Source organism: Hemitrygon akajei, chromosome 16 (assembly GCF_048418815.1).
Source record: "Hemitrygon akajei chromosome 16, sHemAka1.3, whole genome shotgun sequence".
NCBI classification, from domain to species: Eukaryota; Metazoa; Chordata; class Chondrichthyes; order Myliobatiformes; family Dasyatidae; genus Hemitrygon; species Hemitrygon akajei.
The window spans coordinates 70,441,143-70,513,231 of NC_133139.1; the positions used below are offsets into that span (position 1 = coordinate 70,441,143).

Sequence of the window (72,089 nt, forward strand, 5' to 3'; positions counted from 1 at the left end):
GGGGCTTTGGCTCATCGAGACTTCAGATTTTTTCTTTATTTCTTTCTTATTGCACATTTAAAGCAGTGGGGATGCTAAGCAGGGTACTGGAATGCTCTTGTGGGATGTGGGAATGCAGGAAGTCCTCCAATGTCTCAGACGACCAGACCCACAAGAAGTGCGCCCTCTTGTGCCGCAGCTCCTAACAGACCATGTTAAGGAGTTGGAGCTGCAACTACATGAACTCCGGATCATTTGGGAGGCTGAGGGATTGATACGCAGGACATACAGGGAGGCAGTTGCATGCAAGGTGTAGGAAACATCTTGGGTGGCCTTCAGGAGGGGGAAAGGGAATAGACAGCCAGTGCAGAGTATCCCTGTGGACATTCCCTCGACGACAGGTATATCACTTTCGGATACCGTTGGGGTGGATGACCTAGCAGAGAAAAACCATAGCAGTCAGGTCTCTGGCACTGAGTCTGTGCCGCAGAGGGAAGGGGGAGAAGAGGTGAGCTTTATTGATAGGGCATTTGTTGGTTAGGGGAACAGAAAGGAGGTTCTGTGGACGAGAACGAGATTCCTGGATGGTTTGTTGCCCCCCCCCCCCCCCGGTGCCAGAGTTGGGGACATCTTGGATTGACTCCACAGCATTCTTAATTGGGAGGGAGGGCAGTCAGAGGTCATTATCCACATGTTGCGGTGAGGGGGGGGTGGAATTTAAACTAGAGTTGCAAGGGAATGAGAACCAGAGAGCCAGAACAGATAGTGGTGTAACTGGAGAAAGATGTTGTTAGACCTACCGACAAAGTCATGAATCAAAAGGTTGAGCATGGGGGGGACTAATGTTCTGAGCCGCATATACTTCATTGCAAGGAGTATTGTAGGTAAGGAGGGTGAGCTTAGAGCATGGATCAGCAAGTGCAATTATGATGATGTAGCCATTAGTGAGATTTGGTTGCAGGAGGAGGCAGGACTGGAAGCTTTAGATGTGACAGTGTGGGAGGGATTAAAGGGGGAGGTATGGCAGTACGAGTTAGGAAAAATGTCACGGCACTGTTCAATCCTAAGGGCTTCTACAGATATATTGAGAGCAAAAGGATAGCAAGGGACAAAATTGGTCCTCTGGAAGAATGGTAAAATATGCGTGGAACGAGAGAGATAGGGGAGAGTTAAATGGATTTTTTTTGGCATCGGTATTTACTCGGGAGGTGGAGGCAGAGTCGACAGATGAGAGGCAATGCAGCAGCGAGGTCACGGTCCTGTACAGATTACAGCTGTGTGCCGTCTTGAGGCAAATTAGGGTGGATAAATCCTCGGGGCCTGACAGTGTGTTCCATTGGACCATGTGGGAAGCATTGCAGAAATTGCAGGGGACCTAGCAGAGATATTTAAAACCTCCTTAGCCACGGGTGAGGTTGCAGAGGATTCAAGGAGAGCTAATGTTGTTCCACTGTCTCAGAAAGGCTCTAAGAATAAACCTGCCAGTTATAGACTGGTGAGCCCGACATCAATAGTGGGAAGTTACTGGAAGGTATTCCAAGGGACTGGATATATAGGTACTGATTAGGGATACTTTATTGATCCCAAAGGAAATTACAGTGTCACAGTAACATTACAAGGGCACAGATGTACAAATATTAGAAGAGAAGTAAAAAAATAGAAAAAAAGTTACCATAAAAAAAGACATACAAGATTTCTAAGTCAAAGGTTACAAGATTTACAAGGTCACGCTGATAAGATGGTAGTGTAAGATTACCATAATTTTTATACAGTAATGGGTGCATGTTCACACCGTCCAGATAAGAAGTGATAGTAGGTAGTATTGCACAGGGTGTCCGTGATAGCAGGGTGTGGTAAACAGGGCTAAGCGAAGCTTAAGCAGAGCTCTGGTAAACAGAAGTTAAAGACAGTCTAACAGAGAGGGATCATCACTCTCCCTGGCTACAGGTTGACTCATTATAGGGCCTGATGGCCAAGGGTAAGAGTGATGTATCACATTCTTTTGAGCAGCGCAGTTGTCTGTCTGTTGCTAAAAGTGCTCCTCTGTTCAATCAAGGTGGCATGCAGAGGGTGAGAAACCTTGCCCAGAATTGCGAAAGAAGCCAGAAGTGGTTGTCAATGATTGCCTCTCTGACTGGAGGCCTGTGGCCTGCAGGGTGCTGCAGGGATCAGTGCTGGGCCCATTGTTGTTTGTCATCTATATCGATGATCTGGGTGATAATGTGGTATACTGGATCAGCAAATTTGCAAATGGCGCCAACATTGGGGGTGTAGTGGGCAGCAAGGCAGACTATCAAAGCTTGTAACAGGATCTGAACCAGCTGGAAAAATGGCAGATAGAATTTAATGCAGACAAGTCTGAGGTGTTGCACTTTGGCAGGACAAACCTGGGTAGGTCTTATACAGTGAACAGTAAGGCACTGAGGAATGCGGTAGAATAGAGGGATCTGGGAATACAGATCCATAATTCCTTGAAAGTGGTGTCACATGTAGATAGGGTAGTAAAGAAAGCTTTTGGCACATTGGCCTTCATGAATAATATACTGAGGACAGGAGGTGGGATGTTATTGTATAAGAAATTGTATAAGACATTGATGAGGCTTACTTTGGAGTATTTCATACAGTTTTGGTTACCTACCTACAGGAAAGATGTCAATAAGATTAAAGAATGCAGAGAAAATTTACAAAGACATTGCTGGTACTTGAGGTCTGAATTCTAGGTAGAGGTTGAATAATTTAGAACATTATTTCCTGGAACATGGAAGATTGAGGGGAGCTTAGAAAGAGGTATATAAAATTATGAGGGACATAGATAGGGTAAATGCATGCAGGCTTTTTCCACTGAGGTTGAGTGAGGCTGCAACTAGAGGTTATGGGTTAAGGGTGAAAGGTGAAATGTTTAAGGGGAACATGAGGGGGAACATCTTCCCTCAGGGTGGTGCAAGTGTGGAATGAACTGTGAGCACGTGGTAGATGCAAGTTCCATTTCAACATTTGAGAGAAATTTGGATAAGTACATGGATGGGTGGGGTATGGTTTGTGTGCAGATTGATGGGGCTCAGCACAGACTAGATGGGCTGAAGGGCCTGTTTCTGTGCTGTAGTGTTCTATAGCTCTATGACAATGAATGGTAGAGCACTAGGGAGTATAATGGAACAGAGGGACCAAGGGGTCTAAGTGTATTGTTCACTGAAATCGGTATCCCAGGAAAAAAGGATGATGAAGAATCTGTTTAGCATGCTGGGCTTCATCAGTCAGGGCACTGAATATAGGAACTGGGACATCATGCTGCAGTTGTACAAGCCATGTTTAAGGGGAGCATGAGGGGAAAAGTCTTCACTCGGAGTAGTGAGAACGAGGAACAAGCTGCCAGTGCACTTGGAGTACTGTGTACACCTTCCCTGTTATAGGAAAGACAAGGTTAAACTGGAAAGAGTGCAGAAAAGATTTGTCTTGACTATAGGGCTTGAGAGGTTACCCAGGCTTAGGTATTTAATCCTGAGGGTGTAAGAGATAGTAACAGACATTTCCCTGGTGTAGGAGAGTACAACACTAGGGAGCATAGATTTAGGGAGAGAGGAGAAAGATTTAAAAGGGACCAGAGGGGCAACATTTTCACACAGAGGTTGAGTATAGAAACAAGCTGCCAGAGGCTGTGGCTGATACAATAGTACCATTTAGGAAGCACTTGGATAAGTACAAGGAGGGGAGGGACCTGAAGCAAATATAGGAAATTGAAACTAGCTTGGTGGACAGTGGGCACTGTGTTGAATGGCCTGTATTTGTGCTGTATTGCACTATGACTCTTAACAAAACAAGAACATTGTAGGATTAGTACAAGTGAGTGCTTGAAGGTAGTCAAGGGCCTGATGGGCGCCTTGTGTATGTTGCTCTGGATCTCTTGTGATTATGAACTAATAAAATTCATCCAGTTGCTTTAGTGGCCCATTGGTAACTTTCTTAAAATTGTGTCCTGTTGTTCTATTTTGGAGATGGGAGTCACCACCCACTCAGAGGTGAGTTTCAGTAGGGCGACACTGCAGTGGTTTTACAGTGCCAGTGATCACTGATCTTGCTGCTGCCTGCAAGGAGTTTGTATGTTCTCCCCTTGACATTTGGATGCTCCGGGTTCCTCCTACATTGCAAAGACCTATGGGTTAGGGTCAGTGGGTTCTGGGCGTGCTATGATGGCACTAGAAGTGTTACAACACTTGCGGGATGTCCAGCACAATCCTCACTGATTTGATTTTCACTCTATGGTTCAATGTACAAGTGACAAATAAAGCTAATCTGTATCTTTAATCAAAAGGGTGACATGGAGTGAATCAGGGCGATATCCTCCCATTCGTCAATTCATGGAGTTTTATAGCAATCGGTGAAGTTTTTGTTCATTATGGTCACTACTAGCACAGCATTCACGTCAGCGTGTGGGGAGATTTCATTGCTTTTCTGTATCTGTGGGCCAAGCTCACGTTAAAACAGGGCTCTGCTCCTTCAGTATTAGGGATTCATCTCAGCCCCGTTCCTGGCTGGCTGAGGGTTGTGCGATCAGCCTGCTGAAGGACTGTGGCATGACACATAGTCACAGATGTCCGTGAATTATGTCACATTAATGAGCTTCAGCTTTTTGAGGATGCTGGGCTTCAGGGAAAAATTCTGCAGCCGGCTGGAAATTTACGGGAACGTGGCTGCCAGTGCAGAGTAGTTGTCAGGAAGATTGAACTCCTCACCGTGATCTGTTGGACAGGTCATCTTGGTAATAAAATCATAAAGGTCAACACATTTTCTTCCCATTTGAACAAATTTGCTATCTTTGTATTTCCTCTACTGCAGTGATCTTAATGCATGTTGGAGTACAAAAATGAAGCCAGCATTGGTTGGAAGTTTATAAATGTAACAGATTCTGCAGATGCTGGAAATCCAAAGCATACACCACAACATGCTGGAGGAACTCAGGATGAACAATTGACCTTTCAGTCATAGACACTTCCTCAGGAGTCCTCGGAAGGGTCTTGGTCCGACATCTTTATTGCTGTCCATAGATACTGCCTGATCTGCTGGCTTCCTCTAGCATTTTGTGTGTGTTGCATTAGCCAGAGGTTAATTGACCAGTGAGCCTTATCTGGTCTGTGGTCTTTACGCAATTGTCTAACAGGTACTGGATATTGGAGAGTGACCATTGTCGGTAGAGTATCAGCATTGTTGACCAGTTTGAGCTGGCTTGGGGGTTGGCAGTCAATTTTTGTAAAAGAGAAGCCAAAGTAAATTTATTATCAAAGTAGATATATGTCACAATAGACAACCCTGAGATTCATTTTCTAGAAGGCTGACAGTAAATACAAGAAACACAATAGAATCATGAAAGACTGCCTCCAACAAGACCCAGAAAAGTAAGCAATGTGAAAAGTCAAACTACAAATGCAAAAAAAAGAAATAATAATGAATAAATAAGCAATAATTATCGAGATGAGATGAAGAATCTTTGAAAGTGAGATCATATAGGTTGCAGGAACAGTTCAGTGATGGAGCAAGGGAAGTTGAGTAAAATCATCCCCTGTGGTTCAAGAGCCTGCTGGTCGAGGGATAATAAATGTTCATCACCCTGGTGATGAGAGTCTGAGGCTCCTGTACATTCTTCCTGAAGGCAGCAACAGAAAGAGAGCATGGCCTGGGTGGTGGGGGTCCCTGATGATGGATACAGCTTTCCTGCAACAGTGTTACATGTAGTTGTGCTCAATGTTGGAGAGGGCTTTATCTGTGATGGATGGGCCATATCCACAACTTTCTGTTCAAGGGCATTGATGTTTCCATACCAGATCATGATGCAGCCAGTCAGTACAGTCTCCACCACACATCTATAGAAGTTTGACGAGGTTTCAGATGACATGCTGATTCTTTGCAAACTTCTAAGCAGAGGTGCTGCTGTGTTTTCCAACTAATGGCACTTGCGTGCTGGACCAGGACGGATCCTCGGAAATAATAACACTGAGGAATTTAACGTTGCTGGCCCTCTCCACCTCTGATTTCCTGATGAGAACTGGCCCATGGACCGGGTTTCCTCCTCTTGAGGACAATAATCACCTCCTTGGACTTGCTGACATTGAGTGGGAGGTTGTTTTCCCGGCACCACTCGGCCAGATTTTCAATCTCCCTCCTATATACCGATTTGTCAGCACCTTGGATTTCGCCAACACCAGTGGTACCATCAGCAAATTTGAACCATTTGGTTGAACTGATCCTTTGTTCCTTTCTTTATCGGTCGGATCACCTAAAATGTTGGGAAGCCCGTTTGGAGAAGAAGGGTCAGGCATGGGACTTGGCCGGAGCAAATAGCCAAGCTGAAACAGAGGCACCAGTGGAGCTCAGTGGATCAGGCTTATCTATGGAGGGACATGTACATTTGACAGTAATGCAGGAGAAGGTGGACTTTATTATTGTCGCATGCTGAGAAACAAGACAAGCCTTGGTGCATGTGACAATAATATGCCAATACCATGAGAAAGCCCAACGTAGTTCACCTTCTCGTGCAATACTCCAAAAGTGGATTGAGGGCAAGGGTTTATTTCATTTCATGGACTGACATCATCTCCTGTGCAAAAGTTTCACTATTGAGGCAGAACTGGAAAGGACCAGTCACGGTTCCAGGGGGATATGAAGTGAACTGGAAGTGACCATTAACACATTACCGTACATTCCAACACAAGACAATAGCTTTCAATTGTTTGATTGCAAAACAGTTCCTTTGTATGATCAAATTTCTAAACACATTTAGTTCCGGCCCACAGGAGACTTCTAATAGATAACTATAAATAAGGATATGTATGACCTTGCAGGGAAATAATAAGTAGAGTAGGACAAAATATGATAGTATCAAGCAGGAGCTAGGGAGAGTTAATTCGAAACAACTGGTTTTGGGCAAGACCACATGTGATACATGGAAGGTGTTTGAAGAGCAAGAGTACAGGACAGGTATGTTCCAGTAAGAACAAAGGACAAGGTAAGAGAACCTTGGATGTCAAGAGAGACAGTGAACTTAGTCAAGAAGAAAAAGGAAGCATATGTAGGGGTTAGGAAACTAGTCAAATTGAAGAAAAAGTCGTATAGGTTAGTACTCAATTCCCTGGAGTGTAGGAGAATGAGAGGAGATTTGATAGAGGTATACAAAATTATGAGGGGCAAATACATGCAGGCTTCTACCCAAGGTTGGGTGAGACTAGAACTAAAAGTCATGGGTTAAAGGTGGAAGGTAAAATACTTAAGGGGAACATGAGGTGGAATTTCACTCAGAGGTGGTGAGAGTGTGGAATGAGCTGCCTGCAGAACTGGTGGATGTGAATTCAATTTCAATACTTAAGAGAAATTTGGATAAGTATGTGAATGGGAGGTTTTTTGGAGGGCTGTGGCCCAGGTCCATAATAATGGTTACAGTTTGGCATGGATTAGTTGGGCTGAAGGATCTGTTTTGTGCTATGGGGCTCTATGACTCTATAGTATGATTATGACTCTAAAGGAACTCAAGGGAATTAGGAAAGCCAAGAGGGGCCATGAAAAGTTGTTCACAAGCAGGATAAAAAAGAATCATAAGACATTGTATATGTAAATTGAGAGGACAACTAGGACCACTCAAGGACAGGGTGGAACATGTGTTTGGAGGCAGAGGATGTGGGTGAGGTTGCAAATGAATAATTTGCACCTGCGTATGCCAATGAAAAGGGTGTGGATAATAGGGAGATCAGTGTGGAGTGTGTTCATTTGCTAAGGCTTTTCAAGGTAAAGGAGGTGGTGGTACTAGTGGTCACATAAAGAACATCCCCAGGGCCTGAAGGGATATACTACAGGTTACTGAGAGAGACAGGAGAAGATATTGCTTAACCAATTTTTTTTTTTTGTCCTCTCTAGCCACAGTTGAGGTCCTGGAGGACTGGCGAGGAACTAATGTTGTTTCATTAATCAAGAAGTGAAGTAGGGATAATTTTGGAAACTATAGATTGGTATCATGTCAGTGGTAGTAAATTTGCTGGAGAGGATTTACTAGTAATTGGAAAAGCATGGCCTAATTAGTTAGTGTTAGCATGGCTTTCTGCAGGGCAAGTGATATCTTAATAAATTGAGTTTTCCAAGGATGTGAAGAAGGTAGAGCTGTGAATGTTGTCTACATGGATTTTAGTAAAGCATTTAACAAGGTCCCTCGTGAGAGGAGGCTCATGGGATCCATGGTGAATTGGTTGGTTGGATTTAGAGTTTCTTCACCCTGGATGTAAACATTGATAGGCAGCTTAGCCGGTGGTGTAGTGGCATCCATACTGAACTCTGAGGTGAGTGGTCTTGGGTTCGAGCCTGGCTGAGTCCTGAGCTGGGTTGAGCATCAAGCTAGCAACTTGGTCTCATAAAACAGACAAACACTAAAGAAACAGCAAGGTTGCTGCCCAATACACCAGTGAGGCACGGGGGGGGGGGGGGGGGGGGATTTTATTATTGTTATAAACATTGATGGGTGGGTTAGTGAGTTGCAGATGACACAAAGATTGGTGGTATTGCAGCAGAAAAGTACAGATGGATATAGGTCGGTTGTTGATATGGTTGGAAAATGACAGATGGAGTTTAACCCAGCCAAATGTGAAATGTTGCAATATTTTACTTGTATGTTCTTGGAACTCAACAGGTCAGGCAACAATTGTAAGACCATAAGATATAGGAGCAGAAGTAGGCCATTCAGCCCATTGAGTCTGCTCCACCATTCAATCATGGGCTGATCCAATTCTTCCAGTCATCCCCTCCCCTGCCTTCTCCCCATACCCTTTGATGCCCTGGCTAATCAAAAACTTACCTATCTCTGCCTTAAATACACCCAGTGACTTGGCCTCCACAGCTGCTCATGGCAACAAATTCCACACTCTGACTAAAGTAATTTCTCCGCATCTCAGTTCTAAAATGATGTCCTTCAATTCTGAAGTTGTGCCCTCTTGTCCTAGAATCCCCTACCATGGGAAATAACATCGCCATATCTAATCTGTTCAGGCCTTTTAACATTTGGAATGTTTCTATGCAATCCCCCCTCGTTCTCCTGAATTCCAGGGAATACAGCCCTAGAGCTGCCAGACATTCCTCATATGGTAACCCTTCCATCCTGGAATCATTCTCATGAATCTTTGCTGAACCATTCTCCAATGTCAGTATATCCTTTCTAAAATAAGGAGCCCAAAACTGCACACAGTACTCCAAGAGTAGTCTCACGAGTGCCTTATAGAGCCTCAACATCTCTGCTCTTATATTCTATACCTCTAGAAACAAATGCTAACATTGCATTTGCCTTCTTCACCACTGACTCAAGCTGGAGGTTAACCTATAGGGTATCCTGCATAAGGACTCCCAAGTCCCTTTGCATCTCTGCATTTTGAATTGTCTCCCCATCTAAATAATAGTCTGCCTGTTTATTTCTTCCACCAAAGTGCACGACCATACACTTTCCAACATTGTATTTCATTTGCCGCTTCTTTGCCCATTGCCCTAAACTATCCAAGTCTCTCTGCAGGCTCTCTGTTTCCTCAACACTACCCACTCCTCCACCTATCTTTGTATCATTGGCAAATTTAGACACAAATCCATTAATCCCATAGTCTAAATCATTGACATACATTGTAAAAAGTAGCGGTCCCAACACTGACCCCTGTGGAACTCCACTGATAATCGGCAGCTTGCCAGAATAGGATCCCTTTATTCCCATTCTCTGTTTTCTGCCAATCAGCCAATGCTCCACCCATGCTAGTTATCTCGCTAAGCAGCCTCATGTGCGGCACCTTGTCAAAGCCCTTCTGAAAATCCAAGTACACCACATCTACTACATCTCCTTTGTCTATCCTGCTTGTAATTTCCTCAAAGAATTGCAGTTGGTTTGTCAGGCAGGATCTTCCTTTCAGGAAACCATGCTGACTTTGGCCTATCTTGTCATGTGCCTCCAGATACTCTGTAATGTCATCCCTAACAATTGATTCCAACAACTTCCCAACCACTGATGTCAGCTAACTGGTCTATAGTTTCCTTTCTGCTGCCTCCCACCCTTCTCAAATAGCGGACTAACATTTGTAATTTTCCAGTCATCCAGTACAATGCCAGAATCTATCGATTCTTGAAAAATCATTGTTAATGCCTCCGCAATCTCTCCACCTACTTCCTTCAGAACCCAAGGGTGCATTCCATCAGGTCCAGGAGATTTATCCACCCTCAGACCATTAAGCTTCCTGAGCACCTTCTCAGTCGTAATTTTCACTGTACATACTTCACTTCCCTGACACTCCTGATCACCGTGGTCGTCCTCTGTCAGATCACCCCCCCCCCACCTCAGCAGCATCCAAAATGAGATAATGATACTGAGGGGGATGGCCACAGGGGTGCTGTCTACTAACTGAGCTCTTCCCATCCCTTCCCTGACAGTCACCCACTTATCTAACTCCTGCAACCTAGGGCGACTAACTCCCTGTAGCTCCTATTTATCTTCTGCTCACTTTTCCTAATAAACTGTAGGTCACAGCAAAACATACAACAAGCTGGAGGAACTCAGCAGGTCGGACAGCATCCGTGGAAACGGTCATCAAGCTGCAGCTCCAGATCCCTAACACGGTCCCTCAGGAGCTGCATCTCGGTGCACCTAGTACAGATGTGACCATCTAGGAGACTGGAAGATTCCCAGGATACCCACATCTGACACCCAGAGCAAAGTACTAACCCTACAGACATACTCTTTATTCCTCTAAAAGAAAATGGAAAGAAATAAAAAAACGAAATCCACTCACCCACTTACCTCGCTGAAGCCTGATGAGCTGAAGCCCTACCACTCTTCCTCAGATCACTCCATTGATGACCACTCTGCTCGGCAGTGTCTCCCTTTTATGCCTGAACCTTCCCAGCTGTCTAACTCACGACTGGTGCAGCGGTTCCAGCTGCTGATAGGCCACAAACAATGGGCGATCTGTGAGAAATTCCTCTTGGCAAAGCTCTGTTGATGCCCCTGATAGGCCATGTTGTAATTTCAGGTTTCACCAAATTGTCTGTCCATTTTCCGCCACAGATGTTGTGTGACTTGCTGAGTTCCTCTAGCAGTTTGTTATTTGGTTCAAGTCCATTGTTCATAGAGTCGTAGGGAAAAACAGCATGGAACCAGGCTCTTCAGCCAAACTTGCCCATGCCACCTATGATACCCACCAAGCTAGTCCCATTCACCTGCATTTGACCATATCCCCCTCAACAACTTCAATCCTATCTTATCATGCCTTATGGACAGCTTGCATGCTAGAGGTAACAGTAAAAAAAAACATGACCTTGAACTAATTACCCTTACATTAAATGTGCCACCACACGCACTCACACTCGAACTTTTTTTTTCTCACCCTTGTCACTCAGGTTGTAGGAGCTAGGGCTTTTCTCTTTAGAGTGGAGGAGGAAGAGAAGACTTGATAGAAGGGTAGAAAAGGCATAGATAGAGGGAATAGCAACAAATATTTTCCAAGGGCAGAAGTGACAGAAGAGTAAGTAATTTTAAGGTGATTGGAGGAAAGTATGGGGGAATGTCAGAGGTAGGTTTTTTACACAAAGAATTGTGGGTGTGTGGAACACTCTGCCAGGAGTGATGGCACAGTAAGATACATTGGGGGCATTCAAGAAACTTTTAGGCTACATCCGCACTAGGCCAGATAATTTTGAAAACACCAGTTTTGCATAAAAACGATAGGTGTCCACAGCAGGCGTTTTTGAAAACACCGTCATCCACATTAAAACGGGTATTTGGGCGAATCTCCTCCTACTGGGCATGCACAGAACACATCTACAGAAAACAAGCGAAGAGCGAACAGTATACTATTTCTGCTTCCGTGGCGATGTTGTGCTATTTCCATTGGTCAAAAACTAGAGTACCTACAACAAGAGCGAAAGAAAATTTTCAACAATGTCTTCAAGGAATACAAAGAAAGGGGAGTAGTGAGAAACCATATCAAGGTGGGCAGCATTTATGAGCAGTAAAACTGAGTTAACATTTCAAGATGACAACATTATTTTTATATAAAAATTGTGAAGTCTACTTGTCTAAAATTGTTCAGTTCAGTGATGGCTGTAGAATACTCATAGAAGATGCAATGCTGTTCTTTGAGCTTTGCTGGAGCAGGGAAAGGTCAAATGGGACGTAAATGGGTTGGTATCTGCTGCACGTCATGACAGTGGTTTTAAAAAAGCTCTGGCATTACCCCATACACACTACACCGCCCAACCGGCATTTTCAGATTTACACACTCTGGCGAGCGTTTTAGAAAAGCTCCGTTTTCAGGAGAGTAAAACGCCGTTTCAGTGTGGATGGAGGGTCAAAACGAAGAGAAAAATCTTCGGTTATGGATTTATCCGGTCTAGTGTGGGCGTAGCCTTAGACAGGCACATGGATGATAGAAAAATAGGGGGGGCTATGTAGGAGGGAAAGGTTAGATTGATCTTAGAGGAGGTTAAAAGGTGGTCACAACATTGTGGGACGACGGGTCTGTACTGTGCTGAAATGTTTAGTGTTCTCTGTTCTATTTCACCAGATGTACAAGAGCGGAAGGGATTTGTGCGAGAGTTCTGAAGGAGACTCTTTCAAGGTCAGATCCTGCAACTGCTTGAACATGGACAAGGACGACGAGCAAGTGATTAAAAGTGTGATACAGGGGGACAGCACCAAGGTCGGCGTTACCGCAAAGCCCGAATGCAGAGAGAAGCGTAACACCATGAACAAGCTGAAGCTCTCCATCCGCAAGCGCTCCCTCTTTGTAGAAGACATCGATGGCAGTGGAAGTGGGTTCCCGACAACTGATTAGTTCAACCACAGTCGCTAACTTTTATTTTGCATAGTGCTGTTCTTGTTAACAAGATGTCCCCTCCTGTGTTTATGCTGATAAAAAGCTCCAAAGGTATCACTCACTGCTACACTGGCAATTACCCAGCCTTTCCCTAACCCCAGTCATTTTCTTCTGAGCATGTAACCTTGGTCATGGGGAGAAGGCAGGAGAATGGGGTTGAGAGGGTTAATAAATCACATTATGGCATTGTGGACCAGACTTGATGGGCAAAATGTCCTAATTCTGCTCCTAGGTTTTATGTCCATGAGCATCATCAAACATTTTTCTCTTCCAAGCCCAGTGTTATTGTGCAGCAAGAATGACAGTAGAGTAGAATGATTAAATGTGTTTCCTGAGTCGTGTTAGCCACTGTACACGCTGGAGTACAGTGCAGAAGTGATGGACTGGGCCCACTGAAATTAAAACACACGCACACGAAAGCCAGGCTAAAAAGAGAGAGCCCCCACCCCGGGCGTGCGATTCTCAACTGATTCACTGCATAATCAGCCGGTCACTTGCCACGTTCTTACAATCAGCTTACCCACTATTAAGCCAAGAGCCACAAATGAGAGTTCAGTAGAGGTAAAATATCTCCCAGTCCACGTGAAGCCCGTCCCTGTCCCGCGTTTCCTGGGCTATTCTCCCCTCTCTCAGTCTATCCATCTCAGTTACCTAAGCCCATCACCCCTACTGGGGCATGCCGGCAGTCCTCGATCCTGGGCCAGTCCTTCAAGTTGTCCCAGGTGTAGCCCATCTTCTCGGTGACAGCTTCAAGGTCACATTGCCAGGTGATCTTCGGCCTGCCTTTCTTGATCACCCTTGTGGTTTCCACAAACTTGCAGCTTTCACCACACAGCTTCATACATCTTCTAAGTGAAAATAAGTCCTCTCCCAAGGCTAAGGACTTCAGAGCTTCTGTTGGCATTTCTGTAGTGCAGGGTTTTAATGGAATGGGCTTGGGACCATACAAGGAGGAGTTAGTTTGGTCACTAATTAGTTAAAAAAAATTTGAAGGTAACATTCTGAGGGGTACAATGGGAGGCAACACCCTTTCGGCTGGTTGGTCTATCAAGAGATGGTTAGATATTTATTTATTCTCAGCTCCCTCTAGCTAAAACTGTGTTAATCACCATTTACAACATTGCACACAGAAGGGATGGCCTCTTTGAGGAAACAGCCATAATAAACTGAAGTGTGGGATCATTCCACCGAAAAATTGGTTAAGTGGATCATAAAGCCTTCTCCAGTGCTCAAATCATTAACTACTTTCTGTTTTCACTCCAAAGTCCTTTCAATCCAATCAATGTATCTAATTTTCCTTAGCAAGTTCACAGTTTAATCCACAGTGATATCCTGTGGATTAAACGAGCAAGCACCTGAAAGTTATATAACTTCTCCCTAAAAAGTACAACTTCCAGACAGTAATAGTCTCACAGCTATGACCTACATTCATATGTGTGGGTTCAAAGCCATTATTTTGGCAGCGTGTTTAAACAACCTCCTTTAATCTTAGGTTTCAATCCTGCAAAAAACAATTGTCAAGTAAACCTACTGAAATGTATCCTATCCCAAATAGGTTCCATTCTTTACTGTTAAAAATTCCCATGATTTCTGTAGCGAATTCAAATTCAACATTGTACGTCTGTTATCTAGTTCCTTGCCAACCAAATTAAACAGCCAGTTGACATCCAGGTTTGCCTACATTTAAAAAAAAACATAAATCACATCCTCCCCACAAAACTTAAAACAAAATTTATCCACAGTTAATATCAAAAATTCACCTGTAAGCATCATCTTGGCAAAGCCCATCTCTTTTAACTCTAATTAGCAAATTTATTGAACTGGGTGCTTATTTTTGGGTGAAGATCTTCTTAAAACCAACCTACATTATCGCCATGAGCTAGCAGATGTTTGAAAATCCAGCTGAAAACATGTGCAATTCACTTCTAGCTCCTGTAAAGAGGAAAACAGGGGAATTTACCTTGGGCACCTTCTATCGTCATACGACTAAGGTTATAAATACCTTATACAGACTGTACTTCCCACTCCTTGAGGCCTGTTGGGGAATAGAAGAAAACCAAACTGCAATCTCTGCTTGGATAAATGCAAAGATGTAGTTTACATGCTGGTTTTAATAAATTAATCATTATTGCTTTCAAAATTTCTCAACTAAGGAGCTATTTTTTGGCCCATGTCTATTTTTCTTTATGTATAGAATTGTAGACAATAATGCTCCTTATGTAATAGAATTGCATGCAATAACTAAGGAATATTAGTGTAATCTGGTGACAATTTAAAAACAAATTTGAGGAAATTGCGCTGCCACATGGGGGTAAAACGCTATTCATTGTTCAATACTTAGGTTGATGTGGAACACAGTTATTCAACACACTCATGGGGATTTCAATGAAACACAGCACTCACAGAAAAGTCATTTAGTTCTTACAATATTTTCACATTGCTCTGTTGCTCTCATAGTTCAGGGCAAAAATTGATGATTCAGTGATTACCTGTGACTGCAAAGTCTTGGCCCAAGTGAATATTGTTCAGTCAATTCTCAAGTATGAACAATGGCGGTCTACTTAACTGAGCAGAGACAGAAGCTCTCTCAAAGTTCAAAGTAAATTTATTATTGACGTATATTTACGTCACCATATATACTACACTGAGATCCATTTTCTTGCAGGCATTCACAGTAGAACAAAGAAATACAATAGAATCAATGAAAAGCTACGCACAAAGACTGACAACCAATGAGCGAAGGACAAAATGTAAATAAAAATAAATGCACAAATAAATTAAATACTAAGAATGGAAGCCCTTGAAAGTGAGTCCATAAGTTGTGGAATCAGCTCAGTGTTGAGGTGAGTGAGGTTATCCATGTTTGTTCAGAAGTCAGGTGATTGAAAGTTATTGACTGTTCCTGAAAGCTGGTGGTGTGGGACCTAAGGCTCCTGTACCTCCTCCCTGATGGCAGCAGTGGGAAGGGAGCAGGGCCTGGATGGTGGGGGGAGAAGTGAAGGTATCCTTGATGATGGCTGATAGCTGTGCTCCTTGTAGATGTGCTCAGTGGCGCAGGGTTTTTTTTCCTGTGGTAGAGTGGGTTGGATCCACCACCTTTTGTAGGTTTTGTCTCGCCCATACAAATCCAACTTTTTTTAACTGAATCCTTGGATACATTTTGTATGTCACAAATATCCTTTCTGGCATGAGAGCGCTAAAACTGCATTGTAACTATAGCGTTCAGTACAATTGGATTAACCATAAATAGCACATTATTGATATTACAAACAATGAAGGAACACTGCAATAAACAACTTTAGATCTCCCTATTGACATCTAAGTGTTTAATTACTTGAAAATTAAGGCTAAAATAGGTGGCAATTTATTCACTCTCCCTTTTATATATAGTTCCTAATTAGGTATGAGAAATGTGGATGTGAAATGTGCAGGGCACAACAAAAATTATTATCCTCCATTTGATCATCCTTATTCTGTACAGTTAATGTACAAAATACCAATTTTCCCCACAACTTCAACTCCAGACCTAACTCCTGATAGAAGGGGATGGAAGATGAAAGTCATTCTTGTGTTGCAGACATTTCCTTTGGACTAAATTATCAGCATCCTCCTGTTCACACAATATACTAGAATCATGCCCCAATCTAGTACTTTCAAAATTAAAAAAAAGTTTCCTGCAGCCTTGTTTTTTTTTGTATTTTAGACTAAGTAACTGCTGTATTGTCTAGTGATTGTTGGTTATAAAGTCTATTTACTATTTGGGCCACCCATGATGGACTCCGGCCCTATGCAGTGTGCTGTAGACAGGAACGTTAAGAAATAGTTGTCCTTGTATAAATGGATAGTGCACTTTGTTTCTGCTTCTATTGTATTTTATTAACCGGGTATCTGTCCCTATACTACAAATGTTGTGCAATTCTACAGAACTGTTGAGATTTACTAATAAAAACGGGAACCATGGTGATAAAAAATATCTGTGCCACTTTTTTTTGGTGAAATAACCTACATTTCACGAAATCTCTCTACCAATGTAAAAATCTACAAATATACTCACTGGTGACTTTATTAGGTACAGGAGATACCTAATATACAGTAATGGCCACTAGGTATATTTCTTTGTCTTTGGTCTTCAGCCCATCCTCTTCAAGACTATAAAGAATAATTCTTTATTTTTTGTAATAGTTTAACATTTTTGATTCATGTCATGCCAACACACTCAGTGTTGGAAATCCCTAACACACGTAAGTGGTCATAGTGAAAAAAGTTGATCCTTGATAGCGTCTATGAGAAGTGAAACCACACACCCAGTGGCCACTTTATTAGGTACCTCCTGCACCTAACGAAGTGGCCACTGAGTGTATCCTCATGATCTTCTGCTACTGTTGTCCATCCATATTGAGCGTTCAGAGATGCTCTTCTGCGCACCACGTGGTTGTGTTGCTGTCACCCTCCTGTCAGTTTGAACCCGTTTGCTCATTCTTCTCCGACCTCTCTCGCTAACAAGGAATTTTCACCCGTAACTGCTGCTCAGTGGATGTTCTGTTTGTTTTCTCACACCATTCCTATAAACTCTAGACGGTTGTGCATGAAAATCCCACAAGATCATTTTCTGAGATGCTGAAGCCGCCCTGTCTGACACCAACTATCATTCCATGGTTAAAGTCATTAAGATCACATTTCTTCCCCATTCTGAGGTTTGGTCTGAACAACAACTGAACCTCTTGACCATGTCTGCATGCTTTTATGCATTGAGTTGCTGCCACGATTGGTTGATTAGATATTTGCAACATGTGTACCTAATAAAGTGGCCACCTACTGCATCTGCAACTACATATTTGATCATGTTGAGGACAACACACTTTGAATATTTGCTTAAAATATTGCCTCTGCCAAACTGAATAGTACAACTGCAAATGCATTGACAGGGAAAAGAATTAATAACCTATAGAGTACTTCTTGCAGACTTAGTTTACCCATTTGAATCTTTGTACGTGACTGTCCCTAGGATACACTGTGGATGGTTACCTGGGAAATTAAGGAAATCAACACCAAGTCAGTAGGAGGACATCTATCAAAAATCTGTCTCAGCTTTAAACGTGATTAATGACTCAGTATCCACAGCTTTCACAGATTGAAAATGTCAAAGGACACGCAACACACTGAAATAAATTCCTTGGATTATCGGTTTAAACAGTAAGCTGAATGAGTTTGGGTAGGCTTAATCTATTACCTCCCAGAAGTGGGTCAACAGCAGAATAGAGTACAAGCCCAGAGGACACTGTTGTTTCCGAACAGGAAATCAATACTCAGTGAAATTGAAGGTGGTCTCAAGGCTAAGGATTTGGGAAGACTGTCTATCACTGGGAGATTCACTCTGTAAGTAACTGTGGTACTCATAGTCTGTGGTTGGAAAAAAAATTCCGCACTCCACTATCTGGTAAGTAGAATGGCTAACTTACTGATACATTGTTGTTGTAGAATTTATACACGTGCAACTTTAATTTACTTATTTTTATTTAGACATACGGCACGGTTAGAGACCCTTCTGGCCCAATGGGCCCGCGCCACCCAATTACACTCACATGACCATTGACCTGCTAACCCATACATCTTTAGAATGTGGGAGGAAACCAGAGTACTCAGAGGCATCTCATGCAGTCACAGGGAGAGCGTTACAAACTTCTCACAGACAGCAGCAGAATTGAGCCTGGGTCGCCAGCACTGTAACAGTACTATGCTAATGGCATATAAAGCAAGTTTCAGTGATGCTAACCATGATATCACACTGCCACCAAACCCCCATCTAGCTGACAAATGTCCTCGAGAAAAATAAATTTGGCCTGGCCTGTATGGTTCCAGACCCATCAACATGGTTGATTCGTAATCACCAGTTTGCGAACATTCGGGCATAGGCTATACATGTCAGCATTGCTGGTAATGTCTGTACACTCTGAATGAATAAAAGTATCTTCTTTGCCTTTTACACAAAATAAGAAGGTATGGTACATTTTGTGACAAAATTCTCAAAGTATCAGCAAGAACATGTTCTGCCATTCTGCTTTGATTCTGTTGCAAATCAAAAATAAAAAGCATGAAAAGCTGGAAATACTGAAAGGTCATCCAGCATCTGTGGAGAGAAATAAGTTGGCTTATTATTGTCACAAGTATTGAGCTGCAGTGAAAAGCTTTATTTTGCATGCCATCCATTATCGACCACTTCATCACAACAGCGCATTGAGTACAAGGTAAAATATTAACAGAATGCAAAATAAGATGTTTCAGTTTCAGAGGAAGGGCAGTGCAGACAAACAATGACAAGGTCAAGAATACATTGCATCATTCCAGCTGTCTTCTAACAGCCGGAGAGAAGCTGTCCTTCAGCCTGGCTTTTCCATCTTCTGCCTAATGGGACGGGGAGAAGAGAGAATGTCCAGAGAGGGTGGGGCCTTTGAATACGCTGGGTGTTTTTTACCAACGCAGCACCAAGTGTAGACAGAGTCCAGGGGAGGGGAGGTTGGTTTCCGTGCTGAGCAATGTTCACAATTCTGCAGTGTCTTGCAGTCTGATTAACTGATGGCCCAGTTAAATGGAATCCACTGTATATGGTGACAAATGCATACTTTGATAATAAATTCACTTTGACAGCAAAAACACAATGAAAATCAAAGTGCTAAGGGATGGGATGAAAGTGATTGATACAGGTCACTATTACCCAGTTTTCAGTCACGTACACCCACTCACCACCTCAGCAACAGAATGTGCAACTCAGTGCTAGTTTGGTACAAACGGTCCCACCTCTGCAGTTGGTGTGGTTGGAACTCTATCATCAGACCTAACTGATCAGCCTCACTTCCCTGCGACATTGAAATAATTATCACTTACTTGCTTCATCTCAGTCCTGCTCATTTTTCAAATTTGACAGCATCCTTCACTCTCAGCCTGTAACACTGACACCCTAGTTATCTTAGTTAGTCCGCACCGACTTGTTATTCACGTACAATGCAGAACTTGAATTGTAGTGGACTATAATTGACAGAAAAATGATTTACATGCATCATTAAAGTTTTTAAAAAGAAGCATTTCTACGTGGGACGGGGGAGTGATGACAAGGCAAAGAGTAGCTGCAATTGAGTGAAAACATGACTCGGTCATGCTGAGAGCTTTACTATGTGACAAGACATTGCTATAGCGACATTCAAGGTGCAAATCCCACTGGCAATACATTTAAGGTAGTACTATAAATCGCCACTTGCAAATTCTCTCTTCACCATTGCAGACCTGTCAGCACCATGACAGGACAACTGTTAATGAACTGAAATTTGCTGGCATCTGCTCTGTTGCAATTAATTAATCAGTTATTGGGAGTTCAAGATAACTGAGTCCACATGTTATAAAAAGACAATATTTTATTGATATAATTTCTAAATTCTCACAAACAACAGCTGTAAATTATCTTCAGAAGGTCAGATCTCTAGCATTCTAGCACACTGTGATGCAGAGTGCAGTGACAAGCTTACAATTCCTTAGAAAGGCTATTCATTAAAGGAAGTCAGACAGACATTGCCCACATGGGAGAGAGGAAGCTTGGGGTAGTTTGAAACAAGAGTGAAAATTTATTCCAAGCAACACCTGCCTCTCAGTCAGAGGCATAGAGAGAGAAAGTCCCTGGCCAGATTGTTAGAGCACATTACCAAAGGTGATTAGGAGACAGACTGAACCTCAAGAGAGGTCTGTCATAATGCAAAATTGTAAATTCAACGATATAATGCAATATAACACTTGGAACAGATAGGTAAAAGCTCAGCAGCAGCTTGAGGCAGACAAGGCAAATAACTCATTCTAAACTTACTCATGTCAAATTTCAGATACATATAGATCATACAGGGATTAGGATCTACATGAGGCATTCAGTCCAGTCCATTGTATCACTGCTTGCTGACTGACCTGCAGTACCCAATAGAGAGCATTTAAGGAAAAAAAAGCCCAATGCTCCCCTTCCTTCCACTTGCTGTTTCTCCCCCGCACACCAATTGCGTACATGTGCTGTGCATCCGGACCACCCCTCGCCCCCACCACTCAACATAATGGCAAGTTCACAGGTTCACAAGAGAGACCAGCTTCCTCTCAGTGAAGAAACGATGTGACTGAACTTTTGGCTCTTCGGTCTTTTTCTGAAAGTAGGCCAGGACTGAGGGAGTGTCCTTCTTGTTGTCATCCTCCTCCTCATCGTCCCTGCAAAGATAAAACAAGCATCAGGTCAGCAGGCTGGAGAACAGGAAGGAAATGTCAGGAGTTCGTATTCCACTTCCCAACACTGGAGAGTGTCAATAACGAATGAACAGCAGGACTGACCATCACCAACACTCACCTGTAGAATGGGAAGGGTTGGCATGACAGTCTATTAATCAAACATGCTGATAATGCTGACAATGAAACAAAACCTTTCAAGGACTCTACAACTGAGGTACTCAGTAATATTTATTTACTATTTTTTTTTAAAATTTGTATAGATTGCCTATTGTACATCGGTTGTTTGTCAGTCTTCATTGGTGTAGTTTTTCATTGATTCTATTGTATTTCTTTGTCTCACTGTGAATGTCCACAAGGAAATGAATTGCAGGGTAGTATATAGTGACATATACGCATATTGATAATAAAATTACTTTCAACATGAGCTTTGAAAATTTATGAGGTTCGAACAACTGCCTCATCATTCAGAAACAGGAGAAAATCTGCAGATGCTCGAAATCCAAGCAACACGCACAAAATGCTGCAAGAACTTTGCAGGCCGGTTCTGTGGAAGGGTCTTGGCCCAAAATGTCAACTGTTTACTATTTTCCATTGACGCTGCCTGGTTTGCTGAGTTCCTCTGGCATTTTGAGTGTGTTGCCCTCATCATTCAATGGATTTTGAAGACTGAAGAACCTCAATTAGATCAGCTGCATGGGACTGTGCCTACAAGAAGAGATCAGAGACTATATATTCTCTGATGAGCAACTTCACTCCCAAATCCAAGTTCTTCCTCCTGCGCATCAGATGTGTGGTGAAATTCATTCCTCTTTCTTGCTCCAACAACAAGCAAGCTTGACATCATTACAAACAACTCACTCAACTGGCATTCCATTACAAGTCTTAACAAATGACTGCAGTGGTTTACTGCAACAGTTCCCAGTCCCTCAAAACTTGCACTACCTCAGCAGTAGGTGTGCGCAGACTTCATTACTAACCAGCTCCACTCCACCACGTCATCCAACTTGGACTGATATTGTCATCCCTTCATTGTTGCTGGGTTCCTAAATCCTTGATCACAGCACCTACCAACACTGTAAGAGTACCTTCATCACACAATTCATTCACACCATTTCTCTTTCAAGAGTAACTAGGAACAGAGTAATAATCAATCAATCCTGCCAGCAACACCACAGCTCAAACATTTTTTGAAATATAAACAAAATTAAAACTGCACTGCCTGCCAGTATCCTGTGCATACAAAGCTTCATTTTGGCTCAACACAAAGATTGTCCCTTTATCCTCTAGTAATGCAAAATCTGACTGAAGCCTGCAAGACGGAATGGGGAATGCAAAATAAAAAGCACACTGCAAAAATAGCAACCTGCACTTCACATTGAGCTTGAAAGATATTGTTGAGGAAGATTTATCTTGGCTCCGATCTGGCGATACCTGATCCTAACATGAGTGCCAAAGCTGGGACATTTTCATTCCTGAACACTAACATCTTAACCTTGACCTTGTATTGTAGGAAGTGAAGTCCTCCAAATACAACAAAGGACAAAATGAGCACAATAGAATAGAATCCAAATATTCTGTGGTATCCATTACAGAAATAAGGAAAGTAGGCAAAAAAAAGAGCACTGTAAAATCTGAAGAAGAGTAATCACATGTATCTTATACTAATGTCAATATCTGAATGTTTGAAGTCGAGCAGCACTGGCCAGCAGCAGTGGGTCCTATGCAATCATTTGCAACAGCAAACAGCTCAAATCCCTAGAATCAAAAAGGGGGAATTAAAACTATAAACAAGACATTCTGCAGATGCCGGAGGGAACGAAAAATTTGCAGGGGAGAAAAAACTGCTGAAGCATTTAATCAAAACAGACACTTTAACATACATCTTCAACTAGATTGAAAGAACAGAGCAATCGCCAGTGGAGAACTTTAAAATATTGCAAAAGAAAGACAGCAATTTGTGACTGAAATAAGAATAGGCCAATTCCACTAACTGCTACTGCATCACAAGCTGGGCAGTAGGGCAATTCCATTTGGAAGATGGTTAACATCTTAAGACCATTAGACATAGGAGCAGAATTAGGATATTCAAGCTCATCGAGCCTGTTCTGCCATTCAATCAAGGCTGATTTATGATACCTCTCAACCCATTCTTCTGCCTTCTCCCCATAACCTTTGACATGCTTACTAATCAACCTCCGCCTTAAATGTACCGTGTCTTGGTCTCCAAAGCTGTCAGTGGCAATATCTTCCACAGATTTGTCACCCTGTAGCTAGAGAGATACCTTCTCATCCTTGTATCCATGCTATCTGGTCCAATACTCCCTCACTATTGGAAACATCCTCTCCACACTCCCTCTGATTAATCTTTCAATATTCAATAAAATTCCACCTCATTTTTCTAAACTCCAGCGAGTACAGACCCTAAGTTATCAAATTCTCCTCATACATTAATCCTTCGTTCCCAGGATCATTCTCATGAACCTCCTCTGGACCCTCTCCAATGCCAGCACCCTCATCCTTTCTGAGATAAAGCACCCAAAATTGTTGACAATACTCCAAGTGCAGTCTGACCAATGCCTTATAAAGCACTTTAAGGTAAAGGTGCAAAACACACGTAACACTTAGGGCGAAAGAAGGTTCAAATGATCTGCTTTGGTAATTCTAACTGCAAATCCGAAGTTTCAAATTAAATTCGAATCACGTACAAATCTTTTATGATCTGCCCCAACAATAGCTATTCGGTAAAGAATACAAAACACTGGATATGGTGCAACACCTAAATAGATAAATAGATGACGCCATAAAAATGCAGAAGTCACAAAGCATAAATTTTTCAGGAGATACATTTTTAATGTCACTGCTGGAATCTTGTACTTTTTGGACCAATTAACTCAATTCCTAATGCTCTAGGGAGAACTATTAGGAACTAACAGGAAGAAATAGATTCCTTCATAAAGCACTTTCTAAGAGCTCAAAATATCCCAAAGAATTTTAGTCAAAGTTATTTGAGTGTACAGCTACCACTGTTATACTGGGAAATGTGCAACTAAATCATGCACAACACAAATGCCGTAAACAGTTATGGCACTTACAAAATTAATGAACGGCCATCTGTGTTAGGGGAGACAGTGAGATTGACGAGTCCAAGCAGTGAGAGAACTTGTCTTGAAGAGAGCCACAGGATCTTTGGCATCTACTTCAGAAGGCAATTCAATTAATACCTAGCTCAAAAGAGGTTGGCTCTGCACCGAAGAACAACATGATCACATGCTCAACCCTCAACAGAGCGCATTGAACACAACCAGACTGAAATGTGGAAAGTGCTATCACAGCCAAAACATAATGAATACCATCACAGTAAGGTTATTGATGAGCTTTAGTCCTAGTTCCTTTGCCCTCACGATCTACTTTTCTCATCAAGAACAAAACTACAAAAGTAGGTGTTTAAAGCCCTTACATAACTTACAAAATTTACATACAGTAGTGAGGTTATGGGAAAAAATCTCATAAGCAGAGTGTGAATTAACCTTCAGCAGAATTAAGAAAGACAAGGGTAAATAAGCCTCATGAGCTAATACCTTCGACATCTAGTGGAGATGGCACTTGAATATCAATCCTCTGGAAAGATCAGCTAGGATTCAAAGCAACTCAACTAACCTCATAACGTTCAAGCCCAAGTTGCATGGAGGAAGATTACTGCTGAATCCCAGGTGCCCCAACAACTTTATTCCTCTCCAGAGATGCTACCTGACCTGCTGAGTTCCTCCAGCATTTTCTGTTGTTCCTCTGGATTTCTAGCATCTTCAGAATCTCTAATCAACAAAAATGTTTAACATGACTACTAACATAAATTCTGAAAAGTGTGTGGAGTGCAAGTTGAGGCTTCGCTAATGGGTGCAGCAGATTTACATGCTGTAAATCTAAGTGCGTCAACGATAAAGTCAAGGATATTTTCCTTGCTCCCATTAACAGCAGAGCAGGTAGAGGATGATTGATAGCAGGTAGATTAATGATTAGAGTCAGAAATAAATTTGTGAATGGAGGGGGTGGAAGGAAAATCAACTCTGGAATTACTCAAGGAGCTTCCCATTTACTTTAGGGGTGGGGGCAGTGAGAGGTTTTTAATGTTGTAATGTTGTAAAGAATTTTGTAATGGAGATTTTTTCCCCGGAGTGGAAATGGGTGTAATTTTAAGGTGATTGAAGGAAAGTATGGCGGGGGGGAAATGCCAGAAGTGGTGCTTTTCTTTTATACACAGTGCTAGGTGCATGGAACATGCTGCCAGGGGTGATGGTAGAGGGAGATTCATTAGGGACATTTAAGAGAACCTTAAGTAGGCACATTGATGAAAGAAAAATGGAGGGCAATGTAGAAGGGAGGTAACTCTTCACAAGATGCTGAATGAACACAGCAGGTCAGGCAGCACCTATGGAGAGGAATAAACTGGCAATGTCGCAGGCAGAGACCCTTCATAGTGCTCTACCTGAACCGTCAACTGTTTATTCCTCCCCATAGATGTTGCCTGACCTGCTGAGTTCCTCCAGCATTTGCGTGTGATACTCCATGATGTAATGTTCTATGCTATTGCACAGCTTATACTAAACAAAGCTTTGATCTCTTTTCATGTTACAGGAAAGCAGCTGCAGGAGTCACTGCTGTGAAAGTCAAAAACCGAAAGGTTAAGAACAAAGGTGACAGCAGTTGCTTTTTCTCCTGCCACGCTAAAACAAACTGCCTGTTCGGAGCTGGAAAGGGGGACACCAAACATAAACAAAATCAATGCAAATCACTTAGTAAACCCATCAGCTGGAGGATTTCAGTCAAAGCAGACAAGGTGAAAGCAGGGAGAACAGATCATTCATCAAACAGCTGCACCGGCAGTCGGAAGACATCCATCAGATCACTGATTCAGACTCCTGCAGTTCACAGCTTCCCAATGAACAAGTTTAATTTCAACATACTACCCACAAATTAAACTCCTACCCTCTACTGATGAACTCACCCTGTAACATCCCTATCCCTCACCAATCACGTAACAATTAAACATTACAGTCAACTGCAATTCAAACAATACCAAAAATTTAACTGTGCTTTTTGGCACTAATGTCAGCCTTTACACAAGGCATCAGACAGCAGTACTAACAATAGCAATAACCTGCTTGGGAATTTACAAATGAACTATAGAAATGGGGTCAAAAGCTTTAATTTTGTCAATTTACTTCAAAATCTTGATTCAAGTATATAATGTAAGACAGCATTCTAGATAAATGATGAAAGAGAATAACTTGCCTTCCTTTAGCCATGATCAGTTGTGGTCTTATCCAGCTGGTCGAGAAGATATTAAAAGGACTCATAATCACAAACACAAGAGATGCTGCAGATGCTGGAAATTCAGAGCAACAAACACAAAAGGCTGCAGGAACTCAGCAGGTCAGGCAGCATCTATGCAGTGGAATAAACAGCCGATGCTTCAGGCTGAGACCCTTTATCAGGGCTGGAATGGAAGAGGAAGATGCCAGAAAAAGGGTGGGGGCAGGAGGAGGAGGAGTAAGTGATAGGTGAAATCTAAGTGAGGTGGAAGGTGGGTGGGTACAGGCGGGGAGAAGTTGGGTGGGAGGTAACAGGTGGAAAAGGTAAAGGGTTGAAAAAGGAATCTTTTAGAAGACGAGAGTGGACCATGCAGAAAGAGACGGAGAAGGGGAACCACCAGTAAAAGGCACGTAATCAGAAGAGAAGGGATAAGAAGGGAGCCAGAGTAGGGGACAGAAAAGTAGAAATGAGAGGGAGGAGAAATTACTGGAAGTTAGAGAAATCAATGATCATGCCATCAAGTTGGAGGTTACCCAGACGGAATCGGAGCTGCTGCTCCTCCAGTCTAAAAGTGGCATCATGTCAGAATGGGAATGGAAAGTAAAATTAAAATTGGTGATTTTAATCTACAACCACAGGGAATGTCCGCCTTTTGAGCGGACAGAGCAAAAGTGCTGGACTAATGATAATACTTTATGGTCGAACTTATACTGTTGTTATTTGCACTAATTTATTCAAATATAACTAGGTGCTTGAGTGTCACATTGCAGGTGATAACATCTTGTTTATGGAAATAGACATTCTTAACTACACAAGATTGACTCAACTGCAAAATACACTCTTTGCATCAAAAGTGGATCATGGGGTTTGAATACAATTACTAAGACATAGGAGCAGAATTAGGCCATTCAGCCCATCAAGTCTGCTCTGTCATTCTATCATGGCTGATTAATCCTCCCAACACCTTTCTTTTGATTTGTCCCCGTAACCTTTGATGTCCTACTAATTAAGAACATATCAACCTCCACTTTAAATATACCCAATGACTTGGCCTCCACAGTCACCTGTGGCAATGAATTCCACAGGTTCACCACCCTCTAGCTAAAGTTCCATCTTACTTCTGTTCTAAAGGGATGTCCTTCCTTTGTGAAGCTATGACCTTGGGTCCTAGACTCCCTCACTATAAGAAATGTACTCTCCACGTCCACTTTATCTAGGCCTTTCAATATCCCATAGATTTCAATGAGATCCTCCCCCCCAACACTATTCTTCTAAACTCCAGCAAATGCAGGCCCAGAGCCATTAAACGTTCCTCATACATTAATCCTTTCACTTTCAGGATCATCCACATGAACCTCCTCAAGACCTTTATTTTTCTTTCTGAAATACTGTACATGATAAAATTAACAATGTGCAAATTCCACCCTCTAGCATGATAATGTATCTGTACCACTTGACCACACTGTTCATGATTTCTCAGGGAAACAGAGCCATCTGCTGAAATTTTGGAAGCTCTGCAGTTTAGAATAACCTGGAATAAAAATCATTGCTTTAATGTTAAAAACTCCATTAATAATGTAATAGGCAAATGAAATGTTGCAGTGAGATATAAAGCTCTGAAGCCTGACTCCTGGTTTGTTTTCAATTAGTTACAACCACCCAAAGCAAAACTTGGGATAATAAAATCAGGAAAAACCCTACAAAAGCAGGGAATCCAAAACAAAATTAGATAATGCTGGAAATAACTCAGCAGGTAAGGTTGTAAATGTGTTAAGAAAAACAGAGTCAACATTTTCAGTTCACTGGTTCTACATTTTAGTTGTTACATAAGCAGTTTGTAAAGTTGCAGGAAAAGCAGTGGAGAATGTGATAGGGGTAACCACAGGGATAAGCTGTAAATAAGGCTACCTGGCCAATGAGGGAATGGGAGCAGTTAGACCAGTTCTGACTGAAACCCTGACTGTTTCTCTTCCTACAGATGGGACCTATCAGAGTATGTCAGCATTTTCTGAGATACGAAAACTAGTCATGATTTGTCTGGACTAGAGTGCATGGGTGGCGGTGAAGTCAATCAGCAGGAGCACAGCTCAGAGTCCAAATGGCGAATGGTCTTCTTCTTATCATGTCCACAGACAGTCTATACGAATGGTCACTTGGACAAAGTACTAAAAAGTTGACAGAGTCTGCTGGGCTAGTCTAGCAGGTCAAGATGTAAAGAACAGGGCAAAATTAAAACTGACATAAGCTTTGTAATTTTCATGTGGCACAGTAGCATGGCGGCTTGCCCAGCTCTATTACAGCACCAGCGACCCAGGTTTAATTCCCACCGCTGTCTGTAAGGTGCTTGTACATTATTCCCGTACACTGCGTGGGTTTCCCCCATCTGCTCTGGTTTCTTCCCACATTCCAAAGACTTGTGTGTTAGTAGATTAATTGGTCAATATGGGTGCAAATGGGCAGCACAGGCCCATTGGGTCAGGACAAATTGTTACTGTGCCGTATCTCTAAATAAAAAAGTAAAAAGTCATTGGCAAACAAATTGCTTGAAAAATCAGGATAAGCTATGGTTTTTGGAGGCTGTTGGGGAATTATGGCTTTCATAAATGGGGAATTGTGCACAACAGAAGTATTGACCCTATCCAGTAAAGTGTGCACATGGGCACTTTTGTTATAGAGCCTGCTGTTGTCTTCAGGTAGGCTACTGATTACTGACTTTAGGGCACATTAGCTGAGAGGGCCATAAAGGAAGGAGAGGGAGCAGGGTGGGTAAAGAGTCACAGATATAATCACAGATGAGAAAAAATAGAAAATGTGAAAAGGAGGAAGGACACTGGTGGGCTCAAGCAAAGGTTGAAGTCTGGGGCAGAGTGGCAGATGGAGTAGATTAACTGATGTTTGAAGCTATGATTTAGCTGCTATTCAGTGGCAGGGAGGTACTCAGAGTGTCCATAGGATAAAGACAGGTTGGAAGCACTTGCAAGCAAGGATGACTTGTGAGAAATTTTCAAGGGCTTCACTTGTAAGAAGATCTATGCACATCTCTCATAAACAGCTCTGGTCTTGTAAAGGCCTGATTCTGTTACGATTGCACTGCTCACAGGTTGAACACACACAAATTTTGTACAATTGACATCAAAACATGTTTAGACACGTTCTAGCACAGGTCATGTGTGTACAAGGAATATGTTCAATGTAGTGACTACAAGTACCATAAAAACAGATGAATATTCAATGGATTTTTAAATTAGATTACTTGGTACAGTACTCCAAAATGCACTGAGAAACAAGTGGTATGGATCATTGATGGCTGGGGGATTTAAATATATATGAACTTAAAATCTACTGTTCAAGATTGGTATACAAATCCCACTAGCTCACTTCTCTCAAAGACAGGAATCAGTCTTCCAGTCAGCTTCAACCACAGCAATGTGCTTAACAAGTGTCCTGTAACGTTGCCAAGATACACCATAATAACGCAGTCCTCCACCAACCGGCCCCACCCATGCCAATTCCCCTCCCTAAAAGGGATTATGAAAACGCACTCAAGCTTGAGCCACCACATTGTGGGAGAAACGTCCTTTTTCATTAGCAATAATCAGCAAGATTGATTTTAAAATTTACTCCCAATGTTGTGATTCAGTACGCACGAGGCAATGCTAACAAGGTCTGCTACTTAAACACAAGATATGACCATGGGCTAAAGAGCATCATTCGTTACATACCAGTGGACAGGTACTGCACGGCTATCCAGGATTGTCTGGGCTGTGCTCCAACTAAAACGCACAAACTGAGGATAACCAAAAACAGGGTCTACATGGTTCTCCATCCACTCCTTTGTTTTAGGATCTGTAGAAAACAAAGACAATTCAATTTTCAAAAACAGTAAAACAAAATGTAGGAAGTCCTCAATGGCAGTCAAGTCAAAGTCAAAGTAAATTTACTATGAAAATATGTATATGTCACTCGAGGTGAATTTTCTTGCAGGCATTTACAGGAAAATAAAGAAATATAATAGAATTTTAAAAACTATACACAAAGAATGCAGACAGTCAATGTGCAATAGAAGGCAAATTGTGCAAACTGATTCGTAGAGTCCTTGAAAGTGGGTCTGTAGGTTGTCGAATCAGTTTACAGATGTGGTGAGTGAAGTCATCCACACTGGTTCAGGAGCCTGAGAGTTGGAGTGTTACAACTGTTCCTGAAATGGTGTGGGACCTAAGGCTTCTGTACCTGCTGCTCATAGATAGTAGCAACAAAAAGAGTTCTTGATGATGGATTCTGCTTTTTTTGTGGTAGTACTCCTTACTAATGTGATGAAAGGTGGGGAGGTCTCCAATATAAATCTCTATTACGCAATGTATGATTGATTCAGCATTAATTTGTAACACTGCCCCACGTCCCTTTGCCCCTCATTTAATGTTTAAATGTGTCAGATGACTTATAAATTACTTGGACAGCAAAAATCTCAAGGAGTGACCAGAAGGACACTACACAAAATTACTAAAGGCAGTTATCACAAATAATTAAACATGACAAAAGCTCTGAATAACTTACACTAGGAAAATCTGAGAATTAAATTAAGCCCAACTGTTACTGAACAAATGAACTATATAACCTATCACCTGGATAAAGCTGAAACAGAAGTGCAGACATTAGAAAGAGAAAGATTGTTAATATGGGATATGTTACTTTCCATATACAGCATATATAGAACACCCATTGCACTTCATTATTACAAAGATCCAAATTCCCCCGTCAGTGAGAAACCATAATTTTCAGCACACACAACGATCAGAGCATTCAGTGTTCTGGCCTGGACAGAAAATGCTGTTTATACCTCCAGTGAGAAACCTACACTTGTAGATTAATTCATGTCACACTCAATTTTGTTCTACTGCTCATCACTGAAAGCAACAGATAAAGCTAATCAAGTATTTAATAATGCATTCTACCAGTGGTGAAGAATATGCTTGTCCTGTGTTAGCTTTCCTGTATCACATGAAAAATAAAAAATTCCACTGTGAGACTTAAATCAACTAAATAGGCAAAGTAGCAAATCAATATTGTAGATTTTGCCATTCATACTACAACAATATAATGTGTAGCATCAGGCAGCAATTACTAAGACAGGACCATTGCCCAGAACATAAATATCTACTGCAAATTTATTTTAACAATGGAGGCTCCATAGAGCCACCTGCATAGAAGCATTTGCTGAGCGCTGTCAGTTTGACTCGATTGCCAACATTTGTATTTCTGTCAGGAAACTGTAGGCTTAAGTCCCACCACGTGTATGTACTTTCTTGGCCAGCACTTCAGAGTAACGCCAAGGGAAGACTGCAGTGTTGTGAGAGGCGTCTTTTGATTTAATAAAAGATCCACTTGGCTGGTCACATGCCATTTGTAGAAAAGAAACAAATCCTATTAGCCACCTCTTTAAGAAACAGATTAGAACATAGAATGTTACAGAACAGTACAGGCCTCTTCGACCCACAATGCTGTGCCAAGATCTTCCTCACCCTTCTCTACCACATAGCCCTCTATTTTTCTTTCATCCATGTGCCTATCTAAAAAGTTTCTTAAAAGTCCCTGAGATATCTGCCTCTACTACCACCCCGGCACAGTATTCTACACACCCACCACGCTGAATAAAAATAACTTAAATCTAATGCCCCCCCCATACTTTCCCCCAACCGCCTTGAAATTATGCCTCCTGGTATTAGCCATTTCCACCCTGAGAAAAAGGCTCTGAATGTTCACTCCATCTATGCCTGTACACCTCTATCAAGTCACATCTCATCTTCCTCCGCTCCAAAGAGAAAAGCCCCAGCTCGCTCAACCTATCCTGATAAGACATGCTCTCTAATTCAGGCAACATCCTCATCGATCTCTCCTACATCCTTCTGAAAATGAGGGGACCAGAAACACAATATTCAGTGATCTAACCAGGGTTTTACAGACTACTACATTACCTCAAGGCTCACCAGTTATAAACTTGGTGTCTGTGGAACCTGCTGTGATTTGTTATTTTTATCCACATTGACAATGACCAAATGTTAAAAGCAATTAATTATGATGTTCTTTGGGGCTTCCTGAAGAAGTGACACACATCATGTAATGAAGTCATGATACTAGATATCAGCTAATTTGTAAATATTTGTCCAAAATTCTACTTTCACAGCAAAATTAGTAGAGTGCGAGTGGATTAAATTTGGTTGCACAGCAACAAGGTTTCTTTTTTACAAGCATGAGAAAATCTGCCAATGCTGGAAATGCAAAGCAACACACATGAAGTGCTGGAGAAACTCAACAGGCCAGGCAGCCTCTCTGAAAAAGAGTAAACAGTCGACATTACAGGCCAAGACCTTTCATCTTTCTTTCTAGTCGCTTTTCCATTCCTGACACCAATGTGCTTGCTCCATCCAAATACACCGACAAGAAATTTTCTAGGTGACAATTTCCTGGTCAACATCTGACTATCAATGTTAATGCTAATCAATGCTAATAAAGTGACTAAACATATTAAAAATAAAGATATCATTTAAAACATTTATCATTCTATAAACTTCATGGAATACTCTACATTTTTCAAGACATCAAGGGCAGTATGGTAGCTGAGTGGCTAGCCAGTGATCATTAATGGAGAATGTGTGGAGCAGGTTAAGACCTACAAGTATCTGGGAGTACAGTTAGACGAGAAGCTAGACTGGACTGCCAACACAGATGCCTTGTGCAGGAAGGCAGAGTCGAATGTACTTCCTAAGAAGGTTGGCGTCATTCAATGTCTGTAGTGAGATGCTGAAGATGTTCTATAGGTCAGTTGTGGAGAGCGCCCTCTTCTTTGTGGTGGCGTGTTGGGGAGGAAGCATTAAGAAGAGGGACGCCTCACGTCTTAATAAGCTGGTAAGGAAGGCGGGCTCTGTCGTGGGCAAAGTACTGGAGAGTTTAACATCGGTAGCTGAGCGAAGGGCACTGAGTAGGCTACGGTCAATTATGGATAACTCTGAACATCCTCTACATAGCACCATCCAGAGACAGAGAAGCAGTTTCAGCTACAGGTTACTATCGATGCAATGCTCCTCAGACAGGATGAAGAGGTCAATACTCCCCAATGCCATTAGGCTTTACAATTCTACCACCAGGACTTAAGAACTTTTTAAAGCTATTATTAATGCTTTTTGAGATGGTGATTTAGATGCATATCATATTTTTTTTACTGAGTTAAGTATTGTATGTAATTAGTTTTGCTACAACAAGTGTATGGGACATTGGAAAAAAAGTTGAATTTCCCCATGGGGATGAATAAAGTATCTATCTATCTATCTATCTTTACAACACTAGCGTAATCAGGGTTCAATTCACGCCGCTGTATGTAAAGAGTTTGTACATTCTCCCAATGGCCATGTGGGATTCCTTCTGTTTCCTCCCACATTCTAAAGATATACAGGTTATGGCAACATTTACAGGATGCCCACAGCACATTCACGGACAGTGTTGGCCATCGAAAAACACAACATATTTCACTATATGTTTTCATGTGCATGTGACATGAAAAGGTAATCTTTCTTTCTAAAGCAACGCACACAAACTGCTGGAGGAACTCAGCAGGCCAGGCAGCATCCATGGAAAGGAGTAAATAGTCAATGTCTTGGGCTGAGACTCTTCTCCAGCCCTGATGAAGTTTGAGTCCTGATGAAGGGTCTCGGCCCAAACCATCAGCTGTTTACTCTTTACAGCTGCCGAATTCCTTCGACATTTGTGTGTGCAGCTTTGGATTTCCAGCATCTGCAGATTTTCTCGTGTTCGTAATCTTTCTTTCTAAGATGAGGACAACTCCAAGAGCACAAGCTCACTACCATCTAGGACAAAGGAATCCTTAATGGGAAGTTGCTCATTGGTCTAAATGCTCTTTCTGCTGTGTTATAGCAAAGAGCATTTTCAAAGTGCACTGCAGTTAATGCTTGAGCTACACACTGACAACACTGCCCACAACATTATCGTCAAGAGCAAGATCAAGAGGCAAATGGCAACATTAGTGTCTGTACATTCTTTTCCCAAATAACATATCATTTTGACTTAGAACATATCATTCTTTCCCTCTGGCATCACTGGGTGTAAATCCTACAATTTCGTACTCAACAACACCTCAAAACTACTTCCAGAGGAATTGGTGTGGTTCCAAACAGAAAAATGGGTTGTTGAAACCTTTTTAGGGGCAATTAGAAAAAGGCACAGACTTTGGCTTTACTAACAGACTATGACAAATGTAAAATTTGATTAGTTATTACACATGCTAATACAGACAAGTGCATAGCAACAGATTTTTTTTTATCATCCATCTGTCAAAATTATCACAAACTCCCACAGCCCCCGATGACCTCATGATTTCAGTCTCTGAGGTCGACACGTGAGGACACATAAAGCATCCGGCCCAGACGGGGTACCTGTCTAAGTACTAAAGACCTGTGCTGATCGACTGGCTGGAGTGTTCGCTGAGATCTTTAACATCTTGCTTTGGCAGTCTGAGGCACCTGCCTGCTTCAAGCAGACTTCAATTATACGACTGCCTAAAAAACATGGTAACCTGCCTCAATGACTATTGTCCAGTAGCACTTACATCCACAGTGAAGAAGTGTTATGAGAGGCTGGTGATGAAACATGTCAACGCCTCCCTGAAAAACAACTTGGATCCACTCCAAATTTGCATACCGAAGAACAGGTCCGCAGCACATGTCATCTCATTGGCTCTTCACTCACCCTGGAGCATCTGGACAGCAAAAATGCATACATCAGGATGCTCTTTATTGACTGCAGCTCACTATTCAATACCATCAACTTCTCAAACTAAGCCCTTGGCCTCAATACCTCCTTATGCAATTGGATTTCCTCACTTGCAGGCCCCAGTCAGTTTGGATTGGCAACATCTCTTCCAGAATCTCCACCAGCACAGGCAAACTACAAGTCTATGTGCTTAGCCCCTTGCTGTACTTGATGACTGTGTGGCTAAGCGCAGCTAAAATGCCATATTCAAGTTTGCTGGTGACACCACTGTGGTAGGCAGAATCAAAGGTGGTGATGAATCTCTCACTCAATGTCAGCAAGACTAGGGAACTGATTTTTGACGTCATGAGCAGGAAACAAGAGTTCCATGAGCCAGCCCTCAGAGGATCAGAGGTGGAGAGGGTCAGCAAATTCCTCAGTGTTATTATCTCGGAGGACCTTTCCTGGGCTCAGCATTTAAGTGCAATTACGAAGAAAGCACAGCAGTACCTCTACAACCTTAGGAGTTTGTGGAGATTCCGCATGATTTGAAAAACTCTGACAAACTTCTATAGATGTGTAATGAAGAGGATATTGACTGGTTGCATCACAGCCTGGTATGGAAACACCAATGCCCTTGAATGCGAAGTCCTACAAAAAGTAGTGGACATGGCCCAATCCATCACAGGTAAAGCCCTCGCCACCATAGAACACATCTACACAGAACACTGTTGCAGGAAAACATCATCAGCAACTCCTACTGCCCAGGATATGCTCTCTTTACTTTACTTTATTGTCACCAAACAATTGACACTAGAGCGTACAATCATCAGTGATATTTGATTCTGCACTTTGTGCTCCCTGGAGTACAAATCAAAGTAAACATAATAAAAATTTTAATTATAAATCATAATTAGAAAATAGAAAAGGGAAAGTAAGGTAGTGCAAATCAGGTCCGGATATTTGGAAGGGACGGCCCAGATTCGGGTCAGGATCCGTTCAGCTTCTCACTGCTGCCATCTGAAAGAAGGTTCAGGAGTCTCAGGATTCATAGCACAAGGTTCAGGAACTGTTACTGCCCTTCAACCATCAGCCTCTTGAACCAAAGGTACTAAAGTGGTCCAAGCCAAAAGGAGAGAAGTGTACTTTGAGAGAGAGAAAGTCACGTGACAGAAAAGCAAGCAATCTTTCACTACCTCTTAAATCTCAAAAGCATCCTAAATAATTAATTGCACAGCCAGATAAAATTATCATTCTACTCAAAAGGCAATCAATAAATATATCAACAACAAAACCAACTCAGATCGAGAAGTAAATTGTTTGTTAAATGCGACATGATCAGCTGCTCTCTATCCTTACCATGCCTTGGAAGATCCAGTATGAACTTCCCAAATCAGCCTGGTAATAAGAAACAAACCACTATCCACTCTACTGTACCGCCACCTACTTCTGATTCTCACCATTAGGGTAACCCGAGCCATAATCTGGGCTTATGTCTTCTAGATCTTCAACAAACTTCCATGACTGAATGGCATGGTCCCTTGCAACCTGAAGAGGACATGCAAATTAAAAGGTCAGAATCGACATACAATCTCTTGATGTATAAATTTAAACCCAATCCTACTTTAAAATACATTTTAAATGTCATCATGCATTGAAATGTTTTAAGATATATACAGCAACCTTTAAACATTTGTTTGGCATTAAAATACATAAGAAATGTTATTGTATTTCCTAAACGTAAAAATTAAATGGTGACTTGAACATTATTTTTTCACTTTGAAGAAAACAACCCAATACTGACACCCACTGGTCATACTTTGCCATGCAAAAAGAAAATGCATTATTTTAGACCACAACACCATATGACATAGGAGCAGAATTAGGTCATTCAGCCCATCGAATCTGCTCTTCTATTCCATCATGTTTGAATTATTTTCTCTCTCAACCTCTTTCTCCTGCCTTCTCCCTGCACCCTTTGATACCCTGACTAATAAAGAACCTATCAAACTCAGCTTTAAATATTACCCGATGACTTGGCCTCCATAGCCATTAGATGTCATGAGTTCCACTCCCTTTGGCTAAAGAAATTTCTCATCTCTGTTCTAAAGGGACATCCGTGTATTTTGAGGCTGCACCCTCTGGGCCTACACTCTCCCAATATACAAAACATCCTCTCCAAGTCAACTTTATCTAGGACTTTCAATATTCAGTAACTTTCAATGAGATCCCTCCTAATTCTTTGAAATTCAAGCTTCCTCAGTTCCCCTATAATCCTTCCATGAACTGGCTAAATCTATGCTCCATACTTACTTCAAATGGAAATGAGCCATCCTATTCACATTGAGTCTTTTATCATTTTATATAAGTTATACCATAAGCGCATTAGACATGGTAGCAGAATTAGGCCATTTGGTCCATCAAGTGTGCTCCGTCATTCCATCATGTCTGATTATACCACTCGACCCCATTCTCCTGCCTTCTCCCTGTAACCTTGGACAACCTTACTAATCAAAAACCTAATAACCTTGGCTTTACTTGTACCCAATGAACTGGCCTCCACAGCCACCTGAGGCAATGAATTCTAAAGATTCACCACCAACTGGCTAAAGAAATTCCTCCTCATCTCTGTTCGAAAGGGACTCCTTTGTCCTTCTAAGCTGTGCCCTCTGGTTCTAGATTCCCCCACTGATGAAGGAATTGGGGTGGAGCTTAGGAGGAGTAATGGCACCGAACGGCAACTCCAATGCTTCCATCTTCAGAAACAGCTCTATTTCTATCTTTAATATCTTTATTTTTTCCTTTCAGGGTTCAAGACCCTGACCTGGAGTTACATGCAGGCTTCGGTTCTTTGTGGGAATGCGACCCAGTCTCGGGGTTCCACGACTGGCTGCTATTCGACATGCCAAGGCCTGAGAAGCTCAATCGTGTTCGGAAGCCTAAGATCTCGGGGCTCTGGAGACGGGTGGATCGAGGGTCGGTGTCACAGCAGGAGACTCGTGTGTCGTCGGGGAGGCCAGAAAATCTTTCACTGTAGGCCTGAAGACCCGAGGTCTTTGCGATCTTTGGCCACAGAGCTCAAAAAAAGTGACAAAACTGACTTTCGAGATCGTAAACTAGCAGGTTGTTGTTATGTCTCCCGCTCGCTGTGAAAATGGGGTCATCTCCCTCTCCCCTGCCAGGGAGAGAACCTGTGGGTGTCGAATTCGGATGAAATGCAAAGCTTTTGGGGTAACTTTGGTCTGTGTCTTTGCTATTGCTTAGCACACGCTTGGGCTTGGTTATTGTACCGATGCACATTTATTTTTGCTGGTGGGGCGAGGGGGGATAATTGCTCGCTGCCACTTACGCGTAGGAGGGGGAGCTGGTGGGGACTTTGGGGTTCTCATGTTTAACTGTCGTTCATTCTTTGGGGCACTTCTCTGTTTTTCTGGATGTTTTGCGAAGAAAAAGCATTTCAGGATGAATATTGTATACATTTCTGTGACATTAAACTTAACCTTTGAACATCTCCACATCTACTCTATCTGGGTCTTTCAATATCCGGTAGCTTTTAATGAGATGCATCTCTTCCCCCACCACCCCACCATCTTTTAAATTCCAGCAGATCAGGGCCACAGCCATCAAACACTCCTCATATATTAACCCTTTTCATAATTCTTGTACATCTCCTCTGGATCTGGACCCTCTCCAATGCCAGCATATTGTTTCTTAGAAAAAGCGCCCAAAACTGCTCAAAATTTTCCAAACGTTGTCTGGCCGATGCCTAATAAAGCCTCAGTGTAACATCCTTGCTGTATAATTTTAGTTCCCTGGAAAAGAATGCTAACATTGCACTGCCTTCCTTACCACTGACTCACCCTGCAAGTTAACTTTTAGGAAATCCTACACTAGGACTACCAAGTCCCTATGCAACTCCGACTCGATTGGATGGGATCTGAAAGAAATTGCCACTCCCCAACCAAATGAATTCTTACAGGTTAGTAAAATTTAAGTTTATACAGTATTGTACAGTAATTTTATGTGGATCATACAAACGATGTGTCCAGTCAGTAACTTCTGACCAATGGTTTTCAAATGTCTCAACAATGCTGAGTCACCACTGAACCTACCAATATTTGTAAGCCTGATAAAATCCAAATGGCAGTTAGATTAAAAAATACTTTTGAAATTTTTGGGCACGATTTTTCATGATTAATGTAAATTTAAAAGGAATAAAAGCTGGAATTCATTTTAAAAGCACAGTAAGAAACAAAAAGAAATTTACTTGGGGGAGGTTTTTTTTAAAATATCTTAATACGGAGCAATGATTAGAGCACACTCAGAAAACTAAAATATTGTAATACTAATATACCAAGCATTTACCAGACATGTTATCTTGCACAAATTGAAACTCAATTTTAACTGTTTCAAATGTTCTTATCATTTCACTGGATGTGTAGAGGTAGGGACAAATTGCTTGTCTCCATCTGACTTGGAGAAGGTTGTGATAAGACCTTGAGACACAACATTCAATGTTGCCCAGATTCAAAGGTAAAACACATCTTCAGCACTCACCTTAGCACAAATACTGGCCGCACTGACAATTGGAAACAAGGAATCAGCCTTGGCTCTGACAGTAACCTCAACCTCAGGGAAACGCTCCTTCAGCTTGGCTTCATATTTCTCAGCTGGTCCTACTGTGTCTACATAAACCTAAGAAAAAGCAAAATATATGGGAGCACAGTTAGGTATAATCTATTACATGTGGCACAAGGACACCGCTTTTGAAAAAGTCTAGTAGTTTCTTAAGGAGTTACAGTCAACATTAAAAAATGACAGCACAAGAGAGGGTGCAGATGAAATGTGTAAAGATACTCTCAGAATTGGTGAATTTTAGGAGATGAGATTATTTTCCTTCGAATTGGAGGATGTTCATAAGAATGATTCCAGGTATGAAAGGGTTAATATATGAAGAGCATTTGAAGGCTCTGGGTCTGTACTCGCTGGAGTTTAGAAGAATGAAGGGGATCTCATTGAAAAACCAATCGAATACTGAAAGGCCTAAGTAGAGTTAGCATGGAGAGGATGTTTCCTATAGCGGGAGAGCTTAGGACCAGAGGGCACAGCCTCAGAACAGAAAGACATCCCTTTAGAACAGAGATAAGGAGGGATTATACTTTTTAGACTGAGGAGAATCTGAGGAATTCATTGCCACAGAAAGCTGTAGAGGTCTTGTCATTGGGTATACTTAAAGCGAAGGTTGGTTAGTCAGGGTTTTAGAAGTTATGGGGAGAAGGCAGGATAATGGGGTGGAGAATAATAATAAATCAGCCATGATGGAACGGTGGAGCAGATTCGATGGGTCAAATAACCTAATTCTGCAACCACAAAGTACACTGCAGATCCTGGGGTCAAAGCAACATGTACAATAAGCTGGAGGAACTCAGCAGGTCGGGCAGCATCCATGAAAATGAGCAGTCAACATTTCGGGCCGAGACCCTTCGTCAGGACTGAAGAGGGAAGGGGCAGGGGCCCTATAAAGAAGGTGGGGGGGAGGGTAGGAAGGAGAAGGCTGGTAGGTGCCAGGTGAAAAACCAGTAAGGGGAAAGATCAAGGGGTGGGGGAGGGGAAGCAGGGAGGGGATAGGCAGGAAAGGTGAAGAAGGAATGTAAGGGGAAAGCACCGTGTGTAGTAGAAGAAGGCCGAATCATGAGAGAGGTGATAGGCAGCTGGAGGAGGAGGCAGAATGAAACTGGGATGGGGGAAGGGAGAAGGGAGGGAATTACCGGAAGTTGGAGAATTCAATGGCTGGAGACTACCTAGACAGTATATGAGGTGTTGCTCCTCCAACCTGAGTTTGGCCTCATCATGGCAGTAGAGGAGGCCATGTATGGACATATCCCAATGGGATATTCTGCTTTTTGTCTAACTTGCATAAAAATGATAAAAGACTCAGTGTGAAAAGGAAGGACTCATTTCAATAGATACATTTAATATTATAGAAATGTATACAATATACATCCTGAAATTCTTTCTTTTCTCAAACATCCACAAAAAGGTGCCCCAAAGAATGAATGAGTTAAAGCATTAGAACCCCAAAGCACCCCCCAACTCCTCCCTCCTGCACACAAGCAGCAGCAAGGCAACGATCCTCCCCCACCCACCACCAAAAAGCATCAGAGCCCCCCCCCCCCCCCCACCAAGCACTCAACTGTGCAGCAAAGCATCAATAAAGACACAGGCTTGAGTGCTCAGTGGAGGGCACCAACGTCCATGTGAAATAAGTGGGGGACACAGATTCAGCAAGTTGTCGAAAGGATTATAGGGGAGCCGAGAAAGCTTGGATTTTACTCATCCAAAGAATAGCAAGGACTTTGGGACTTCACCACCCAAACGAGGCTGAAACCATCATCTTTAGATATAGCTAAAGATGGGAAGTGCCAATAACCCAGACTGATCCTTTTCCTGTAGCATGGACGTGAGATTAATTTTGTGTACAAATGATTTTCATCATTAAAAGCATGGATTCTAGTCAAACTTGAATTTGTCTCATGCAAAAAACATAGAAAACCATGTTCTGTTACTATACATACACTCAGTGGCCACTTTATTAGGTATACCTGCTCTAATATATCTATTCAGCAAAAAGTGTGACAGAAACTCAATGCATAATAGCATGCAGACATGGTCAAGAGGTTATTGTTGTTCAGATCAAGCATCAGAATGGAAAAAATATGAGCTAAGTAATTTTGACTGTGGATGATTGCTGGTGCCAGATAGGGTGATTTGAGTATCTGTGAAACCGCTGATTTCCTGGGATTTGCACACACAACAGTCTCTTGATGGCTCTCAATTACAGAGAATGGTGCAAAAAAACAAAAAAAAAAATCCAGTGAGCAGCAGAATGAAAGTGAATTTTAAACAATTTTATAGCAAGAAATGAGTGCTGTATCATGGACTTCCAGTAAAATCACACATGTCAATTCATTTTAATATTTAGTCTAATTGAAGTAATGAATGAGAGTGCTCCAAGGTAATCAATTGCATTGATTCAGAGCCAAATGAACCATCACCTTGTTTGGACAAGAAGCAAAATCTCACCCAGGTTCCAAAATGTAAATGGCAGATTGCTAATGATTTGTCCTGCTCATGGACACTGAGCTGGTCAAACTGCAAGCACAAATGAACCATCAGGCCAGTACAGAAATTCATCAAAAGTTCATTACATAGCATTGGTAATGGAAAGGCCTTAAACAAAAAGATTAAAATAAATCCTTAGCTGCTCTCTTTAAAACTGGCACTGTTGCCATAGTAATTTTTCCACAGTTCTGCAGAGATAAGCGATTACCCCAGTGAAGAATTTGGATACAAATCTTGTCTAGACACTATAAACTTAGCTTTGTAATAATTTAAGATAAAAGGAAATTAAGCCTGCTGAATCTGTACAATATGTTTTTGTGAAGACCATCAGAACAGGATATTGCAAAAAATGAGTCACAGTATGTAGCAACACTAAACAGAGAACTTTGGAACCACGTTGACAGTAACAATAAAAATCATGTTGCCACTATCTAAGGCATCAACTGCAGCTAATTATTGAAAGAAAGGATGATTTCCTTTGTTAGAGATTTCTTGTGAATAGTTGTGAAGTTGTACTGTTTTCTCAATCCCATTTCTTTAAACTCTTATAGTATTTACTTTAGAAAAAGACATGATGTAAAAGTAAAAATAGTAAAATTGCAAGCCAGAAATCTGATAGAAAACTAACAGAAAATGCTTTAAATATTCAGCAGGCTAGACATAAGTGAGGGGATGCCAGAGAGGTAGAGAGGTAATATTTCAGGTTGAAGACCTTTCACAAGATTGTTTCAACCTGGTATTCTAATGTTTTCTTTCTGTTCTTGAAGTGATTAGCAAGAGCAGAAAATAATCACACCAGTAAATAACTTCAAAAATCCCCCCCAAAATCTACTCAATTATATTTGTCACCCTATAGCGAACATCATAAAATTAACATTTATTCAAATTACTAGTTAAAAACAATTTTCCTATTTTGGTAGACACTGCATTACACCTTTCAGGTTACTTAATACCCTTGACTGAATGTACTTGAGCACAAAAAAGCTCAACCTCCATTTTGTAAATAGACATTTAAGTGTATTTTTTAAAAGTCCAGCATCAGGATCCCAAGCATATTACAGGAACCGGCAAAGGTTATTAAATGAAGAGATGATGATCAAACCAATGCTTTGACAGGCAGTTAAAAGACCACATTTCTAAAGTTGGAATCACTAAAACACAATTAGTTAACAGATAACATTTTTACAACAATTCGTAAGTTTTATGGTTTCCATTATAAGGCTTAAACCCACTCCCCGCCCCCACCACCACCACCACCCCCCCCTCCCCCCCCCCGCACAAGACTGTAAAACTAAACTTGAATTCCCTTTTTGGAATATGAACTCAGATCTCCAGCTTTGCTAATCTACTATTTTTGATTACTGCACCATTGATTCCCCACGTAAATTAAAATTGCTTCAGGTAGAAAGTTATCATTTAAAGGTAAGTAAATTGTAAGATTAGTATGGTCGCAACTAGTCTACCAACTCTTTTTGCTACATGCTTGCCAGCTGGGTACTTCCAGAGACACAAAAGAATGCTGATGCTAGAATCTAGAGCAAACAGTCTGCTGGAGGAACTCAGCAGGTCAAGCAGCATATGTAGGAGGAACATAATTGTCGATGTTTCCTTTCCTCCCCCAAGTAATGCTCAACCCACTGAGTTCTTCCGGCAGATTCTTTATTGCTCCAGGGAATTTCCATCAATTTCTGCTTTGTTTGCAATTTTTCATTAATAGTATGACTTGATTTTTTAGCACAGAATTACTCAGTTGTCTGCAGTGAACTTCTCCTTCTCACCTCTTTGACTTGGACACCACTATCCAATGCATACTGGATGAGGCCAATGGCAGCATCATGAGACAAGGTATTCAGGTTGCATTTGGTTCTGTTTTGGAAACAAGAATCATGGTCAGCAAATCACTTTGAAAATGTTATCTCTATATAAATATATCACACACGCACAGTATATATATATATATATATATAAATAAATAAAATACTATATATATGTATTTTCCCCTGAACAAGTAAGTTAAACAAGCATTTTAAAAACTATCCAGCTCTCTTCAGTTTTCATATTTATATTTGTTGTGTTTTTTAATACTTATTGTGATTTTTTTCATGCTGCATCAGATCCGGAGTAACAATCATTTTGTTTTCCTTTCCGCTCATGTACTGAAAAATGACAAACAACCTTGAATCTTGAAATGACTTTAAGCAACTATGTTCTGAGAAACTACCATTTATGGAAAATTCAGTTATTGGGATTAAAGCTGATGTCTTTTTTTTTAAAGTAAGGTAGTGGACCTTCAAAGCTGCAAGGTTTTAGCACATTGAATGCATGTGTTGCTTTTTGAAACCATTAAGTCAATAAATTCCATATATTCTAAATTTACTGCTGCTTTTGACTTAAAAACTTTAAATACACAAAACAGTATACAGATTTACAAGTTCAAAAGTAAAGAGTCCTTGAAAGGGAGTCGAGGTATTGCAGAATCAGTTTAAAGTTGAAGTGAGTGGAGTTATCCATGCTATTTCAGGAACCTGATGGTCGTAGGGTAATAACTGTTTCTGAGCCTGCTGGTGTGGAACCTAAGGCTTCTGTACCTCCTGCCCGAAGGTAGAAGTGAGAAGAGAACATGGCCTGGATGGTGAAGGTCCTTGATGATGGATCCTGCTTTTTTGTGGCAGCACTTTCTTTCTTTTCACGTTTCTAATAAGAAGTAGTCATAGGAAAATGGGATAGCATAGTGGTGCAGCAGTTAGCAGTTACTCCTTTGCTGGGATCTGAGACTGATTACTATTCTGAGTTTTTATGTGTTCTCTCTAGCTCTGTGCGTTTCCTCCAGATGCCCTAAGTTCTTCTAATATCTCAAAGACATGTTGGTTGACTTGTTAACTAGTATTGCAAGAGTAGGTGGGTGGAAAGAGAGTCAGGGAAAAGGTAGTATTGATAATGTCCGAGAGAGACTAGATTACAAGCAAATGTGGAGGAGTGAGCCTGGATAGGCTTAATAGATAAAAGATTGGTCAATGTCTTAAGAAGAATGACCAAAAAAATGACAAAGAAAGCAAAGGCACAACATCATATAGGACACAAAATCACATCTGCTGATGCATTTAAAAGTATACACCCAGTATACACCCAGACACTTATAGGAAGTTGCTTTAAAAAAATACAGAATTCAGTCACTGACCATATACAGGCAGTTGACTCATTGTTCTGCTGTTTCTGACCAAATTAGATTTATTGCATTAATTCCAAAACAATTTTAAAAGAACTGCCTTTAGACATGACTTAGCAGAAGCGTCAAAAGCAGTTGGGCAGAGATCTAAGAAATTGGTACATAAACATTTTCATCAGAGTTGTGGCTTGAGAACAACGGAGGAAAGGCAGGGAACCTCATCGCATCTACAATTACCTGGACATTCACTTGAAGATGTGACCTGCAGGTCTACAGACACAGAACTGAAGGATGGAATATTCAAACAAGATCTTTTTATTTCAATCAACACAGACATATTAGGCTGAATGGCTACCTTCTGCATAATTAACTTTCCACGATTTCTACAGCCAGGTCAAGGACCCTAACCCCGAGAGTTCCTACAGCAATGCCAAGTGGCATGGACACCTAAAACACAAACCACAAGCCTCAGCTACAACATATCACAAATGCAAGACATTCAGCAGATGCTGAAAGTCCAGAGCAACACACAAAAAATGCTGGAGTAACTCAGCAGGTCAGCTGGCATCTATGGTGGGAAATAAGCAGTCAACGTTTCAGGCCTAGACCTTTCATCGGGACTGTAAAGGAAGGGATAAGAAGTCAGAACAAGAAGGTGTGTGTGTGGGGAGGGCGGGGTCCAGAAGGCAGAGGAAAGCGTACAAGCTAAGTGATAGGTGAAGCCCACTGAGTAGGGGAAGGGGTTGAATTGATAAGGTGGGAGGTGAAAAAGAAGGAATCTAATAGGAGAGGAGAACAGACCATTCTGTCTTTGTACTTTACGTATTTCTTTCAAATCGGCTTTAACATTGCTGATGAAGCAGCATTAGCCCAGGGGAAGGGAATAAGCAGTTATCAATAGATTTTAAGGGTTTCAAGTTGATAAGATGTTGAGAAAATTAACAGGTCTCATTTTCCCCTAACTGCATACTACTGTGTCACTATCTCCAGCACGTCTGTTGGTGGAACGGGTACAGCCAAGGATTGTCCTGGATCACATTATCTTTGATAGATGTTTCTTGACCAGACTGTGATGAGACACTCCTAATTTAGACACAATCCAAAAATTGAACTCAGGAGGTTACAAGGTTATAAGACTTTGTCACGTACAGATTCAGTGCCTAATTCAGTAATAAGTATTCAGGCCAGGTATTCATTTTGAGTTTTGTATGAAAGTTAACATATCTGAGTGGTTAGATATTCAGATAAGCAAGTGTGGAGATATTTTTGGCCAGACCAATCAAGGAAACGTTTAATTTTCTTTAGCAGAGGGTGGAGAATCTGAGAAATTCATTGACATAGACGGCTGTGGAGAATAAGTCATTGGGTTTACTTAAAACTGAGGTTGTTAGGTTCTTGATTTGTAAGGGTGTCAAAAGTTACGGGGAGAAGGCAGGAGAATGGGGTTCAAAGGGGGCTGGAGAATGGGGTTCAGAGGGATAAATCAGCCATGATCAAATGGCAGGGCAGACTAGTTGGGCCTAATTGTGCTCCTAAGTCTTATGGTCTAAACAACATAGAAAATCAAATGTTATTTTAATGACAATTCAATTGATTCATAGGCTGTTTACAATACTATAAGAATTTCCCCACCCCTAGGAGCCACAGAGTTCCTCACTGTAGGATTTGAAAACTCCTTACTCCTTATCATGCATCAAGTAAATAACAGCTATGCTGTTGTTCCCTGGTGCATTAATATACACTTCCTTTTCAGTCAGTATGTTGAGAAGTACCTTTGTTGCATACTTGTTGAAATTACATTGGGCGAAAGGATCTCAATAGCCCAGCCAATAAAATCCTTCGTTTCATCTAGTTTGGCAAACAATTTCTCTCTCTCCTTCTCTGTCAATGTCTTGGAGTCTGCAAAAAGCAAACTATTGTCAGCATTATGTTTAACAGAGGGAACTGGCATATGAGGCATAAATAGCTAATAACCAGATACATAACCTAGCGGGAAAATGCAATAAATACTGATATTTCTCACACATAAAGGTGTTGTCTCCAATGCCAGTGTTTCTCTCAAGACCAGTGAATTATTATCAAACATGTTGCTGCCTGTTGGCAACCACTACTACATTAGAGTTCCACAAAAAATAAATGGGAAGCCTCGTTTTGCCTTGACAGGGGCATTTATACTTCCCAAGACAGTAAGGATCCCCACTTCACCCTTTTTTAAACTAACAACTGCAAAAGCAATATTCATTCATTGCCAGGATATTCCTAACTCTGACAAGATCAGCATTTATCTATCATTAACAATTTATATTCAACTCAATTGTCAAGCTGGGCCATTTGTGAAGGCAAATAAGTCAATCACATTGCTGTGGGCTCGGAATCATGTACAGAGCACATGGTACTATAGTCCTTTCCAAAGGATAAGATTTACATAAAACTACATTCATGACCAACATTTCTACTTCTAAATGAAAAATAATCAAGTTATTGATCAGACCGCACCTATGCTAGGACTTTAAAAAGCTGAGATTTCAACAAGGCAAAGTAGCTATTTTACTGAAAGTATCACTGTACCTTCCTTGCTGATGTGCCAAAAATTTGGTTGAGGGTTCAAACCTAAATGGCACTCAACAGTTCAAATAATCTCCAAGTGGCACAGCAGAGTCTAGACTGGAATAAGCCATGGAGGTAACAGGCACTGTATAAGAGGGCTGTGCTGACAGGCTGCAGCAATCAGTGTAGCTGCTCAACACTCACAATCATAGAGTACAACAGCACAGAAACAGGCTCTTCAGCCCATCTAGTTTGTGCCAAACTGTTACCCTGCCTAGATGTAGGGCTCAGGGCAGAAAGCAGCAACCTGGCTGGGATGCCACTACTGGGCTACTCTGGCTGTTGACAGACTACCGGGATCCATCACTCCGTTTGTACACGATGGTAGTTCCTGTATCTCACACTGTTTGGCTACAATGCCCGCCCCAAGCTGGAGATTTCTGTCCCAAACTGGTGGCTGCTAGGCACTAAGTCCTTCACTAAAGAGAAATCTCAGGACTGAGAAGAGTTGTGCAGCAAAACAAAGAGGGAAGACAGTAACCTCTCTCACATCCAAAATGAAGTGACCAGTGACCTGGCCAACCTGATGACACGTGCAGCTGCAATGCCTCACGCCCACTGAGCGAGAGTCCATGTCTCAGCATAGTGGCCACCCAAGCAACATTCCCACACTATGTCATGGGCAACATATTGCTGCAGGAATGCCAGTATAGAGCAGCGAACTACAACAAGTTCCCGGCAGCAAGGTCTGGGCTTAGTGGCAGGTTTGTTGCATGGATCTCAGCCTGAGTGTACTGTTTGTCTTTACTTTCAAAGAAAGAAAAACATATTGGGGAGTACTCATCCATAAGAATTCAGACTGGAGGACAGTAATCATCACTCTGTTCCCTTTGAGCACTTCAGTTTCTTCGCACTAAGCTCAGTTTTGAGTCGGTAGGTTCATTGGTCTTTAATGTAGGTGAGCGATTGAATTTGCAGGGAGTTGATGGGAACATGAAGGGAATAAAAAGGGGTTAGTGCAAACAGTACATGTCTAGCATAACAGTACAGAGGGATTTTAGCAAAGTGCTTGACAAAGCTCACAAGAGTCCAAGGCATGGACCCAAAACCGACTCGGCATGAGGTGCAACTTGGAAGATTTCAGATTGCACAGATCTGCATGGATACTACAGATTGTGGACTCCTTGTGTACTGTACACTTTTGCAATTGGATGCTATGATAACATCTCCATTCCCAGTCTGAACCACCCTTGCCAAGGAGATAGCAAGATTGCAATCTGTTGAAGTGAAAGAAAATAGAAAAAAGAATCATTTGCAGAACCCTCTTAAGGCTGACTTATACTTGTGCGTACAGGCTACACCGCAGCCTATGCCATTGCCCTGATTTTCTCTTTTGCATCGCTCTATACCATAACGAGCATGCGTTGGTGTGCACCAAAATGCTAGTTGGTGGTGGAGTTTCTATGCCACTGTGTTGAGTTACTTCATAACAGACATGGACGAGGAAATGCATTTCAAACATTTTCGCATGTCGGCAGGTAGATTTGACGATTTGGTTCATCTATTTCGTATCGGTGTACACACAGCCTACAAACATGGAGGAGAAAAAGCAACTGGAAATTCGTAGGAGGAAATGCAATGCTACCAAGCGAACCAATCACAGTTGTTGCTGTCTGCGTCACCACGACACGTGAGTAACTTTTCTGGAGAGGTGCACGTAGGGTACAGCGTGGGGTACGCGACACCTACGGCGTAGATGCGACGCACAAGTATAAATCAGCCTTTAAAAATAAACAATTCTTTGTGAAAATTATAATAAATATAACAACAGCAATAATGGAACTGAAGTCCATACGGTGAATGGCTCCCATTCCTGACAAGTTTTAATCTTGCTCATTCAGAATGCTACAGATCTCTGCCCTTTGTATATGTCTGCAATAAGCAGCACTCAAATACATTCACTTAGTCTGAAATTCACACTCAAGAATTCTGGCTCAAATTCAGAACTTCTCTGAAAAACCAGCAACAGCACTGAAACAAAGAGCAGCACCCCAAAGACAGGGGGTGAATACTGAATTCTCCACCATCAATTCCATAAAACATGAGCAACGATTTTTAGCTGCTCATCTGGTGTTTGTTTGGCATCTCTGTTTGGGTTTTGCACTGTCATACTTCAGCTGCATTATCAGTAGTGGCCGATGTTTAGACTTCCATACCAGCGACCTTGAGCTCTTCGAGTTGTTGTTGCTTGGAAAGAGGGCAAAAGCAGATTCCATAAACCATTGGCCCTGAAAAACAGGAAAACAGTGGGCATTAAGTACAACAGTTGCTGACACCAAACACTAGTGAAGGAGATCTATGCACACAGATCAGTACAGCCTTGAAAACGATTAAACTTGAGTGCATTCATTTCACATAACAGTAATGAACTTTGAAAATTTAATTCCATTAAATCAAGATTCTAATTTATTCCTTCCTGTAAAGTGCTAGACTGCTAATAAAAAACTTTGCGCCATCTTATAAGTTTCCTCCCACAAACAGTTAATTTGATCAATCATTCCAGTTAGAGCTTCCCCCCCCCCCCCCACCATTCCCCTCGATCTTTAACCTCAGTCACTGCACTACACTGTAGACACATTAAACCACTTTTTATAACACAGTTTACATCAAAAATATGCTGGCATTTATGCACTTTTTAATCATTATCTATATTTTAACCTCTAATTTGTTTTTATATAACTCCTTATTCTTATAATTGTTGGTTTTTAGAACCGCATATCACGCCGACACATCACAGCAAATTCCTAATTCATGTCAATGTTTGTAGTGAATAATGTTGTTGCAGAAACATGAGACTGAACCCAAAAAATAATTTTGTTAGTCTGTTGTTTCAAAAGCCGTATGTAAGGAAATGTGTGAAATTATTCAAAACTCTTAAACTGCCCCCCCCCCCCGTTCACAATTACATAAGACCGAAAGCAAGTAGCTTATAGGAAAAAAAATAGCAAGGTTTTATTTATAAAACCATAACGTAGGAGTAGAATTAAGCCATTCAGCCCATCAACTCTGCTCCACCAATCAGAACTGATTTATTTTCCCTCTCAACTCATTCTCCTTCCTTCTCCCCATAACCTGATACCCTCACTAATCAAGATCCTCCATCAAACTCCGTTTTAAATATACTCAATGACTTGGCTCCACAGTTATATGTGGCAACGAATTCCACAGATTCACCACCCTCCTCATCTGTTCTAAAAGGACATCCTTGTATTCTGAAGCCATACCTCAGCGTTTAGCTCTAGTTCACCCCAAGATATAAGTTAAAACGCATTGTCATTGTGCTTCTATAGTGTTACACACCATGCAGTGAGTAACGGTAGTTATTTGATGCCACATAACATTGCAACTGGACTGTTTTCCCAAGTTATCAATAATGACACCACTGGTTTCCGCCAATCATGATCTGCCAAATATTTCTCAGTGGATCAATGCACCTTTTTCCAGCTCTATAATTAGCTACTTCAACACTAATGAGCATTGTAGAGTATGCTACGCCACCTGCTGCCAAACCTTTGGGGTAAAACATGGTACGTAATGGCTCAATATTCCACAACCCGCTGGTGACATTCCTTCCTTTCACCCTTCCCAGAACACACCAGTAAGTGCTGAAAGCAATTAATTCAATCATCTCCGTGTTAGTTTTTTGAAAGATCCACCCACTTAGTTTGAAGTAGAGGTTCTTCTACACGAACTTAATATTTTGCACGATGTAATAATTATCCAAACCCTTCCTGCAAATTATTCCTCCTCCCACCACCCTTTCAAGACATTTCACACTATATAGATTTTGTAAAAATACATCTCTTTTGGCTTTTTTGCCATTTTAACTTAAATTTCAATCCAATCCTTCTGACAGTCCGTCTTTACTTACATCTATTTTCAAGTATAAATGGTTAATGTGGGTATTGAAACTGCACCATAGAAACACTATTAATTGCTTCCCCACAGCAAGACAACTAGTGTCAGCTGTAATTTAAAGCACATTGTATGACAGGATTAATGTTTCCACCTTTAAAAAGGGGAATCCTCAAAAGGCAAACTAGCAGTGCGTGCCACTGCAATTATTCTAAAACCATGCCCCTGGGGCTGTAAGTACACTGTATGGAAAAGGAATAAATGCAGATGAGGGAAAAATAAACATCACTGAGTGATTGTGTCCAAAGATTATTTTTTAAAACCAAGTTTTTGTTTCTAGTACAAAAATAGAGTGGGAATAAAGGGGGCCTTTTCTGGTTGGTTGCTGGTGACCAGTGTTCTACAGGAACTGCATCTTCTTACGTTATGTGTCAATAAATTACGATGACAGAATTGATGGCTTTGTTGCTAAGTTTGTGGACGATACGAGGAGCAGCAGGTAGTTTTGAGGAAGTAGAGAGGCCACAGGAAGATTAGGAGAAAAATGGCAGATAGAATACTGTTGGTAAGTGTATGGCCAAGGACTTTAGTAAAAGAAATAAAAGGGTAGACTATTTTCTAAATGGAGAGAAAATTCACAAATCTGAAGTGCAAAGTTAATTTGCAGAATGAGTTGATGAGGAAGGCAAATGTCACTTTAGCATTCATTTCAAGAGAACCAGAATATAAAAGCAAGGATGTAATGGTGAGGCTTTATAAAGCACTGGTGAGGTCTCACTTGAAGCATTGTGAGCAGTTTTGGGTCCCTTATCTTAGAAAGGACATGTTGACATTAGTAAGGATTCAAAGGTGGTTTGCAAAAATGATTGAACAGCTTGTCATATGAAGGCTGTTTGATGGCTCTGGGCCTGTATTCATTGGAATTCAGAAGAATGAGGGGGGTGACCTAATTGAACCCTATTGAATGTTCAAAGGCCTTGATAGTGTGGACATGGAGAAGATGTTTCCTATGGTGGGGGAGTCTAGGACCAGAGGACACAGCCTAAGAGTAGAGGGGCATCCTTTTAGAACTGAGATGAGGAATTTCTTTTGCCAGACAGTGGTGAATCTGTTGCCAAAGGCATGGCCCTAGAGGCCAAATCTTAACATATATTTAAGGCAAAGGTTGATACACTGTTGTGTAACACACTGTAGGGCTTCACTGCTAATGTAAAGGCCTCTCTGTAATGTTTCACTGCTAAGGCTATTTGGTCAGGACATGAAGGGATACAGGGAGAAGACAGAAGATTGGGACTGTGGGAAAATGGAGCAGCATGATAAAATGGCAGAACAGACTCAATGGGCCAGATGTCCTAATTCTGCTCCTCTATCTCATGGTCTTACATTCTGGAAAGGCCTAACAAAGCTCTTCTGTTGTATGGCACTATTATGTACTAACCAGTACACTATCAGTCAGCCCCTAGTCTGCAAAGAGACCGGGATCACAACAAATGGAAGGAAGCAAGAGAAAGTGATGTAAAGTGAGTGAAAACTATGGACAAAAGAAAACAATGCAGCTTGATCACAGATGAGTCCCCCATCTTAACAGACGCCACATTCATCAGGATGCTTCATGTTTTATCTGGAGAAGGTGAGGGCACGAGTGGGCACTCCTTCTAACCCCCTCTATCCTCGTTCAAGATCTTAAAAGCAGCCCAGTGGCACAGCAACAGTAACCAGGGTCAAATCTTGATCTCCAGTGCTGTGTGTGTGGAGCAACCACATTCTCACCATGACCGTGCAAGTTTTGGCCACTGGGCTTGAAGTTCCTCCAACCCGGAGGCTGGCAGCTTAACTGGCTGCTGTAAATGGTGCTGTTGCTTGGGGGAGGGTTAGAATCTGGAAGGAAGTGAGAATGCAAGGAAAATGTAACGGGTTTAACATAGGATTCTTGTAAATGGTGATCATGATGAAGGCTTGGAACATAGAACAGGATCAGGGCTTTTGTCCTACCGTGATGTAAAATAAAATTAATCCCATCCACCAGCACATGTTCCATATCCCTCCGTTCCCCGTACATTCATGAGTCTACCCAAAAGCCTCAATTGCCACTATCATATACACTTCCACCACTGTCCATGGCAATCTGTTCCACCCATCCGTGTAAAACACTTTCCCACCCAATTCCTAGTGTTTAACATTGCTACCTCGCGAAGAATATGATGATCAATCTATATCTCTCATAACTTTATAATTTTCTATCAGTTCTCCCCTCAGCCTCCAACACGCCAGGAAAAAAAACTGATGAGACAAATGGGCTGATTTCCTGATGCCTGGCCACACCTCCAGGTCGACCCCCACCCCACCTTCCAAACTATTCACCCATCATCCCCACCGAGGCCCTCCATCGCGCACCACCATCACCCCCCCCCCCCCCCCAGGCTCAGCCACTCACTCCCACCCTTCCCCACCTGACCCTAGGCATACCCCTTCTCCCCGGAGGGGCACCCACCCCCCGCTCCGCCCCGGGACGAGCACCCACTCGCATCCCCTCCCCACGCCGGGCACTCACCCAGCACTGGCCCCCTCCCCGCCTCGTCCACCCCCAAGCTACAGGGCTCATCGCGACAGGCGGCCGCCACAGCCGAGCTGATGCGGCAGCTGCTGCCCGGGTCCCGCCGCCACTCGCTCAGATCCATCGGCCGGCCGCCCGCTGAAACTTTCCCGCACTTCGCCGCGACCTCTGACCCGTGACGCTCCGAGACGGTCTCTGTTCCGGTGGCGCGGAAGATTGAAAATGAGACAAAGAAATTTCACGGCGCCTCATATTTACTTTAATGAGTGACTTGTCTTCGTCTCTAAAGTAAATAAGATGCGCTATTGGTCGGCTTGTAAAAAAAAAGTCAGACGTTTACGCACGCGTACGACCTGCAATCGCTTCTGGGAGTTGTAGTCTTCCTGAGGACTACCGAGACAAGTTGGTGATCTTTGTTTTGTTAGATATTGGGAGTAGATTTGTTCTTTTGTATACTTCAGAGAGTTTTTCTAATGTTAAAAATGTACTTTATTCAAAATACATGGTGGATGTAATTAGGATGCCCCTATAAATTTATTGTACTATCAATTAAATGCATTCTGGACCCTATATTATGTTTTGTAACTCCTGAAATTAATTGAAAGATTTATGTACTTCTTACATAAAACCCTAATGAATTATGTAAACAAAGAATGCTTAATCACACGATATATTTACAAAATTACTGAAATATTACTTAAGTATTAAATACACTATACACCTTCCTGCTTGGCTATAAACTCCAACAGAATACATCTAAACTCAAATATGTAACACATCGTTCTCTCTCTGTGTAAAACAATTACTATATAGACATCCACAGCATAGTAAATTTTGAATTGTCCCATTCAGGCCTAAATACGTAATCACTGTGGAGGCTTCCTTACTCTTGTGGGATAATGTCTTTCCTGGCAAGAGGGTTCACTCTGCTTGACATGTGAGACTTGTGGCTATGAAACTTTCTCAGGTTCTGAGGTCTCCTCCGTCATGGTTGTTGGAGTTGACTCAAACTGCAGGAAATGGTTCTGACAAATCTGGTCACTTCTCTGTTGACTCTGCCCTCCTCAACTGATCGGTGTCATCTCAACGTTCAAAGTGCATTTGTTATCAAAGTATGTATACATTACACAACCTTGAAATTCATCTTCTTACAGCAGCCATAAAACAAAGGAATCTCAAAAAGACACATTTTAAAAAAGCCCTTTGCCCGATGCACAGAAAGAAAACAAAATCATACAAACAATAAAAGTAAGCAAATAGCTTCAGAACTGAAGTTTTACGAAAGACACAAAGCCAAGCATCTCTGCAGCTGGAACAGGCCACAGTCTCAGATCAGTGCGGAGCCGAGTTAATGTCACAGAGCAGTGAGCAGAACTGGCACTCATCTCATCTACCGTCAAGATATCCTGATCTGTTCAATCTAGCTTGGCGCTTAAATCACCCAAACATCGGATTGTTCCTCGTTCTCAGACCGCTCTGGGACATGAACCCACAGTCACAATTCAGCCCGTACCTGACCTTTCTGATTCAGACCGGTCCTTAAATCGACCAGACATCGGAACGTTCCTCGCTCTTGGTGACACCATGACGCTGCCTTCACTCTGCTTCGACCCCACCTCTGCTTCCGCTTGCCTCGACCATGCCACCTCTCACCTCTGTTTTCCCTCAACCGTTTCTCACGTGTGCCTCCACCTCCGCCACCATCACTGCTCTCTTTCATTCCTAACTGTGACCCAATTGCGTCTGTCTCCTGTTTCCATTTATACAGCCAATTAACTGTTTTTTAAAATGTAAGTTGTGCTTCAGTTAGGATCTGTTTTTGAATGCTTTCTTCCATGATTCCACAAACTTATCTATCTCTCAGTGCATTCACCACTGTTTGAATTTTCTCAGCACACTTGTGTAAACATTTTGCATCAATGGTGTGACCACAGCAAATGATGCTTGGTTCGAAGAATTTAGACTATTGTGGTGTGCTTTGAGCCCATAATCTTCTAATCTTTTTAACACCCTCGTTAGGTTTTGGATATGTTTCTTGTCATCTTTACCAGTAACAATGATGTCATCCAAGTGACACTGAGTATCTGGGCAGCCTTCCAGTAGCCGGCCCACAGCTTTCTGCCAGAGTGCTGGTGCAGATGCTACTCCAGAGTTAAGCCAATTATAGCAATCAGGCCCTTTCTGAGCATTTATGATGCAAAACACTCAGGACTCTTCTTCCAGCTCCATCTGTAGGTAGGCCTCAGCTAAGTCCACTTTACTGCCAGAAACATTTGCAAAAATACCCATTATCTTGGGCAGAGGGTATTGATCTACTTTCGGTACTGGGTTGATGGTTATGCTAAGATCACCACAGATCCTGACAGACCCATTCTTCTTGGCTACTGGAACCACTGGTAATGTTCATTATCTCCACTCAACCTTGGAAAGAATTCATTCAGCCTCCATGTGATCCAGCTCACTGGTTACTTTATCATGGATAGTTTAAGGAACCAGACAGACTTTGCAAAACTTAGGTGTGGCATTTTCATTTAACTCAATTGATATGTTTGTGTTTTCCAGTGCCATCCTTGTATACTGCTGTGGCATTATCCAGTACCTTCCTTCATTCACTTTCAGTTGACTCTCTTGCAGGGGATGTGCATGCAACTGGTGGATGGATCTCCAATCAAGTTGTAGTTGGCTCAGCCACTCATGACCTCACAATGCTGGCCCTCCTCTGCTTACCACATACAAACTCAATGTGGTTTGTTGATTGTTGTATTTCACTGTTGTGGATGTTATTCCCACAGGAGTTATCTTTTCTCCATTATAAGTTCTTAGTTGGATATCTTCAGGCTTCAGTTCAGAATCTTTGAAATGTCATTCAAACTAATTTCATGTAATGACTGAAACAGCTGAGCCAGTGATTTGATGTAAGCAATATTCTGAAGCAATATTTTACTTCTGGAGTAAGCAATATTGCTTGTCTCTTGTTAGTTTTCGCATTGTAAATCTCAACGCTGCGTAGTCCTGTGTCATTCTCATCATTATCGGATTTTCATCAACATCATGCAGATTAATGCTCTCTTTGAAACTACAACTTTACTTTTTATTGTTATCTCTTCTCTGTGTTGCACCCTGTACTTTTTTCTGCCAAACATGCTCTTTGTATGTGTCCTACATTTTTACATTTTCTTTACATTTTACATTTTGCCTTTAACAGTAATGTAATTTGTTTGGCCAGGCAGATTTCTGTTCAGGTGTTGAAATTTTGTTCATGCTCACTTCATTCCTGACTGCAACTCAATTACATCTCTGGATGCTGTTTCCATTGATACAGTGATTTCTACTGCTCTTCTAAATGCGAGCTGTGATTCAGTCAGGAGCTATTTTTTGAATGTTTTCTTGTAAGATTCTACAAACTAAATGATCTCTCAGTGCATCATTAAACTCATCACTGAAGTGACAATTTTCAGAGAATTTCTTCAATTCGGCCACTAAATAAGCTGAAATGGACTCCCCTACCTTTTGGTTGCACTTGTTAACCCTGAAGAGTTCTGCAATTAACACTTAATATTTAATAACAATTAATATTTTGGATCTAAATATTCCTGTAATGCATTCACAATATCAGCAAAGCTCATTTCAGCTGGTTTGGTTGGAACAGTTAAACTTCGAAGCAAACTATGCATTTCCATCTATTTCACTCAGCAAAATTGGCACTTGTTTCTTATCAGCTATTCCATTTGCTTTAAAATGCTGCTCTATTTGTTCAGTGTACATCATCCAGTTATCTGTTGTGCAATTGAACGTGTCTATGTTTCTGATGTAGATAACCATTTCTGCTACTTATTTATTATTATCACTTCGCGAACCCATGAATTTCATTTTTGTTTTCTGCCTTGTTTTTAATTCAAACATCTCTTTCCCCTTCCAAAGAAAAAAATGTGCTGAGCTTTTTTTTTAAACTCAAACGTCTCTCTCCCCCCTTCTGAAGAAAAACATGCTGCACTTCCACAGGTAGGTAGTCATTTTGGGTTCAGTTCAGAACTACCTTGTCGCCATTGGTATGTTTTGTAACTCCAGAAATTAATGAAAAGGAAAACACAGGAGCCGGGATAACTTTCTATGTTTATTGAGACTCAAGTATAACATGGTGGTGAAATGACGTATGCCATTCACATTCTTCACACATATAACCCATAATGAATTGTGTAAACAAACAAAGAATGCTTACTGAAACAGTATACTTACAATATTTAATATTACTGAAATATTAAATACACTACACCTTGCACCACTGCCTTTCGCGTTTTCTCTTTCTGCAAGTCAAAGCCATGTTTGTTGTCACATGCACAGGTGCAATGAAACATGCTTGCAGCAGCATCACAGGCTCATAGTGTCGTATAAGCAAGCTTCATATGTAAGTTTATAGTTAAGTTAAACACGAGGCAGTCGCGAGGTTTTGGAAGGCTGTTCCGCAGAGGCATTTCCTCGCTGTCCAGTGAGAGTGGGACCGGAGGTTGTTCTTCCTCCACACTGAGCTGTTGAAGCAGCAGCTTTGAGGTTCAGCATTTATTGTACTCCAGGGCCTCCGAATGTGCCAGTTGGCAGCATTAGATTCAGATTAATTTGTCACACGTACAGTGAAATGCGTCATTTGTGCTAACAACCAACGTGTGGATGTGATGGGAGCACCCTGCAGGTGTCATCACACATTCCAGTGCTAAGTTAGCATGCCCACAGTGTTCGGAATAAGCAGGAACAATAGCAAAAGATGCCCTTTTCCCAACCACCCACTCACACACACAGGACAAGGCGTCCAGCCCCAGTACAGGTCACCATTGTGTCTCCAGTACTTTGCCCCAGATTTTCAGACTCCCAGACATTAGACCTCCAATCTCCAGCCCCTGGCCCAGACTCACAGACTCATAGACAAGAGGCCTTTGCCTACTCCAGGACTTGATGATCACTGAACTTTTACCTTTGGGTTTCAACTTCTGAGCTCACTGATCACGGGACTTTGACATTCGGTCCTCAATCCCAGGACTTGCCGATCACAGGACTTTGACATTCGGTCCTCAATCCCAGGACTTGTCGATCACAGGACGTTGACATTTGGTCCTTAATCCCAGGACTTGCCGATCACAGGACGTTGACATTTGGTCCTTAATCCCAGGACTTGCCGATCACAGGACGTTGACATTTTGTCCTTAATCCCAGGACTTGCCGATCACAGGACGTTGACATTTGGTCCTTAATCCCAGGACTTGCCGATCACAGGACGTTGACATTTGGTCCTTAATCCCAGGACTTGCCGATCACAGGACTTTGACCCTCAAGCATCAGTTCCAGCTGGCCAGTCACCTCTTCCCTAGTGATTTCCATTCTTACCTCCTTTACTTATCAACGTCCAATATGAATAACCTTTTGTATTCCTGCTAATCTCCCTACATTAGCTGTCTCCAATCTTCACATTTTCCTTCCATCACTTTGCTGCATCCTTCCTTATTGTTTTTTCTCTACTTACTCATCCTTTCTATTAGTTTGCCTCCATCTGTCATTCATCTGGCACTGTCTCTCAACTCTATCCTTACTCCCCACCGCTACCTGGCACAACCTGTCTGCCAACCCACACCCTATCCTCAGTCCACTATTACCATTCATGGATGGAATATGGTAGTGGTCACCAACCTTTTTAAGCCCAAGATCCCCTACCTTGGCCTTAGTGAAAGGCAAGATCGATCTACTAAGTCGGTTAGTCACACGCATGCGCACCGGGCAGAAAAGGCCGGAAGTAAAACCCCACAACCCGGAAGTAGAAATAACGAATGTACACCAGGGGTCACCACCCTTTTTTGCACCGCGGACCGGTTTAATACTGACAATATTCTTGTGGACTGGCCCGATGGGGGTGGGGTGGTGGGTGTTAAACACGACCGGAATACAGCGATACTTGAAGCAGGTTCCTTATGTCCAGTCTATTCCGCAATTTAGTTTACATGGCTCTCAGCACTTAGCTTCTGTCCCGCTTGCTCATGTTTTTTTCCGCTGAAAAATCTCAACAGGTTTGTCTTTAAGTGCAAGGTGCTCGGACTCAAGGTGCTGAAGCAGTTTTGAGAGCTTCATTGCCTCATTAGACAGCCTCCAGGCCCAAACTCCAGCCTCCCACCTGCCCGCAGCCAGATGCCTTGGCCAGGTGCAGCTGGTCATGGGTGGGGTGAGAGGACAAGGTAAGGGCCGGAGGTCCCCGTGCCGGGGCTGCGGAGGTCGCAGTCCGGAGAGAGCGAGGAGTGCGACAGGGCCTGTGCCCGCCCCCCCCCCCCCCTGTAGGATCTATCGGCCGACAAAAGTTTGGCTCGAGGGATGACTTTTGGTAGATCGCAGTGGGGTAGCTGCTCTGTTACTTACAAAACCCTGAGCCCAAATTAGGTCGTCTGCAAATATTTTAGCACTGGGTTCCTCACGAACATTTGGTGTGCTAAACAGGTTTAGAGGCACTGCCCATCTGTCCACGCTCCAGGCCAGTATCAACGGCATCTCTCACCGGCCGTGTGAGGCGGCCGGTTACCCGAGACCAACCAGTGATCCCTGGCGTGAGGGTATCACTGCAGCTGATGACCTCGCATGGGTTCAAGTTCAACAGTGGGTGTGACAGGGAATGAGGAAAGGTGCAGCTGACTCATATCGTTTCATGTCGCCAAATCATATCGTTTCCTCGCAGCCCGGTGGTTGGGGACCACTGAAGTACACTGTGTAGTGCGTGGCGGGGGAGCTACACACATACACACTGGGCAGAAAGAACGGAACTAAAATGCCGCAACCCGGAAACAATCTCTCAACAGTATTTGTGTATTTATTTTTCATTTTTTTTGGGATCTACTGGGAAAGTCTCAAAGATCGACCAGTCAATCGCGATCGACGGGTTGGCGACCACTAGAATATGGGGATAAAGCATCAGAGAGTCCAAGACCCATTAGGCAGAAGCATTGGGAACGACAGGCAAGATGTTCCTCTGCGAATAAGCAGCATATGATGCACCTTCAAGAGCAGAGACAGGAAAAGACTGTCAAACAATGTGAGACTAAAAGACCATAGGACATAGGAGTAAAATGAGGTCATTCAGCCCATTGAGTCTGCTCCACTATTCGAAAATGACTGATTTATTATCCCACTCAAACCCATTCTCCTGCCTTCCTCCCTGTAGCCTTTAATGCCCTTATTAATCAAGAATTTATCAACCTCCACTTTAAACATACCCTATGACTTGGCATTCATAGCCATCTGTGGCAATGAATTCCACAGATTCACCACCCACTGGCTAAAGAAATTCCTCCTTATCTCTGTTCTGAACAGATACCCTTGTATTCTGAGGCTGTGTGCTCTGATCCTGGGCTCACTCACTGTAGGAAACATCCTCACCAGGTCCACTCAGGCCTGTTAACATCGAGAGGTTTCAGTGAGATCCCCCCTCTCATTCCTGTGAACTCCTTTTGTGTGATGAACTGAGGCAGAGTCTGGGGGCCTGCTCTGGCTGCTCCAGGCTCCCTCTCTATGGACTCACCTTTGTTCTGAAAGCTTTTTACTTAACTTTTGCTCCAGTGAGTACAGAACCAGAGCCACTAAACCCTCCTCATACGTTAACCCTTTCATTATCAGGATCATTCTCATGAACGTCCTCTTTTTTTCTCCAATGCCAGCACATCCTTTCGTAGATAAGGGGCCCAAAAGTGCTCCCAATACTCCAAGTGCAGCCGGACCAATGCCTTATCAAGCCTCAGACAGAACAGGAAAGGACAGCAGATTCTTACTTCAGAGCGTTAATGAACTAAATGGGTTTTAATTATTAGCCAGTAGTTTTGCAATCATCCACTGCTATTTTCTATTGCTTTTAAGTTCCAAACGATTAAAACTTTAAATTGCACAGCTGTTATGGCTTGAGTCCAGACTCTGGATTAAACCCTGTATCATGTGGTTTGGTTTTGTGGATAGACTGGAGGAGCTGGCTTACTCTCCTTGAAACAAAAACCTTTCCCATTGGTAGACAGGTCAAAATCGGAAAGCACACTGAATGAAGGTGATTGTCAGAAGAAACTAAAGTGATACAAGGAAAAGATCATGTTATGCAAATGCGCTGCTGAATTGATTCAATTGTAGTGTTCAGAAGGGAGCTATCCGTTTTCTTAGAATTAATTTTTCAGGATGCATGCCAGCATTTATTGCCAATCCTAATTGCCTTGGAGCTTTACCTTGTTATTTTGTGCTCTTGTTATTTATTTATATTTGCATTTGCACAGTTTGTTGTTTTCTACACATCTTGATCTTTCATTGATCCTGTTATAGTTACTATTTTACAGAATTACTGAGTATGCTCGCAGGAAAAAGAATCTCAGAGTTGTATATGGTGACATATATGTACTCTCATAATAAAACTTACTTTACATTAAATGACCGCCTTCTTTCTGAAAGGGCTGTAGACAGGGAGTGGGCTAATGTGATTAGTTGGATTGCAATTGGTCTCAAGGCTCTTTTTTTTAGATATTGTCATCATTCTGTAATGTCACTGCAATTAATTACCCTGATGTTGAGCTCCGTGTCCTTTTGAACTAATCTTCCTCAAATATCAGACCTGCTTTCCCTTTCAAATGCTAATCGCCAGCTCTGTATTTCCGTTCTTCTTTCAGACGCTCAGAACTTGTTTTTCTTTTATCTTGACAATGCGATCAGTTACCTCACGAGTTGCCATGGGAGAACCACGTCTCCTTATTCCAGCAGCTATGAAGGCTTTATGACAAAGTGCAAAGAAGAGCAAGAATTTCGTCTGTGAGTGACAGAGCTAATATCACTGGATAATAAATATAAGTCAGTGATAACAAATCTGATTCAGATTTCTGTGAATCTGTGGAACTCATTGTCGCTGAATATGATGGAGGTCATTGGCTGTACTTAAGGCAGAGATTGATAGGTTCTTGGTTGGTAAGGGGGTTAAGGATCCAGAGGATGTTTATGAGAATGATCCTGGGGTTGAAAGGGTGAATGTGTGAGGAGCGCTCGATGGCTCTGGACCTGCATTCATTGGAGTTCAGAAGAATGATGGGGTAATCTCATTGAAACCTACTGAATATTGAAAGGCCTAGATAGTGTGGACGTGGAGAGGACGTTTCCTGTAGCGAAGGAGTCTAGCACCAGACTAAAAGAGCAGCAGTGACTGACGATTAACATATAATTCATGTTTGTAACCCATACTTCTGACTTCCAATCTTCTTTCCCTGCCAGTTTAGAGTAAGATGTAGCCTGTGTCAAATTCATCCCAGATTTATATTTTGATTCCTAAAATTTAGAGGACTGTGAATGTGTGTGGGTGAGTGGGGGGGGGGGGCAGAACGGGGCTGGTTTCACTGTTGTTGCTTGGTGGGTTCTATTCTGTGTTGTTCTGCCAAGCATTGTGGGCATGCTGTGTTGGCACCGGAATTTGTGGCAACAGTTGAGGCCCACTAACCCCCGCCCGCGCACCTTTAGGTGTGTTGGTTACAGCAAATGACACATTTCGCTGTTTGTTTCGATAAATAAATCAGAATTTGAATCTGAAATTTGCTGACCGGCACCTGCTCCTGTCTCACCTTGACTCACCCATTCCTTGTGTATTTCCATTAACTTGATCTAATCCTGTTTCCCTCCTCCCTATTCACCAGCCATCTTCTTGAACACACTACCATTTCCTGTAAGCCCACCATAATACCAAGGCATCATGCTGTACAATACTTTTCTATTACTTTTTTTAGATATACAGCACTGGTAACAGGCCCTTAAAGCACCGTCCAATTACATCATGAGACCTATTAACCCTCTAACCCATACGTCTTTAGAGTATGGGAGGTAAACAGGCAAAATCAAATTTATCTTCAAAGTCTGTACACTTGATTCTGGTTAATTGGGACACATCAGGACCAGTACATTTTGGCCCAATTAATTGACTGCCCCATTTAACCAAAGTTTCATGGAAATAGTTTAAAAGCATAAAAATGACAAACTAAATGAAATATAGAACAAATTAGACACTACCAATGATACTACAGTACTATAAAACTGAGTTTAGTTCCTAATATTTATCGACACAGGGATTTATCCAGTGTACACATCCGTGCTCTTTCGAGTGACTGTAAATGAATAAAATCAGCACAGACATCTAGTGCAGATAATAAACTGCCTAATGCTTTCAATAACTGCATTCTTCAACTCTTCGTTTTTATTGTAACATTCAAGATGGTTGTCAATACCTTCAAATTCTTCATAGTTCCTAATTTGATGAAGTAGTTAAATCAGTTCATTTTCACTCCCAGCAATCTCTGGCATCTCAAAGCTTGAATGCTTGAAACCGCAGGGAGCAAAACAGCTCTGAATTGTCTTGCTGTTTATTTCTTGCCAACTATACTGACAAAAATCGCTACTTTTTGTACCCACACACATGCAACCGATGCTATTTAAAAACTGTTCACTCTAAGTAAGGTGTAGTGTCCAATGACTACACAAGTGCAACCAAATGACGCAAGTTAGAAACTACTTGGTAACAGTCTCCTGTCCCAAGTAAGCAACTTAGTGTCCTGAACAAATGAAGAGAATCCTGTCTATCTTCTCCATTAGGTTTCATTCTTTAAGAGTTGTCCCAAATAAATGGCTGTCCCGATTTACTGATGGCCCAACTAACTGCGATCCATTGTATATATCACCATGCACTATCTTAATATTCTTTTTCTTATAGGCTTTTACAGAAAAACAAAGACATACAATATCATTTACGAAAAACTATACCAAAATAAAGACTGGCAAACAAGCAATGCTGTCCCAGAGGAAATCCAGGTGATCACAGGGAGAAAGTATAAACTCCTTACAGACAAGGCGGAACTGAATCGAGATCACTAGCACTGTAATAATGTTACACTAATCACTTTGCTATTCCTCCTCTTTAAGGCAAACCTAATCCTTCAAAAGACCTGAAGTCTGATACTGTTCTAATGATGACTTTTTTCCATCTTCAGGATGTTATGTAAATTAGGGATATATTGTGGATTAAATGTTGGCCTTCCCAGTGACAGCTCACTCCATCCTGAAGGTCAAACTTATTGTTGTCATACGTGTTGACCCAATTACTTTGGTAAGTTATTAACTGAGGTGTTGATCAAAAGACTCTAAACTAAGGTTCAGTATGACTTAATCTTTACTAGAGCTTGAATTAATTAAGTCATCCAGAGCAAGAAAGCTTTAAAACTTTCCAGCCTATGTGTTACAGGCTTTAAGACATAGAAATCTACAGCACATTACAGGCTCTTCTGCCCACAATGTTGCGTCAACCATGTAACCGACACGAGAAACTGCCTAGAATTACACTACCGCATAGCTCTCTGTTTTACAAAGCTCCATGTACCTATCTAAGAGTCTCTTAAAAGACCCTATTGTATCCGCCTCCATCACCATTGCCAGCAGTGCATTCCACGCACTCACCACTCTGTGTGAAAAATTTACCTCTGACATCCCCTCTGTACCTGCTTCCAAGCACCTTAAATCTATGCCCCCTCGTGTTAGCCATTTTGGCCCTGGGAAATAGCCTCTGGCTAGCCACATGATCAATGCCTCCCATCATCTTGTACACCTCTATCAGGTCACCTCTCATCTTCCATTGCTCCAAGGAGAAAAGGCCAAGTTCACTCAACCTATTCTCATAAGGCATCCTCCCCAATCCAGACAACATCCTTCCTGTAGTGAGGTGGCCAGACTCCAAGTGGGGATAGACCGAGGTCTTGCATAGCTGTAACTTTACCTCACAAACTCAGTCCCATGGTTGATGAAATACCATCACACCATATGCCTTCTTAGCTGCTGTCCACCCACGCAGCAGCTTTGCGCGTCCTGTGGACTCGGACCCCAAGATCCCTCTGATCCTCCACACTGCCAAGAGTCTTGCCATTAATATGTTGGGCATTAGAGGATGGGATGTTATGCCTGGGTATAGCCCAGACGTCTCTCTGAAGAATCTGCAACCTTTCAGATATCATGGATTTTACTGATGCAAAATGGTCGGTCGCCCAATCCAATCTCATTTTGGAATGAAATATTTTGTACAAACTTCTTTGAACTTCCCAAGGTGGCACCAGCAGCTGTCTTTTGATTGTCCAAATTAAAGAAATTAAACTGCTTTTCAGAACTTTTACCACGATGACAGATAAAGGAAAGACGATTGCTAGTTTGTGACACCCGTCATAATTAGACATTATGAATCTCTTCAGTTGAACTCAGCTGGTAGAAACACTGCCTCACACTGGTTCAGCACTGACCTTAGGTGCTGTTTGTGTGGAATTTGGTCAGATGCGTTTCACGGAGACCCCAGTTTTCTCCTGCATCCTGAAGACTTGTGGTTGGTGGGTTAATCGATTGCTGTAAATTACTCTCAGTGTAATAAAATGGAACAACGTGGGATTATAAAATGGAATGGGGCTATAAAGAACAATGGGACTATAAAATGGAACAACGTAGGATCAGTGTAAATGTGTGGTTGGTGCTTGGTGCAGACTTGATGGGCTGAAGGACTTCACATTTTTCTCTCTGACTCTAGATTGCTTGTAATGAATAAACTGCCTGACAAACCAGAACACAATGGGGTTATGCTGGGGAAATTTTCCGTGCCATTTCTTTTGTAATGATTTTCCAGTGTGACTCAATTGGCAAAACATTTGCCTAAGATGATACCATATAATCTAGGACAATGTTCCTCTGTAATGTTGAGGGAGTGGCTGAGCTGACTGATTTCTTAACCTCCCCCCAATGTAACATGTGTAATACTGGCCAGTGATACAAGAGATTCTGCAGGTGCTGGAGACCTTGAGCAACACACACAGAATGCGGGAGGAATGTTGGCACAGTCCTGAGAAAGAATCTCTGCCCAAAATATCGCCTGTTCTTTTCCCTCCATGGATGCTGCCTGACCTGCTGAATTTGTCCAGCATTTTATATCCTCATGTTGGCTGGTGTTACTTTCAGAATCCAAGCATGTGACTAACTGCTGGAGGATACAATGTGGATGATTCCAGAGGAATCTCTTTACTTAAAGATCCCTTGTTACAACCATCAGGCGCCTGAACCAGCATGGATAATAACTTCACTCACCTCAACGCTGAACTGATTCCACAACCTATGGACTCAGCCTCCACAACTCAGTTAATTTATCACTCATTTACTCATTCATACTTTATTTATTTATTTACAGTACTGTTCAAAAGCCTTAGGCACATTTTGTACATATAGCTACAGTGTCTAAGACTTTTGCACACTACTGTAGTATTTTATGTATTGCACTGTACAAACTAAATTTCCATGACGTGTGAGTGATGATAAACCTGATACTGATGTGGGTTTCTATTGTGGCCTGAGAGTGGGAAGTGGGCAGGGAGAGGGGAGTCATGCTTGGTAAAAGGGGAAGGGAGAGGGGAAGGAGTGGGAAGCATCAGAGACACATTCTGTAATCATCAATAAACCGATAGTTTGCAATCAAACAACCTTGCTTGGTGACTCAGGGCTGGATGAGTCTGTACCCATGCCACCCTCCACCCTCACCATTCCCAACATCCTTTGCTCCTGCCAGATTCACAAGCTTGATCTCCACTCCACATTGACATGACAAATACAGTACTATGTGAAGATCTTAAGCAGCAAATATATGTATGTATGTGTGTATATATATTTAAGTGGTTCAATTTAGTATCAGAAAATGTATGTACTATACAGCCTGAAATTCTTACTCTTCACAGACATCCACAAAACCAAAGAACACCAAAGAAAGAGTGACAGGAACATTACAACCCCAAGGCCCCCCTTCCTCCCGTGCATAAGCAGCAGCGAAAGCATCAACCCTCTCCCCTCCCTCTTGCTCCAGGAAAAGCACCGGCCCCACCTTCCCTGCCCTGCAAACAATAGCAAAACTCCCAAAGAGACTATGGTCTTCTCCATCAAAAAAAAACTACAGTGCATCCTAGCATTTCAACTTCTCAAACAGGCTCTTTCTCACTAGTGAGGGGGAGGGAGGGAGGGAGGGAGGGAGGGAGGGAGGGAGAGAGAGAGAGAGAAGAGAGAGAGAGAGAGAGAGAGAGAGAGAGAGAGAGAGAGAGAGAGAGAGAGAGAGAGAGAGAGAGAGAGAGAGAGAGAGAGAGATCGCTCCTGCAACAAACGAGAGCAGGAGACCAGTCTCACTGTTTCAATGTTACAATCTGCACCGTTGCTTGTTCAAACCCCCTGACACTTGAAGACCGACAGGAGAGGGAGATGGAGAGAGAGAGAGAAGGTGGGGGACAGAGGGAGGGAGGGGGAGAGAGAGAGAGAGAGAGAGAGAGAGAGAGAGAGAGAGAGAGAGAGAGAGAGAGAGAGAGATCGCTCCTGCAACAAACGAGAGCAGGAGACCAGTCTCACTGTTTCAATGTTACAATCTGCACCGTTGCTTGTTCAAACCCCCTGACACTTGAAGACCGACAGGAGAGGGAGATGGAGAGAGAGAGAGAAAGTGGGGGACAGAGGGAGGGAGGGGGAGAGAGAGAGAGGAGAGAGAGAAAGAGGGAGGAGGGAGAGGAGAGAGAGGGCGAGAGAGAGAGGGGAAGAGGGGAGAGAGAGAGAGGAGAGAGAGGGGGAGAGAGAGAGGGGAGAGAGAGAAAGGGGGGAGAGAGAGAGAGGAGAGAGAAAGAGGGGGAGAGAGAGAAAGGGGGAGAGAGAGAGAGGAGAGAGAGAGAGAGGAGAGAGAGAGGGGGAGAGAGAGAGGGGAGAGAGAGAAAGAGGGGGAGAGAGAGAGAGTGCGTGTGTGCGTGTGCATGCGTGTGCGTGTGTGCATGTGCATGTGCGTGCGTGTGCCTGTGTGTGTGCGTGTGTGTGTGTGCATGTGTGCATGTGCGTGTGTGTGTGCGTGTGCATGTGTGTGTGTGTGCGTGTGTGCATGTGCGTGTGCCTGTGTGTGTGCATGTGTGTGTGTGTGTGTGTGCGTGCATGCGTGTACGTGTGTGTGTGTACGTGTGTGCATGTGCGTGTGCCTGTGTGTGTGCATGTGTGCGTGTGCGTGTGCATGTGTGTGTGCGTGCGTGTGTGTGCGTGCGTGCATGTGCATGTGCGTGAGTGTGCGTGTGTGCATGTGCGTGTGCATGTGTGCATGTGCATGTGCGTGTGCATGTGCGTGCATGTGTGTGTGTGTGTGTGTGTGTGTGTGTGTGTGTGTGCACGCGCACACGTGCACGCTCAGGGGACTTCCAACAGCAGCGCATATCACCTGCTGTCTCGATGTTTCAATCTCCCATGATGCTTCAGCCAGCAACATCAGTGAGGAGCCGTGCTGTTCAAGGGGCCGCACCTCGAAGGCGCACATTTTCCAGCTGCACCTGGAGATATCAAAATGCCAGGCTGCACGGCAAGTCTGAGAATGAGAACCCAGCTATCCGGAGAACTGTAGTTTGAGCTGCAGATGCAGATCACGGGCTTCGACAGGACCACACCCACTTGAAAAGAAGGAGAGAAGTGGGAACGGAAGAAGAACAAGCTGGTTCGTGGACGAGCTGGAAGTAGTCACCTGGGTCTGCAAAAACCTCTGATGTCATCTTTTCTATCTCCTCCCCTTCTATGACTTTTGCATTGCACTGTGTTAGTTTATTTATTATTACTGTTTGAATATATTTAACATATCAGTATTATTAGAGTAATATTGTAAATATTTTGTTTGATAAAGCATTTTGTTTTTTACATAATTCATTATGGGTTACATGTAAGAAGTACAAGAATGGTTTATATCATTATGCCACCACATTGTATTTGAGTGCCTCACTAAAGAGAAACTAAATGTGCACAGGCATCCCAACTCCTGTGATTTTCCTTCAGTTAGTTGCTGCACTTACAAAACATGGCAGTAGGGACAATTATGTTTTAAAATGAACACAAGATGACTGATGCAGAATGAAACCACTTATTTTTCCCAAATCTTTATGGTTGAATTGCCTCAGCATGTGAGCTAGTTCGCACGGAGGCTGAATGAATTACTTCCAAGGCTGAGTGGAGTCCGTGGATAATACCAGTGGTCCCAGTAGCCAAGATGGATAGGTCTGTCACGATCTGTGGTGACTTTAAGGTCACCGTTAATCCAGTACTGTAAGTAGATCAATACCCTCTGCCCCGGATAGAAGATCTCTTTGTAAAGCTCTCTGGAAGGAAACACTGAGGCCTACCTACAGATGGAGATGGAAGAAGATTCCAAAGTGGTTCTCACCATAAACACTCACAAAGGACTCTATTGCTATTTTGGAGTAGCATCTGCACCAGCGCTCTGGCAGAAATCTATGGACCAGGTGTTGCCAGTCTGCCCTAGTACTCAGCGTTACCTGGATGACATCATTGTTTACAGAGAGGATGACAAGGAACACCTGAGTAGAGCTTAGAAGACGATGGCACCTAATGGCGACTCCTTTGCTTGCATCTTCAGAAACAGCTCTATTTCTATCTTTAATATCATTATTTTTCCCTTTCAGGGTTCTTTTGAAGATCCTGACCTGGAGTTACACGCTGACTTCAGTCCCTAACAGGAATGGGACCCGCTCTCGGGGTCTCATGACTGGCCACTATTCAATGTATCAAGGACATGGCCGAGAAGACTAGTGCGCCTTCAGGGTGATGGGATTTCACGGCTCTGGAAGCAGGCGGACTCGAGGTCGATGCCTCTGCAGGAAATTAGTGTGTTGTGGGAGAAGGAAGATCGAAAGCAGTGAGCTGACTGTGTGCCCAGAGACCCGAGTTCTTAGGGCACAGAGCTTGGAAAAAGCAACGTAACAGACTTTCAACATCGTAAATCAACGAATTGTTTGTTATGTCTCCCCTCTCGCTGTGAAATGAAGACACCTCTTTTTCCCTTATTAGGGAGAGAGAGAGAGCCTGGGGTATGTCGAATTACCGGGTGAACGAGTACTCTTTGGGGTACTGCAAATCTGTGTCCTTTATTGATGCTTTGCTACACACTTGAGCGCTTGAGTGCTCAGTGGTGGGTGCCAATGTTTTTTTTTTGGTGGGGGGGAGGAATGTTGCTTTGCTGCTGCTTACTTGTGGGAGGGGGGAGCTGGGGGGGCTTTGAGGTTCTACCATTTAACTGTCATTCATTCTTTGGGGCACTCCTCTGTTTTTGCGGATGGTTGTGAAGAAAAAGAATTTCAGTCTGTATATCGTATATATTTCTCTGACATTTAATGTACCTGTGAAACCTTTGAAACATCTCCAAAGGGCAGAAAAGACCCTATGCCATCTCAGGTCTACATTGCAACCAAAAATGGCTGGAGGGTTCTGCAGAAATTCCAGTTTCCCTTTTTTTTTACCAGTGCTGGGATGAACGCGCTTTACAGGGGTTGCCTTATGTGGGGATTGTGGATCCTCGACTTCCTAACCAGAAGGCCACAATCTGTGCGGATTGGAAAAGAACATCTACACCTCGTTGACGATCGACACTGGCGCACATCACAGATGTGCTGAGCCCACTGCTCTGCTCACTCTCTACACCCATGACTGTGTGGCCAGGCACAGCTCAAATGCCACCTATAAATGTGCCGATGTTTCCACCATTGTTGGCAGA

General features: G+C 42.3%; 2 protein-coding genes across 3 annotated transcripts in view; one reads left to right on the plus strand and one right to left on the minus strand.

Annotated features, from left to right (window-relative positions):
• The window catches only part of LOC140740162 (riboflavin-binding protein-like), a 70,810-nt gene extending 53,985 nt beyond the window's left edge, over positions 1-16,825 (plus strand). Inside the window, exon 6 of the mRNA XM_073069136.1 lies at positions 12,543-16,825. Coding sequence (XP_072925237.1) covers positions 12,543-12,812 — 270 coding nt within the window. The 3' untranslated portion in view covers positions 12,813-16,825. The remainder of the gene's footprint in view (positions 1-12,542) is intronic.
• Positions 16,826-20,242: 3,417 nt separating this feature from the next.
• rnaseh2a (ribonuclease H2, subunit A) lies at positions 20,243-54,673 on the minus strand. 2 transcript variants are annotated; one of them, XM_073069137.1, is made up of 9 exons: positions 54,476-54,673; positions 50,226-50,297; positions 47,235-47,361; positions 44,075-44,162; positions 42,258-42,326; positions 39,732-39,869; positions 36,635-36,722; positions 30,137-30,260; positions 20,243-21,086 (listed from the first exon to the last, which is right to left on the minus strand). In XM_073069137.1, the coding sequence occupies exons 1-9, from the start codon at positions 54,600-54,602 to the stop codon at positions 20,948-20,950; spliced, it is 972 nt and encodes a 323-aa protein (XP_072925238.1). In that variant the 5' UTR covers positions 54,603-54,673; the 3' UTR covers positions 20,243-20,947. The 2 variants fall into 2 exon arrangements, with proteins under 2 accessions (XP_072925238.1, XP_072925239.1); XM_073069138.1 differs by lacking the exon at positions 42,258-42,326 and having other exon boundaries at positions 54,476-54,669.
• Between the last annotated feature and the right edge of the window lie 17,416 nt (positions 54,674-72,089).

Bases quoted from the DNA above. Each gene is read 5' to 3' on its own strand.
- rnaseh2a (XM_073069137.1), bottom strand. From the start codon at position 54,602: ATGGATCTGAGCGAGTGGCGGCGGGACCCGGGCAGCAGCTGCCGCATC. The intron at 47,362-50,225 runs GTATGGAAGTCT...TGCTTTTTGCAG, and splicing joins CGAAGAGCTCAAGGTCGCTG to ACTCCAAGACATTGACAGAG. The intron at 30,261-36,634 runs GTGAGAATCAGA...TGTTTTCTACAG, and splicing joins TGGCTCGGGTTACCCTAATG to ATCCTAAAACAAAGGAGTGG.